Raw genomic sequence first — 69506 nt, 5'->3', positions numbered from 1 at the left:
TAAGGGGCTTGTCGGACAGCAGGCACAGCTCTGTCTGCCAGTGCCCAACCTCCTCTGCACAAGTCAAACTCTACAGACAACCAACCAAACCCTTACGAAATTTATGTTCGTGTTGGAAAGTGTGGTGTGCAAATATGACTCATTTTGTGTGTGTCAGTGAGAGAGAGAGAGAGAGAGAGAGAGAGAGAGAGAGAGAGAGAGAGAGAGCAGGATGAAGGAGGAGGTGTACAGCGAGTGTCCGCGCTGTCATATATAAGTGTGCTTTTGCATACAACTGCACAACATCTACACAACCATTCACAAAACATTTCACAAACACACACACAAAAAAAAAAAAGGATCTTGACCACCGGATGGCGCTTCCTTTGCCTGCTCCTTTAACTTACTGCTATGTCTTCATCAGCTTTTATTGATGACTGTTTTATGCCCCACTAAACCTACTATTGACTAGAGAGAGATCAAAGACGGATGATGCATCGAGAAATCATTTAGTGGGACAACCTCACTGTAGTAACTGCAATTAATGATCACTCCATGAGCTGACGAGCTCCCAATTTGTGTCGAGAGCTCCTGGAGGAAAAGCAAAGCTCTCTGTTCGTTCCTTTTGCACCGGTTTTAATTTCCGTCCAACATGACAGGCCAAAGAGTGGTCTCTATACATCACTGCCTAACAGCTCAGGATGCTCAGGCTAAGATCATGTACTATTTATACACTTACTGTTGTGAAGTGGTGAACCTTGCTTCAACCCCCAACCCTAAATTTGCATACAAATGAAGTTCTAAATGGGCTCAATGACATAATTGACTTGCAATTAGAAATATTCCAGAGCTGGTCACTTTGCAGTGGACATAGCAAGAGCAAAATGAGGGGAAAAAGGCCTGTTTAGCATATTAATGAAGCTCATTAACTGCCACTTCACTGGGCTGACAAGAGAACTTATATATGCGACGGCCCTGCGGCTTAATTTGAAACGCGATTTCCCCACACTAATTGTTTTTGAGCGCTTTTTGTCCCTTTTTGATGGCTATGGAAACAGAGGCATTCTGTGGTATGTTTAGACAAAATTGTGAGCAACATCTTGTCTAATACACAGGCTGTCTCTAATTCAGTGCAGCACAAAACAAGAGACGAGTCGGGGACACACACAGACACACACACATACACAGTGTAAACCGTGGCATCTATACAACCTCTATTTTGTCATAATAAAAGGCTTCAGACAAAACAGCCAAGACGTCTAATGACTATGCATAACGTTTATATATAACCCCGGATCATATTGGACCGAGCAGCCGTGCTGAAGCCATGTTCTCCCACGGCTGAAGTGCCACCATTCTGGAGGACTGCAGGAAGGCGTGGGACCAAGTGCACACTTCAGCCTGTCAATGACAGGCCAGTGCAGCTCCCCACTGCCTGTGAGGCTGAGGAATGAAGCCCAGCTCTTTTGTTTGCAGGGTGCCTAATTATCTGCTGGTGCAGTCTCCTCTCGGTGTTTGTGGCCAGGTTTGTGTCTGTATGTGTAGATGTGTGTATGTGTGTGTGTGTATGTGTGTGTGTGTAGGGGCCGGTGTTATCATGCAGACAGGTTTCGCACCCCCACATTGTAAACACGGGCCCCAGTCGCTTCCCCCGGCTTGTTAACATCATCTGCGTCACTCAGCTCACCGTTACTGTCAGAGCCTGGCTGCGCTTGCCGCAATCAGCATTAACCATGTCAGCCTCCTAATGGGCCCGCCATAAAACTGGCTGACAGGCCAGCCAGCGTCGAGCTGCGCCTAAGACAAACTGCCTTCCTCTGCCCGCGCCTCCCACCCACACACACTCACTAACACATACACATTTATACATACCGCAGATACATGCACACATAGACAACTTGCACTCCAGTTAGCTAAAACACACACATACACACACAGTGTCCTATCACTTCCTGGGCCAGCAGAGCTGCTTGCAGAATGGAATTATGATAACAATAACAGGGCCAACCAGATCCATTCTCCTGTCAACAAGTGGAAAACAACCGCTTGGCAATACTGCACTTTCTAAGCTGCCTTCTCCCCCCCCCCCCCACCTCGTTTAGTGACCCTAACCGGGTATGTGGCTGCTTTCCGGAAAACATTACTCCATCAAATCAATAATGCTCTAGCCAAGGTGGCTTTTTAAACTAACTTAATGCCATGCTTGCAGTCATTTTTCTCCAAACCATCAATTCGGCTGTAGTTATTTTCTCAGACTGAAGCTTGTATCTGAATCGCTATTGATTGTTTCTTTCACAATATAGAGTTACATTCAGAAGGAAAGAAAGCAAATTTTTAAATGGAATTTAAAAATGGATTAGAATTTCAACCTTCACAAAAAAACTGGTCTAAACGACGTGCAATCGATTTGCAGTATGTATTTCAAAAGAACAGTTACCTTTTAATTTTTTCATCAATAAATTAATGTAGTTAATTAATAAAGTAATTAATAAATAAGACATTTAACTGTAGCATTTCACAATTATACCAATCCTGTCCAGTGAAATCCTTTTGATTAAAATATCCGACTCCATTTGTATTTGTGTAGCACCTTTAACAGACATTATTGCAAAGCAGCTTTACAGGAATATTACACTTCAGAACAAAACATGTTAAAGTTGAAATTTATATCCATCGCTAATGAGGAAACATTTTTTGAGGGCTAATTTATTTTGTTCTAAAACTGGCCAGTAATAGATATATAGGTAAAAATAATAAAACCATTGTCTATGTGCACTTTACGCTGTAAGCTGCTCAGTAACAATAAAGTTAAATCTAGTGTCATCTAAATTCAAATTTGTCACATACACAACACTAAACTAACCCGATGAATGTTTTTTAACTTTCTGTGTCATATAGAATAGAATTAATAAGAATAAGAATACACAAAAAATATAAATATACAAAAAGTTGAATACTAAAATACATGGAAATGGCAAAAAAAAAAAGGTATATGGTAAAAGATATATAGATATATGTATATATAAATTACGATCAGTGGAAGAACAGTCTGACTATTGAATACAGTGTAGATGTATGCAATTATAGTGCAAAAGTCCAGATGGAGAGCCTGAATGGCCTGCGGGAAGAAGCTCCTACTCATTCTCTGTGGTAAACATGATATTGTTGTATTGGGCAAAATTGTTTAAACACAACAGCTTTTTAAATCACATTCACTCACTCACTATCACAAAGATGAGATTTTATTGCCATTCACATTCATGAAGCTATACAAGAAATTACAAAAAATAAGATATTATGTCTTAAAACTTATCTGCTGGTGCAGTCTCATCTCTGAGAGACAAATTTGTGGCTAGGTTTGTGTCTGTATGTGTACCGCTTAGTATCCTTGAGCGTGGAATTTTCAGCAGATCAGTCGGGTGGTTTTTTTTGTACAGTATCAGCAATCAGGATATAAAAAAGGGAGAGAAAGAGAGAGATGGTTGTAAAGTTGCATGAGCACATCAGACGCTGGCCTTTGTTCAGACGGCTCTCGGGGCACAGAGGCTAACTACCTCATAGCTCACGGCCAATAGTTTCTTTTTGGGCTGCTGCTCAGAGACGAAGGCTCTCCAGGTAGACTAAAACGGCCATGGCGGAGAATGTGCTTGACCTTTCCCTCCCTGCTCTAATCTGATTGTGCCTTCTTTATGTAATCAGCCGCTAAAGGTCACTGCGCTATTTAACATAGGACCCCTTTAGCTATGGAATTTGCCTTGCAGTAAATTACCTTTATTATGTTTTACTCGCATGTTGCCCATACAAAAGCGCTACTTAACTCCTTGGGTGTCTTACAAGCGATAACATTAATGGAGAATGGCTAACCTGAGAGTCTCAGCATGAGCTAAATCAAGTGATGGATTGGAAACTGACCGAAGTGATGAAGCTGTCATCTGAGAAATGACGGTTGATGAATCAAGCGCCTTGGAATGTGATTGTGTGTGTGTGTGTGTGTGTGTGTGTGTGTGTGTGTGTGTGTGTGTGTGTGTGTGTGTGTGTGTGTGTGTGTGTGTGTGTATACTGTAATGTATGGCAGTATATTTGAAAGAGTCATGTACATCTCAGTGCTGGAACTGAAAGAAAGTGTGGATATGGGGGGCATTTATCATTGTGCAAAGGGCAAATATCAAAGAATAGCATTCTCAGAGAGAGAAAGTAATAAAATGTCACACTCTGCAAGGCACTTATTATCCGTATGCTTGAAAAACTTTTCAGTTAAAAAAAGTTAGACATGACCTCTCTTCTAGTATATTATATAAGTAGTAAACAATTTAGTAGGAAACATCCTGAAGTGTTTTACTCCTCTTTTACCGCATAAATCTGTCAATTGCCTTTCTTATTAAATAAACAACAATAGCATAGCTTTTCATTTCTTTACAGTGGAACATCCAGGAACAAGCTAGTTTCACTGACCTTACATAAGCTGTAAACCACTCGTATTTTAGAAATTAAAATTATGTCATAACAAAGAAGACTGTGTATGAAAAATCAACATTAGGGCTTTATCCACGGACACTCTAGACTACTTTCAATAATGTTTAAAAAAAAGTCTCTTCACAGGAAACTTCTTAAACCGTATTAGGTCCAAAAAAAAAAAACTAAACTAACTAAAAAAAAAACAAACTAATATTGAGCCTTTGAATTAAATGAATAGGGAAAGTTTGTCAGAATGTATTAAAATGAAATAAAACAGCTATAACATCACATGATCTTTTCATTCTTTTTGAAATACGATTTTAATAAATGAAATAAACATATGACAAGCTATGGATGTTAAAAAGCTGCTTGACTTTTCTTGTCCTTCAGGATTTTCCTAAGTTTGCACAGTGATTTCATCCACATCCTGGCCTCAAACTACACGCTGAAACAGGGAGACTCTTTAACCCGCACACTATAATCCACCAGTTCTGAAAAACGTCCAAATGAGATCATTCATGTCTGTTTGCTCTAAATGGAAAAGCATCATTTTCTAATCGAATCATATTTCACCCAGACTAAAAGCTTCCTCAGGAACAATTAAAGATAACAAATGAACATTGCCTTATTCGAAAGGACCCGCCTGCATATGCACCCATAACTCTGGTTCGATTGTAAAACTGCCTATTTGCGAATGTGCTGCTAAGTTTAATATAATGTTGCTGTCCTTTTCATTAATCAACTGCTAATGAGATTGAAGTCTTACCACTGATCAGAGTTCTGCTTACTCAGATTGGAAAAACTCAATGGCTTAGACGTTTCTTTCATTTTAAAATGCCTGGAACGAGATTTACAAAAGAAAGGCGACGACATTATATTCCACACCAAAAAAAGGGGTCGTTTTAACACTACATTACTATATTACCTTTTTTTTTTCACTTCATATGACAGAATTTACAGTATGGGGTGCTAAATTGAAATAAATAAAAAAATAAATTTAAAAAATGCAGCCATATTATTGGCAAAATTTATATGTACGCAAACCTTTAAAATCTTTAAGAAAATGCTTGACTACAGCTTCTAAAAAAATAACTCTAAATACACATTTTACTGTATGAGTTTAATATATTTTTTTTAAAAACAAATTATTGTCATTTAACCTTAAACAATGGAAAAATGAACTAAAATAGCAGTGAAACTCCAGTAAAACAAGCCCTCTGGTGCTTCCCGTTGCTTAATTCCTTTTACTAAATCTAATTAAAGCAGGAAAACAAGGCTGAGATAATGTTCAGTGGTACAAATTAACCTTAAAATAATAATGTGCCTCATTCTGTGTGCTTCATCTCCTCTTGAAGTGTTTTCCCCCCGACACTCTCTTTAGGCTAAATCAGTTGCACATAAGTTCCCCAGCACACTTCTATGCGATCAGGCGTGGAACAGCAGTAGTAATAAAGGGAAAAGAAACAGCTAAATATGGGTTCTAACCTGCAGCTCTGGGGTTAGCTGACCCCATTTCTCAGTGGCATTATCCCACACCACTCTAAAGCACGGCTACTGGAGTGAAAGACAAGCAGTGCTGTAGGGCAGACTGGCATCTCAGATGGCTGCAAAGATCCCATCTATTTTTCACCGCCTTGTAGTTTAAGCGTTTTCTTCCAGCATGGTTTCAGCAAAAGGTTTAGAGGGAGCTGCTGTAGAAACATGTTTAAAGGGTACAAGTCGATTTTTGTCGTCATTTCTTCCTCATGCACATATGCTGGGAGACAGGAAAGAAAATGACCTAAAAATGATACTTAGTGGAAAACGGAGATAACCTAGGTACCAATCGACAATCGGAAATCGACATATGGAACTTTTTCAGTCCAGATAAACAAATGACTAATTTAATCGGCAGAAATTTTATGTAAAATGAATCAGGAAACTGAAGCTGCTGGCTTTCAGTGTGAGACATTATTTGCCTCTGTTGGGACAACCTTATACAGAATTTAAGTTGTTGAAAATACTGCCTCAAATTTACGGCATCTCAAAGTGTAGGAATGGGTTTGACATGACATACACAAACAGGCAGACATTTAATTATTTTGGGCACTGGTATAAAAAAAGTGTTAATCAGAAGTAATCTAACCTGTAAAGGTACACACTACAGTCTGTAGTGTGTACCTAACCTGTAAAGGTACACACTACAGTCTGTAGTGATGGCTTATCTATACATGTATAATTTTGGGGCTATTGATACAGTAACGTGATTATAATTGAAATGGAATAATTGCATTCTTACTTATACATGTGCAAGCATCTATGTTCATTTGTGTAAATTGACAATTCCTGTGACGAATAGCTTTACTGCTTATACCACTGTCTACTAAAAGATGGATTAAATATGCCTAGCAGACTAATGCTGTAAATGACATGGGGCTACAAATCATCATAAGGAGTTTCTTATATTAGACATAGCAATATTAAAAAAGATTAAAAGTGCATTAAAAACAAATCAAATTAAAAGTTGATGACAGGCACAATAATTGTAACGAGCACTTAGATTCGGACTAATAGGATGGACTTCTTGTGTTGGTCAGAGTTCAGGTAAATACTGGCCAAATTAGGAGCCAGAGATCTGATTTCTCTTATTTAAATGGGATCGTGCATTAGATGGAACTGCTCTGGCACACACAAATGGCGCACAGCACAAGCGGATGATTTAATGTAATGGAAGAAATAAAGCATCACTAGTGCAAATTAACTTTTGTCAGCTGAGGTGATCTTGTTGGGTGCTAATGCTACTGAAGGTGGTAATTTATGCATTGGGAGGGTGTAGGGTTTAGGGTGAAGTGAAGTGCACCTCGCTGTGCTTCTACCTCCCGACTGCAGTCACAACAGCTATAGTGCATATTTGTTGGACCGAGTTTGAGCAGTGCCAAGCTCGAGGATGCCTATGTATAATTCATGCTGTCCGTGTTTAACTCTCGGTCAGGCGTGGGTCACTCTCCGTTAATTAGTACTGAACAGCCATTCAAAAATGATCAGAGTTGTACAAGTCACCTGTTCTGTGGGTTCAAGCTGCAAACGTCTGCTGAGAATTTATTTTAAACCAGACTGTCTGCATCTAGGCATATCTATAATATAGCAAATAAACGTGCAGGTTTTTGCTCCAACCAGAAAGAAACCACATTGGATTCCACCTGTTTATTCAATTAATCTTGGTCTCAGGTGTGCCGTCTTATTAGCTTTTGGTCTATCAGTCCACAGGTATCCCAATTCTCATTTTCAGCTCCATAAGGTTGCTCATGAGCTCAGCAGCAGATTCTAATGATAGACACACACATGATAGCAACAAACCATTTATTTTCAATAAGAGCTGGTGACTTCGGGTGACATGAGCAACAGTGACCACTGGTGACAATAAGTGAGCATGTCCAGCAATACAACAAAATTGAAAAGAGTTTAACTTTAGAAAGCATTTTTTCACCTTTATGATGCATGTACAGTATATATATACTGCTGAATTCTATATAAAACAAAATCTCCCTCCAGACTGTTCCAATTTGGTAGAAAGAAAAGTTATTTGGAAGGATAATTGCACCACCCAATGATTTATTACTATTGCAACATGAGTAGGAACACCTACTGGTGACTTCATAGTACAGTGACAGAAAACTTTTGAATGTAGAATTACCTTGTCACGGTTAGCAAGAACCAGTCACAGTGACTGGGTTTGTAGAGAACAAATAGATACAATTTGTCACATAGCCTATAGTTAGTTAGTAAGTAGTATTAGCATTCCAACTTATGTGAAACTAATTTTAATACAACACTTTATAATACCAAATATTATAAATACTAATTACCTGAGAGAGATTAATGAAAGAACGATAATTTAAAAAAAATAAATAAATAAATTAGACAATGTATCATTGACTTGCAATCCACTGCACAATCCAGGAGTTCTAATATTATTAATAGTGCTTGCAAAGCAACATTCTTGTTATCTTGCATACCGAGATATTCTTCTTCCAGACAAAATTTCGGCGCGTAACTTGTCCTGCAGATTTTGTCCTAGACCCATGAAGGAGGTGTCAAATCGAATGGCTCATTGAGGAGAGGTGTTCTATGACTTTTATAAGCGATCCAACCAACGATGTTCGCACAGCGGCCAAAAAAGCAGCCAAAAATGTCCCATAGACTTGATTGGGAAATTCCTAAAAATTTCACCCTAGCAACCGAGTGCCGAGTGCAAGCACCATTCACATTTTCTTCAGGAAATGTACATTCTAGTTATTCTTTTTATTGCACTAAAGTTTCAAGTTTTTTATAGTTTCAAAATGAAAACTGCAACAATTATTAACTGCCCAGTGAGACAGGAATTGCACTGCCCAATGCTCACTCTGAACATTTTCAGTGGAGGATAAGCAAGTTAAATGGCAGGATCGGCAAACAATCCTCAACCTATCATATCTAGGACGCAGCTGTTCATATGCATTGCATTAACGCTCACAACTCTCAAACTGTGAGCATTTGCTCTAGTCCAATTTTGTATATCCTGCACTAATGTCATTTCATTTCATTTCATTTCATTTCATTACCTTTATTTTAATTTAATTACAGTTTGTTTTAGTTGAAATTTATGTAACATTTTAATGGACATCTCGCATTGATGTACAATTAGCGTTGCTATTTTTATTTCCCTTTAGTCTGTTTTTTGAAAATCTTTACACTTTTTATAACCCATGTTTCTTATATTTATGCCGCTTCTCTATTATTACTATGCACCAACACTAAATTCCTGTACATGTAAACCCTACAGTAACTGGCAATAAACCTGATTCTGAAACTGAACAAGTTGTGGATATCAAAGGACAAGCTGTGGATATCTTATTTTATAAAAAATGTTACCAAATATACCACAATTTATAAATGATGCTGCCAACACCATGTTTCACCATAGAGATGTTATTAGCCAGGCTTGGTGCTTATTTTAAGCCAGACATAGTGCTCTCTATTCTGCCCAGTGTTAAATTTCTCTCATTAGAGCTGAGATGTTGCCTCTGACCATCCTTTCTTTACTGGATGCTAAACTGATCCAGATAGTGTAAAGATTTATTAACACAAAATATCACCAAAAAGGAAAAGACTGGGGAAAGAACTTAAGGAAGGAAAAGAAACCTAAACTCAAAAGACTACAAAACAGGACCACCAAATAGGGGAGACAATTAGACACATACAGAACAGGTGTGCAGAAGCAGAAAGGCATTAAGGCAAGGTGGGGCAGATTTACACAAAAACACATGGCACAAGACACACTGCTGCAATGCCCCCTAATGTTCCAGCAGGAAAACGTCCGAGGATGATCAATCATAAAGATCCTACAATCTCAGATAGCTCCTAACTAAGCTCAAAATTTTCTAATTAGGAATCTTATCTTAAGAGTGATTAAGGTCCAATCTCACAGCAACTCTGAGCAAGGAAAATACAAAAACTTTTATCTTAGAAAAGAGGTGTGGCTTAACCCCCTTTTGAAGACTGTGATTGGTTGTCCAATAAACAAATTAAATAGGGGGCCTTTTAAAACATGGTCATGTTATGGCATGCCGCTTAGGAAATAATTTAAAATTTTCCATTTTTTAAAAGGGCATTTACAGAAATACTTCAATACTTTGTTGAACAGGAAGATTTTTTTTTGCAAAATATTAATTGCATTAATTGGAGAAAGGTCAGGACTGTACAGGGGAGGGGATATGGCAATAACTACCAGCTGAATTCCTGTAATGTGAAAGTAGTGTTCATGAATAATTGCATGTAGAGTTCTTACAGATGCATCTCTTCCCCAGGTTTGTGGCAAGTTATCCATTGCTTTTCAAGGATCAGACATTCCACTCATTTAACGCTCAGGGGATCGACTATAGTGGGGGTCCACTATAGCAAGGTTTGTCATTTACAGACAGATTCTCAGAGGACAATGAATGAGCATGTTCAAAATAGGAACAACAAACTATTTATTTGCAGGGCTTTATTTAGCCATTACAGGAGGCCTAAGCAAAATTTACACATCAAGGTGTCACAATACTAAACATTTCCGTCCCCGTCCCCGTCCCCCCAAAAAAAAAAACAATAATAATGTTCCTATATATCATTAAACTAATTTAACTAAAGTTTAGTGCCCAGAAACATCTGAGGTTAATGAGCACCAAAATAGTTAAGTCCAAAAAAAAAGTTATTTCAGAGCCTCAAACCTTGGCATGAAATAAACACTGAACATTTGCTTATGATGTTGAACTTTTTATATATTATTTTACAGAATAACTAAATATGGAAATGGTCTGAACAGAGACTGCAGTCCATCATTTTTACTGTTTTTTACGGATTTTTACTACGGAATTGGAAAAATAAGCAAAAAATATAAGCACTATAAGCCCTCCAAGACAAAATCTCTCAAGCCCTTCCAAAACCTGGGGAGTTGTGTATAGCAAAATCCATGTCAGATTTGAAATGAGCATATTCTACATGTTTTGGTATGCAAAGAATATTTTCACAAGGATTTTCCAATGGAAATCGTGAATGGGTGATGAACTCAAGGGTTGACTTTGGAGAGAAACCCGGTGCAGGAATGCGTCACATCCGATGAAGAAAACTTCTTCCAGAGAGACATTTTTCAGAATTAGAAATTAGATAAAAACAGAATAAGAGCAACAAGAAAAAATTATGATTATTATTGCTGCTGAAGGGGGGCACGGTGGCTTAGTGGTTAGCACATTCGCCTCACACCTACAGGGTTGGGGGTTCGATTCCCACCTCCGCCTTGTGTGTGTGGAGTTTGTATGTTCTCCCCGTGCCTCGGGGGTTTCCTCTGGGTACTCCGGTTTCCTCCCCCGGACCAAAGACATGCATGGTAGGTTGACTGGCATCTCTTTAAAATTGTCCGTAGTGTGTGATTGTGTGAGTGAATGAGAGTGTGTGTGTGCCCTGCGATGGGTTGGCACGTCCAGGGTGTATCCTGCCTCAATGCCCAAAGATAGGCACAGGCTCCCCGTGACCCGAGAAGTTCGGATAAGCGGTAGAAAATGAATGAATGAATGAATTTCTGCTGAATTGACGGTTGTAAGACACGATATGCCTGAATTAATGGAAAAGTGTCAAATAAACTCTTTTTGACTTTTAAGAGCTCTTTTAAGGGTTAAGATGCTTTATGAATAACTTTTATCTTTACTAGGATCTACTCTTTTATGTTTAAGGGAAACGCCAACATTTGTATGAATTTTCTTAGAATGATGTCACTTGGAGCAACTCTTTGCTCTAAGAATCTTTATGAATACGGGCCCTGGTGTGTACCTTTCCAAACTATGTCCAACCAATTCAGATAGCAACAGGTGGACTTCAGTTGAGTTTCAAGGATAATTAAAGCAAACAGTATGCCATTGAATGCAGATCATTCAATTTTAAAATTATTAATTGCTTAATTAAAAATTGTTTTAAGAAAATGACCACTCTGAAATGAACAGCTTTTCTAAAATAAACCAAATACAGATTTACAATTTTTACATTTGAAGCATTTGTTAGTTCATTTTTTTTTTAAGAGAAGTTGACATTTTAAATCACAATACAAGATATCTATTTTATCCTTGTTTAGCCATTTCCTATTTACTTATTACAACTTATTAATTGTTAGTTAGCACAGACACACAAACAAGCCCTGATTTGAATATTGGATTTTGGTTAAAATATTATCAAACCGATACAGCTACTGTTTCAAAACTGTAGAAAAGAAGCTAGAGCATCTCTCTAAAAGATTCGTGGTGCTTTGCAAGTGACTTTAAAATTAACTTGATAGCTTTTGTTATTGACTTATGAAGTTTGTGCTGGAATTTATTCTATATTTCTATTACTGCAGTTTTGATGAAGAAAAGCTACACTAAATATGACCTATAGCCAAATAGAAACACAACTGACAAAGCTCAGACATTTATTTCACAGGAAATAAATCAAACGTATAAATCCTAAATATCATCTGATGCCTGCCTGAGCACAGCTTTACTGTGGCCCCAGGCAGAGAGAACAGCATAAGAAAAAGCAGTCGTATATCAGTCGTAAAATGTCAATCACTGTATAGCACAGGCTGTTTGAAGATCATTTAAGATGCACCGATTGTGGAGACATTTTCATTTATTCATTTCAATAAATATTACCGGTGTTTAATTAGAATTGTATTTTTTTAACAATTTGTTTTATTGCTATTATAAAATTACAGTAGTGTTAAAATTATCAATAGTAGATCATATCGCATCATATAACCATATTATTAATATACGGTAAAAAAAAGAAAAGGAAAGGAAAAAAGAAATAAAGAATAGTGTATATATTACAAATTATAAGTCATGTGGTTTATATAAATGCATTGATTCTAATATGTTATTGTTTCTATAGTAACAGCTAGAGAATAAATGTATTAAAAGAAGACTGTGAAGGTTTTTTTTAGCAGTTGTCAGCCCTAGAAAATTGAAACAAACCTTCAGTGTTTTATTACACAGGAAAGGACAAAGGCGTTTGCATGATTTTTTTTTCTGTTAATTTTATTTATTTATTTATTTATTTATTTATTTTTGTTTATTTATTTATTATAATAATAAGAATAAGAATAATAATAAGAATAATAATAATAATAACAATAATAATAATAACAACAATAATAATAACAACAATAATAATAACAATAATAATAATTATTGTTATTATTGTTGTTATTATTATTGTTGTTATTATTATTATTATTATTTTTATTATAGCATGATAAGCTGCACAGATCAATGTTAAAAAGATCACAATAGAGTGGGGGGGGGGGGGCTGAGCCTGGCAAAGAAAAGTGTTTATACAGTTGTTATAAAGCAAAATAATGACAGGAAATAAACGGTTCTGTCAATGTTCTATTAAATATTAATGGATATAAATAAAATGTTCAGCATTCATCTAACAAAACATTCTTTAATGAACACAAAAATTCTTAGTGTTGGCAAATACAGGGAATAAAAAAATCTTAGATATGATTGATTAAATTCCTGTTACATCATCTCCCATTGTGTTTTAATCTTTATTTAACAAAGGAAAGGCAAAACAATCTGAAGAAAACAATGAGTCATAATGAAATGCTTACACCCTAAGAAAGAAAGCCGGGAGGAATCACAGCTACACACCAACGGAGTGCTTTGTAAGTCTTGCTCTGACTCTGATCTGGCAACAAAGAGCTTAAGTAGTTTCATTTATAATTAGTTTTGCAACAGAAATGAATGCAATGAAGCATTGTTTCAATTAAAAAGAAAAAATATATATATATATATATATTAGTGTAAATTATTGAAATGACCAAACTGACAGAAATCTGCTTTCTCACAGGATCTGTGCCAAATTGATCTGACCGGATGTCATCTTCATTCGAAAGATGAAGTGCGCTTCTGCCGCTTCTTAATGAGTCAGCAGATCATGCCAAGAAGGTCCTCATTACCTCATGGGTTAGAGAGAAATCCACTCAGTGCCTAAACTAAACACGCTTTCTCAATGCAGTCATTCAAATGTGTGCCCTCTGAGTAACACCAGTAGAAGAAAGAGCCCTTTGTGATTAGTGTTAAATATGTGCAACTTTTAAAAAAGGAAGTTAAATCCTTTCTTTTAGAGGTATTTCCTTTGAGAGGAACAGCTTGGGGTCATAAGTTTACATCCAACCTTGCAATTTCACATAACAGTGGTTTACATCTAGTCTACGAGACACAATAATACCTGAATGTACACAAATAAGCCAGTTTAAAAGTTTACATACTTTAGGTTCCCTAGACTCACTTTTTTATCCCGAACAGTTAAACTGCCCACAGTTCTTCAGAAAATCCTCCAGCGCCTGCAGGTTTTTTTGTTGTTGTTGTTTTTTTGTTTTTTTTTTGCTTTATCAGGAACCTCTAGATATTTGACCCACTTCCAGCAAAGGCTATATGATTTTGAGATCCATCTATTCACACTTATGTACTTGTACTGTACACAGTCATTACAGATGTTGCAAGAAGGCACATTAAATGACACATTAAGAGCCGGGGATATGTGTAAACTTTTAAACAGCATGATTGGTGAAAATGGTTGTTAAGAAAATTGTAAATTGTTATTTTGTTAATTTATATTTAGTCTTATGGGAAATATGAAAATATCTTAAGTAAAAGTATATTAAAGTATAAGGTCGTTAACCAAAATGAAAACAATTAACGATTTTAGAATTTGCTCTGATATATACATGTTTTATCGCTTATCCAACACAGGATTGTGGAAGTCCTGGAGTCTTTACCAGGTGCTAAGGGCACGATTATACACACACACGCACACACATACACACACACACACACACACACACACACACACACACACACACACACACACACACACACATTCAAACACTATGGACAATGATGCTAGGATTCCTGGTTATTTGTGCCACAGAGCCTCAAACCCCAGAGGTGCAAGGGAATGCAAGTACTGCAATAAAGCTGTTACAAGAAAATACAGTTTTAGCTTTTATTATTATAATAACAGTGCTGGCAGTTTGTAGAAATGTACACCTAAAGTCTTGCTCCATAGAAGCAGATCTAGAAAAGCAATAATGTGTGTAATTGTTTATATGGACACATTTTCTGTAAGAAGATGTATATATAGTATATTAGGAAGGAAACTCCAGAGAATTATAACAGAGGAGAGACAGAGAGCTTTGTCGTTGCTTATTAACCTGACAAGCTGTCTTATTAACTTATTAAAAATTGTCACAGATGGCAAGTGTCGGTGGTATAAGAGGAATAAAGAGGGAGAAAATAGTAGCTCCATTTCACTAAGGACCTGAGATTATTTTCCTATAACATTGTGTCCTGTCATGTTCCTCTACACTGTATACTTTAAATGAGTTTTTTCAGACAATTTCTTGGACTTTAATACTCCTTCTTTAATTTCTAGGTTTTGTTTGTCCTTGGAAAATTTGTCAATTTTAGCTTAGTTGAGCAGTATACAGGACACATAATAGTGTAATAAGTATACAGAGTCATGACTCTCCTAAAGCTTCACAGACAATTTATTTTTATTTCAGACATTTCTACATCGTTATGTAGCACCTTTTTTTGCCGCTCTATTGAAATTATTTTCCCTCAAGCCTTCCTGTCTCATAAAAGTCACTACTTATTTTTGCTCATGTCAGTCCATATTTAGTCCCTGTTGCACTATGGGAAAGCTAAAGCAGCTTGCTCAGTGAGAAAGATAAAAGCCTTATGTGTTAATTAACCTATGATGAATAGGCAGTGCTCTTGCAAACAGTTCTCTTATGAGCCCCCAGTGTATTTCCTGTGCTGTGTGTGTGTGTTGGTGAGGTAGTAAGGAGATGTGCAGATAAACGATGTGTATCTGGGGGGCTCTCCAAAGTCAAGAATGAGCCATGCTTCAGAGAAGTGGTGACTCTCTCATCAGCAGCAGCAGCAGCAGCAGCAGCAGCAATAGCATCGACGTTGTCGTCATCACAACGACATATCTAAATCTGCTTAGTTAGTGAGCTCTGACTAACGAATTATCAGCCAGATTTGAGTAATAGACTCCTCATTTGGGCCTAATGCGTTTTGCATAGAGAGCAACCTCCTCTCATCAGTCTTAAAGATGAATCGGCTTCGCAGGCAAAATTCTAAAGATATTAGTCTAGCAACCACTGCATAAATCATAAGATTTTTACTAATGGGACCAAAGTTAAACACACTCCTATCCTCTTAAGGACACAAAGAAGATTATTATAATGTCAGGATTACAGATGTATTGAAGCAAAGGTTACTTTTATTTAGAGCACACATGGATGATGGCTTTTTCAAAATATTATAGATGTTTTTTCAATGTCCCTGAGCCGGATAACAAACTACACATACAGAAGAGTTTGTATAAAAATATTAGAGTCATTTCTAACCATGCCAAGTCATTGAGGGAAGATTTATTGCACTGACTTCAATAACAGGGTGTTTGAAGAAAGCTGACTCACAGTGTACAACAGGGTGGGACCATCTGAGCTTGTTTTCTGTTTTATGGTATTAAAAAAAAAAAAAAAAAGATATGAAGAAACTCATCATATGTACAAAAAAAAAAATAAAAAAGGTCCATCCTATTTCTTTCAAAGCTCCAGTCAAATCTAATTCAATTTCTGTAACTGTAATATTCACTATCATATTTTTTTTTGTCGTTAGAACAATTGACCATGTTGTACAGAAAAGATAACAAAGGGATTTGCTTTCGGCAGGAGAATAAGGGAAGTGGGAATGTCAAGGCGCACGCTGGAATCAAAAGCCCCACTGCTTTCGTCTGCGTCTCTTTTGTGAGTCCTCCTCTCCGGAGGCCTGTCATACAAGACTACTCCTCTCCCCTTCATTAGACAGGCGTTCGCTTCTTGCACCCTATATGCGCCTCACCCCCCACTGTCAAATTAAGCATACACACACACACACACACACACACACACACACACACACACACACACACACACACACATATGCACACATGATCCCACGCACAGTAAGCCTCATGCCAAACTACTATTTGTGTGTGCCTGAACTGTCATACCAGCCTCACACACATGTGCAGGTAGAATGCATGCTTTCATTCTCACACAGCACATACATCGCTTTGTCATGCATGTAGCCTACATTCATGGTCGAAGGCACCGTCTCAGTATCAGCAGTGTTTGTATTTGTGTGCATGTGTATGTGAGTGTGCGAGCGTGTATGTGTGTGCAGGTGCATGTGTGATGGCACTGGCTTTGTTTTGTAAGTCTAATTTGACAGAGCATTAGCTGGGGCCTCGGCGCTTGCCAGCTTGGATGCATGTGAGGAGCCAGAGGTGCTCGCTTGAAGCCGCTCTGTGAACACAGTCACTTTGAACAAGGCCGCGCTCACCCCACACTCTCTCCTCTCGGCTGCGAAGTGGAGTATAAGGGGAGGTGGGGGGTTTTGTATAGAAAGCAGGACGACTGGCCTGAATAAGAAAAAAAAAAACACACACACACACAAAAAAAAAAATACTTGCTCTCTTCTCCGGAGTGTTCGATTCTTCAATCAGCAGTGTGCTTGAAGTTTGTCAAAGCAGAGATGACAGAGATGACCCTGTCCCTCTCACCCTCTTTCATTACGAATTCGGAGGGGGGCTGCCGGCCTTGGGCAGCTTCGGTGGGATGCTTTGCTCATTAGAGGAAGAAAGAGCGACTTGAAGCTCCATTAAACCATAGCTCTGCCTGAAAACAGGTGTGGAGGAAAAAGAGTCATCAGTGTTACAACAACCCCCCGCTGGCTTACTGAGAGCATGGAGTGGCCAGAGCAGGAGGACAAACAAGGGCCAGTGTGTGGTGTCTGTTTCCTGACACCGCACATTCAAGGCTAGGGAACAAAAGATGACACCAATGCCGAGAGAAGCTGGAAGAGGAAAACATCTCTGACCTTTAAACCCGGAACATTCTTTAAAATATGCTGGTGTGACATGACCTTGTTTTGGAAGGCAAGATCACGACCTTACACATTTTTAGCCTTTTTTGGCATCTGGTGTATATTAACATAATCATTATAATGATCATCATCATAACATATGTCTACCTGACTAATATTACTAAGAATAAGTAAATTCTGATCTAAAAACTCTTTTTTCTTTTTTTTTAAAGCAGGTACTAAACGAATTCAACAGAAAACCAGTTACTTTTCCGAAAAAATATAGGAAATCCAAATTCTGTGTGTTGCAGAGGGCTTCAACAGATATGATCGCACATGATATAGGGTAAATAAGTGATATAGTTTTGCTATCTAGATATCATGACACCAGTCCAGATTTCCTTTGGGATAAAGGATATATCAGTATCATATCAGATGGGTTTGGCAAACTGCAGCGGGAATTTAACCGAAGGCATCACTGCGGTGTGAAGCAGCAGAGTCGAACAACACAGCCAGATCCAGCCAGAAATGTAGGACACATAGATGAATTTCATCTAAAATCATCTAAAATCTAGCTATATATTTGATATATTTGACAACTAGAAATGTTTCAGTTTTACAATACCTTGACATATGCTTTTTTACACAGTGATAAGCTCAAAAAAATCCCAACCATAAACAGTACGATGATAGTTTTAACCCCGTTTAATGAATAGAATCATTCTCTTTTCATGGGAACTGCCAAAATTTCAGAGGTTCATTATATCTCCTCAAAATCACGCCAGGTGAACCGGACAGGACTGGACATTTCCAGCAATCTAGACCAGGTACCAGCATGGAAGTGAAAAGAAAACCAATTAGTCGTTCACTTTTCTGGGTTTCTGAGGAAGTCTCTATTTCTGGAGTATTGTTTGTCACCCTGCTGCTCTCTGTAGCTGTATCAGTGTCTGTGTGTATGTCCTTTTAGCTGCTTCTATAATGGAGCTCCTTGTTGGTAACGCACAATATGGCTAGCTGACAGTGCCATCTATTGATCAAGTTTGCAGAATGGCACGAGCTTATCATACACCGATCAGAGCTGTAGGATTAATGAGTTACAGAAAAAAAAACATGTCAGCGTTTTAGGATTAAACAGTTACAAAAAAATTTTTATTAACAGGGAAAATCTCAAGAGAAAATACTCTCATTTATTACGTTTTTTGGTGATTTTATTTTTGTTGTTTTTGCACATTTAGCATACATATATTAGCAATGTTAGCATCAGTGTAGGGGTTTATGCGTAACAATATCAGCAACTACTGTAAACCTACATGCAGCTTTAATAGCATTGCAGTTGCTGAGCAATTTACAACATAAAAGCTTTTCCAGTGTAGCGGCATGGCAAAACTAGCTGGCTAGTAGAGTCAAATGCTTCCTGAAGGCAGAAATGTGAAATGTCTTTTTAGTTGTGGGATATTATTGTACAAATCATGTACATGTTTTGGTTTGGTGTGATAGATTAGCCGCATTATAAAAGGAGTTGCTTTTTCTCAGTCTGACAAAAGTAGCTTTAGCTTTGATTAAGCTAGTAGCTTAGAGTGTAGCTAGCTATTTTATCCCAAACGCTTTACAATAGCCGTACACGAATAACTATGCACTACTACTGTACCTGAACTGATCTGTAATTAAATATGAACTAATAATGAGTTTTGTACTAATGACAAGAGCTGAATCTTAACTATTCATACAAACTGCCAAATTATTGTGAGTCTGTGAGTTTGTGAATGTGTTATTTAACACATAAGAAAAAAATCAATCTTGCTGTATAAGAAATACTTCAAATAGTTTATATAATTTGCCGTATACAGCTGCCTACACAGATATCACTAGATGTTGTTGGATTACTTTCATAATTCACACTGATTCGTTGTAGTGAATGTAGTGAAAGCTCTAATAATAATAATAATAATAATAATAATAATAATAATAATAATAATAATAATAATAATAATAACCTCAACCTCAAAAATCTAAACCCATTTTGCATTATTTTCCACCTATTTCTTTTCATTGTAGTACTAGTACATGCTCTGGGTGCCTCAGGTCACGGTTCCTGCTTATTAACCCACAAGAGTGAAATTAATACAGTAACATTTATTTACTTAGCAGATGCTATTATCTGTTAACATTTAAAACAAGAGTTCTATAAGATTATTTTCTATAGTTTTAGTCTTGAAGCATGTTTCATTTAGTTTACCCCATGTCGTAATACATTATTTAACAAATGTAAGTAATTAGTTGGTACTTTAATGCGCTACACTTACAAAGGAAGTTCCAAAACACTGATTTCCATTTGGGTGAAGCACATTAGAACTTGTGTTTGTGTAAATGTAGTAAAGGAAAACAAAAAAATTTGGACAATATATTCCTTTTTAAAACATGATCTTTTAAGATGTGTTATTAGATCATGTTTTTTGAGGTTGTGATGTAGTATATGAGTACTTGTATTTATATATTACATCACAAACAGTTATGTTGTAAACTGGTTAACCGAAATTACTAAAATGGTACATTTTGTCCTTTCCAAGATGGCGCTGCGGATGGCAGCCTCAGCACGACTCTCTCTAGTACTTCATTCTGATTCTGATTCTGATTTTATTAGCTTTTTTGTCATTCCCAGTGTTGAAACAGATTATTCCCCAACAGCCTATATTCTGTTTTAACATGTTACACTTCCAACTCTCATACTTCTGAGTCTGTCTCACACTCTCATGCTATCTTTTGTCCATGGACAAAATATTACAAATACAGACACTACAAATTAGATTTCCATTCTGGTTTCTTTCCAAATCTTTTTACGTTTTTTTTCTCACTCTGTGTGTAACTTTTTCCTTTTTTTTCTGACATTTGACACTTTATTTTACAGATAGCTGGCCTTCTGAAAAAAGTGTACACCTTTGACCATGTCTATTGATCAAACTCCTCTGACCCGATCAGACTCATCTGGCCTGGGCAGAGATCTCTGCAGCAGATATTGCCTGGAATTGCAGTTATCTCTGTGAGCATTAAAGTTACTTTCTCGCTGTTAACAGAAATACTGTAGAATTGCTATGGCCTTGCTTGCATGCATTTAATCATATTGGGCACTCATGCATTTAGCATTGGGAACAGTATAATGTTTGACAGAAGTAAGACAAATATACTTTTGAGTTGGATTAGAGCATTAGCGAGTACTGAGGTTGCAGTAACAAAGATTTTCTTATTGCAGGGGTTTTTGAGTTCTCTGGCAAAACTCATATCATCCAACAAGTATTGTACGAAGAAAGTCTTCTTTATGTTATTATACATTATTATTCCATTGCATTTCAAATCTGAATGTCCTCTTTTCACTTATATAGATAAAATAAATAGAGAACAGACAAGAGGCTGGTGCAGGAGCAAGCGTTTACAGCAGTTTAAATGTACCGAATAACAGGAAATAAATACTGGCTTTCCACAACAACAACAACAACAAAAAGAAACAGTTAAACATGTGAAATGTCATTTATTAATAAATTAAAAGCAAATTGATGTGGTATAAACAAAAAAGAATCAGTCACATCGGACCACATCACACCCCACCATCAACACTGATTATTTTCCTCTTAAACTACAAAATATCATGGTTTACTCTGTACTTGCAGCATATTAAGTGCTATGATTTAGGTAGATTCTGTGAGGTTGTGGAGGCTTGAGTTTTTTTAGCTAATTGACACCGATAGCTTGAACATTTCCTTTTGTTCCTGAAATTTAAAATGGAAAAAATAAGAATTGAAAACATTTCATAGTTTGTTTGTTTTTTTTGATGTGATGATGTACATGCAAGCTAAATGTAATTTATTTGATTAAGATAAATAGGTGAACCAACAAAACCATCAATGTACATATATATTATTTCCCTCACATTTAGATTCGGTACCATGTATTATCTTTTATCATAAACTATAATCCCTTAACATTACTCATCAAAAGACAAATTATTATTGCTGTATGCATCATATTGGGCATTTTATTCACATTCATATTCATTAGTTACCCAGTATTTTTAAATCAAAATGTAAAAACGTTGAGGAAAAAAGCTTTTTGGAATAAATTAATAATAATGTTCTGACATTTTTAAAGAGTGTACCAATGTATCAATTCTTGCAGGGTAAATGTAGGACATTGGGATGCTGGGTGTATATTCAAACTAGGTTTCGAAAGAAATCCGAACGCTTTTTTAACATCACGCTCTGCTTGAATATTGAAGGAAACAGTTTTCAACAGCATCCAATGCTTTAAAAATGAAGATAATTTTATGTACGATCATTTCCTACAACTTCCTTGGATTTTTTTCCTCTTAGCTCGTAGAAAAAAAAATAAAAATAAAAAAAATTAAGCATGTCAAGAGCCACTTCTTAAAATCATTTTTCTCATGACTAGCTCACTGTGAGAGTGTTCACTAATGTTTCTCAGCTTGACAGGAGCCATTTTGCACGGGCAAGGAGGCTGAAGAGGCCTGGTGACCCCTTTCCACCACAATTTCCCCACATCACACTGTGAGACTTCATTAATTCTGAGGGCAAATTCGACACTTTTTTCTGAGGCATTACCATCGTGGAGTGCTGTATATTACACAGCCTTGCCACATAAATGAAATTCAATAATAAGGTGTTTAGCATGAAGGCCACAGGACCGGCTTTTCACTTTAGCTATAAATTTAATGGAGTCATTCTTCTTTTGTGTGTCAGGAGCTTGACAGGAAATGACAGACAACTGTACCAAACCTTTACATTTTTTGCAGTATGCTAGTTTATTAATAAACACAGAATTTTACATGAAATATAAAAATGCTAAGCTCACATCTACCTCATGTCATATATGGCTTTTTTATCTGGGTATATCCATCATATTTGGTCCCCTTCCTAATAAATAAAACTTAGGAGCAGAAAGATTTGACAATGCTTCTTATTCTGTTACAGACCTTTTTTTCAGAGGAGTAAAGGATGGTTTGGGGAAGAATATTAAAAAGAGAAATGGCGCCACCTTCTGAGAACTATGCCGTCAAAGCAGCCCAGGTGAAGTTGATGTACTATGGTATAATTGATCAGTTTTTATAAACACTTGCATGTAGGGAAGGAAAAATAATACCATCATTACGAAATAACACTCCACTGGTTCACAGGTTTAAAAAAATGCTGTCATGTGATCTGTCTGTATTGTCATCAGGACACAGAGCCAATCTGTCTGTCCTGCAAAGATCAGATCTGAATTACCTGAGTTACATGTCCTTCCAGACAGGACAGTCCATTCCCTGTGCACTCCAATAAGCGATGTTCATCTGTCTAATCGTATCTAGAAAATCATTGCTTTACCGATACCTTTAAATGATACATGAAGTAACAGAGGGAGCTTTCTGGAGAGACAAATGCCAGTGACTCTCTCAGAAATGTCAAACATGACAGTTGGAGACATCTGATGGGTAGATCTGCGTGATCAATTTGAAGCGCTGCTGCTCGTATGATTGCTGGCAACGGCGGATTTGACCTGCCTAGAGGTCAACTGTCTCTCCAAGCAAGCATGAATGGAGCTGTTTATAGTCTAGGTAGAGAACAGCAAAGGCATCAATAACCATGTTAAAGCTATATGTATATATGGGTTTACACCAATCAGACATAACATTAAAACCACCAGCCTAATATTGTCTAGGCCTCCATTGTGCCACCAAAACATACAGCTCTGATCCCACGATAAGTGAACTCAAAATTGCAAGTAATTGTGCTGTGGTTTCTGGTACCATGATTTTAGCAGCGGATCGGATTTGTTTGTCTATTCCATGTTAACTTACCTTAAATATCATCAACATCAGATGCCAGCTTGCGAAGATGAGGTTGCCTGGACTTTCCACCTTTCTATTAGTTAACAATTTATGCTACATTACCTCTTCATTAAGACTGGACCTTCATTCCTTACACACATCAGTGAGCTGTGGGTGTTCATGAGCCTGTCATTGTGTCACTGGTTTCTTGTCTTTCTTTTATATATATATATATATATATATATAAAATTATAATATAATAAAGTATATAATATTATATATATTCATTACATAGTACATTAGTACAGTATTTTCATGCATGGAGATCTTTGTACTCCTAAGCACCAACATTGATCAACCACTAAACAGTTACTGCAGTGAAATTAGTTTTTATTTCAGGAAGGCACATAAGATCAAGGATGCTCAGTCGATTTAAAATAATCTTAAATTAAAATCTTTTAATTCACATTAATAGACAAATACCGAATGCAACACTTCGTTCAGTCAAACCTTATATAAAGTCGGTCAGTACTAATTATACATGGGGATTTAAACACTTTACAGTAGTTTCAGATCACTTAAAATATTTAAGGAAAAACACAATACGGTAGGTCTGGGCAATCTGATGAAACACTATTAACATGATCATTAATTACAGGAAAAATACAATATTCTTAGATAATCTGCTAATATTTTTATAACACTCACCAGCTCCATGGTTAATAATAGTAATTAGGAGCTAACAGGTGTTCTAATTTTATTCCATATTAAATTCCTTTGTAGACTTTTGATTCAATTACCACTGATATAATTTTAATAGCCTTATTATTCTGCTGGTGTGTAAGTATTGTGATGCATGTTATGCATCATGACAATATCTTAAATAGCAGTATTGTGAGATTTTTATTCCCCATATCGCCCAACCCTATCATATAATCAGTGTAGCACATTCACAGGCGTTTCTTCATTAACTCCTCACAGTTAGTCATGCAGATCTTCAGGAATGTCCGGCACCTGTTCGAATAATCATCAGGACAGTCTCGAAACAGGCTGACGTGAGCCGGCGTGATGAAGTCGAAGCTCTCCACGTGGACCCCTTTCTCCTGAAGTGATTTCACCATCTTCTCCACATCTCTATATCTGATCACTCGGTCTGCTCTGGAGTAGAGGTACATCTGAGGCCAAGGTGCCGGACACTCCATCATGGCATCGTAGTGGTTCTTGTGGAAGTGTTTAGTCACAGGGTATAAGACGACTCTGAGCAGGAACACGGTCACAGCAAACAGAGCCAAGAGGAGACAGCGCAGCAGGACATTGACCTTTGTTCCCAGTGTGGTTTTGAGAGCTCGTAGGGCACCGATGACATTCAAGTTTCCTGGTGAGCTGTCCATCACCGAGCCGACCACATACAACGAGCTGAACTGCTTGTGGCTCTGCAGGAGCTCCACCATATAGCGGTAGAGCATGAAGCCACCGTTGCTAAACACATGCAAGAAGATTGGGTTGTTCTCCACTTCGTAGTCATACAGGATCTCAAGCAGTTTGTGTGCTGTGCTTCGAAGTTCCTTGTACCCAAACGATTCAGAGATGAACACCGTCTTTAAAGGGGCCGTGTAGCGGACAGTTATGCATCCCTGAATAGATAGCAAAAAAACAAAACAACCATAAGACATTGATTATAATGCACATGTAGAAAGTAAAACAGGACTAACTGAAGAGTAATCAAAGCTCACAGCTTACATGATCGTTATAAATTGAGCTGTACTTTGATAAATGCTTGTCTCGACAGCCAGCCCAGCCTAAAAGGATAACAACCGGTTGCTTCGATCCACGCCAGAATTTCTCTACAAGAAAAGAACAACATATACTGGTCATATTTCTCAACTTCAAATCTGTAACATTACAGTAAAATCAAGAGCCTAGTTTTCAGCACTGTATTAAGTAAAGAGACATTAATTACCACAAAGCAACAACAACAAAAACAGGTTATTACAGAATACTGTGTTTAAATATGAGCTTCCGATTAATAATTAATACCTGACCTACACAGCACAAGCAGAGTTGCCAGGGATTTGGTTTACCATCACTAGGTGATTAGAAATATTAAGCATCTCAATCAGGATGTGCTGCTAATATGCATCACGTTTTTCATTTTTTACAATTAAATATTTCAATTTAAAAACTCTTGGAAATCATGATAAATTAAATAACTAAATAAATGTCACTGTTTTGTGTAGAATGCTTTTTTTCCATGGAAAGAAAATATGAAGCTTCCCACACAAGCACTCGAAATGTTGAGTGGACAATAACAGAGATTATTTAGTAGTAATTTATTATTAATTATTATAAATTAAATAAATAGATAGATAGATGGAGGATGCATTACGGTGTAACACAATAACCGGTATAAGTGCACACACAGCAGCGCTACTGTTAGCCTGCTAGCTGACACTAGCACATACGGTCTGACTCACCTGAGATCTCTGGCTCCGGAAAGACTATGTTGTAGTCCATGCCATCATCTCCCATATTGAGACTTTTATTATCCCTCTTGTCTGACTGCCATCAATATGAAATACGACATCGAGCCTTAGCTTCACTTCAACCTCTCTGCTGTACAGAAGCACAGTAACAGGGACTGTGTTCCTTTCCACTTCCGGTTGACGTCTCAGGCTCTCAATCCCAGTTAGCTTCCTATTTTGCAAATAGTCCACTATATATTCTTCTGGTGATGTATATAACGTTAGCCAGCAAAATGAGTTAATAAAAATATCGAAATGTAAAAGAAAACTATGATACAATGGAAAAACAAACAAACAAAAAAAATTAATTCCCGGTTATATACAGCTTTCTATGTGGTTTCATTGGCTCACGTCAGTCTTTTATAAACAGGTCCCTTGTTGTAACCCCGCCCACACCTCAGTTTGATGCCCCACCACCACACCTCAGTTTGATGCCCCGCCCACACCACAGTTTGATGTCCCGCCCACACCTCAGTTTGATGCCCCCCTACCACACCTCAGTTTGATGCCCCCCTACCACACCTCAGTTTGATGCCCCCCCCCACCACACCTCAGTTTGATGCCCCCCACCACACCTCAGTTTGATGCCCCCCTACCACACCTCAGTTTGATGCCCCCCTACCACACCTCAGTTTGATGCCCCGCCCACACCACAGTTTGATGCCCCGCCCACACCACAACTTGATGCCCCGCCCACACCACAACTTGATGCCCCGCCCACACCTCGGTTTGATGCCCCTCCCCATACATCAAAGTTTGATGCCCCGCCTACACTACAGTTTGATGCCCCTCCCACACCACAGTGTGGTGCCCCGCCCACACCTCGGTTTGATGCCCCTCCCATACATCGGTTTGATGCCCCACCCACAACTAAATTTGATGCCCCGCCTACAATACAGTTTGATGCCCTGCCCACACCTAAGTTTGATGCCCCGCCCACACTTCTGTTTGATGCCCCGCCCACACACGTCTGTTTTATATTAGTTTTATTATTTTTTTACACATAGGATACAAAAGCTGTAGAAACTGCATAGATGACAATGAATAATATGTAGAGTGATTGTTAGCATTGTGTTTTATTACTTAGTTACTGCCAAGCAAGTCGATTGAGCTGCCAATGATCTGGTGCCAGAAGTGTTTGATGGAAAAGGGCAAGATAACAGAGATGTGCTCCATTTAAATTGCTCGTTAAGCAAGAATTTCTTAAACTGAGTGTGTCTGTGAAAATAAGGAGCTCTCAGCTGAAACTTAAGTGTTTTATTGAGGTCACAATATATAGCAAATAAAAAACTTTGGAGTACACAGAACAGTATATAAATACTTCTGGGAAAAGGAACATTTTTGTATTAGTTCAGCTAATACAATTGAATTCTACATATTAAGCCAAATTACATACATCATTTGTACAAAAAGAAATGAGGAACAAACGTTTGGTTTACACAGAATAGCAATTTCAAGGAGAACCAAAACCCTGCGGTGGCTGTCCTGTGTCAGTTACATGATAGGAGAATGCATTTCCCATCAGAAAGCACAGCTCTCTCTGGTTCCAGAACAGTAGAGGGCACAGGTATGCTGCTAACTCTCTCAGCCTTCACCTTTTTCTGCCCAATTCCTATGCTCATGCCAGGCTGCTCTGGAGGAATGGCAGTGTCTGAAGAGATCTCTGTAGACACACGTCTGGCAAAAGGCAGCGAGTTGGCACTGGAACCATCAGCCTCACTGTCTGTCCAGCAGGATTCGGTGTCAGAAGCAAGGGATAGACGTGTCTTCCCCCAGCGACAGTTAGAATGCGTGACGTTGCCAATCCGGATGCCGAGTGCATGCTGGCTTGTTAGGGCTGTCTGATGAGAAGTGGTGCCACTGGTGGAGATGGAGGATGAGCGCTTATTCAATCCAACACACAGTATAAGGCGGAAAAGTGGAACATAACGCACAATGGCTATTCGGTATTTAGGGTGTGTAATGGCATAGATTATGGGGTTGTGGATGGCAGAGGCTTTGGCGATTACCGCAGGGATGGAGTTCATATAAGGAGTAAAGACATGACCATAGCCAGCTGTTGCTGTGAGAGCCACCACAGAGTACGGCGACCAGGAAATCACAAATAAAAGAATGACTAAGAGAGCCACTTTAGCCATCTTCCATTCAGTCTTGATGCAGTCAAGCACCTTAGGTGTCTCACCAGAGTCAAGTCGTCTTACCTCTCTGCGGGTTTTTCTAATAGCTCGGAAGATGGCCAGGTAACACGCAGCAATAATGCTCAGAGGTATAAAGAAGACAAATATGAACAAAAAAATGGTGTAAGTGCGCACTGAAGGTGTGAATGACATGTAGTCCCAAGAGCAGGAGGTCTGCAGACCCTCTGGAACATATGCACTCCAGCCGAAGAAAGGAGGTAGACTCCAGCCCAGAGAATAGAGCCACAGCAGGGCGAGCACTGTACCAGTTCTGCCTTGACTGACCTGACCCAGCAAAGCTAGAGGTCGGGTTATGACGAGGCAGCGATCGGCAGCTATAGCTGTTAAAGTCATCATGGAGCAAATCCCAAACAGGCCACCACAGAAGGCATACAGTTCACATGCAAGCTCACCAAACACCCAACGCCGGTGCAGGCTGGCCACAAAGAACACAGGCGACTGTGTAAGAGACATGAAGAAGTCAGACACGGCCAGGTTGACCACCAGCATGTTCCCTGGTGTACGTAGCGGGCGGCTACGACAGAACACGTAAATGACCAGTGCGTTTCCTATTACTCCTGTGATCCCCACCATGAGGATGACCACCCCGAGAATATAGTGAGCGTGATCCGGGACGTCCACAGTGGGAAAAAGTTGCGTAAACTCATTTTGGTTGATGGAGGTTGGCCCATGGGACAATTCATGCTGCATCTTGTAGTTTTCAGCACTCAGAGACTCCTTAAACATAGTGCAGTTAGAGTCTCCCGGGTGGCAGAGATACACACTCTGAGTTGAATGAAGGTTCATCTTGAAAATTCACCAGGATCGGTCCAGTGTATAATGTATATTTAAAACAATAAAAACAGAAAAACCAAAAAAGATTTGGTGGAAAGTGGAAAGCTGAGCAAAATGTATTCAGCATTAGCTTTTTATAGGCATATTGATCATTACATGCAGGATGCTATTGATTTGTGTTCTACAGTCTGATTTTACCCTATGGATAAATGTTCTCACCATAGGATGGAGAATTAAAAATAGTAGCATGCTCAGAATCACGACTGTCCACAAACGACACAAGCATGGACACATTTGTTTACTTTTCATATGTGGTTTGCCCAAAATTGTGTGCACCATCTGGACAAAAATCAGACTCTTAGAGTAAGAGGAAAAAGTAGACCGTGACAAACTATGGATTTTAGGAGTCATTAAATGACTAACTGTCACTAGCATTTAGGTTCCGGTTGAAATTGAAGCCATAAAAAGGCACAAATGGAAAAACAATTTTCTGACCTAGAATGAAGCTAAACAGATCATTGGAGTGGCTGTGGTGAGCTGAATCTATTACAGCAGAGCATTTGTTCCTGCAATTAACATCTGTTATTTGAAGAAGTGTGAAGTGACCTGAACAATAAAAGTTATCCTCGATTCACCAGAAATTCTCAATCCCTGAACTCGGATTTTACAAATGTATACTGAAATAAATCTTTACAAATGACATTTTAGATTTGTATTAGCCATGTTAAATATTTATTGAGTAAGAATAACACACCAGTGTATAGAAATTCAACATGAGATTTAATTTCACTTCAGCTAATTAAAAAAATGTCAATTCTAGACAAACTACAACACCATCCTACACATGAATATGGATGACTTTTTATAATTAAGACAAATGTATTAGAAGGATTTTAGAAGCAATATTAATGATAGCAAGAATATGGTTCATGAAAGGAGACAGATATAAACTAACCAAGAGGTGGCACCAAAACCCAGGTTATTGCTACAATGCCTAGAGGATAGCCAAGCTGATCATTTTTACTTTATTATATATTATTAATACTTCAATTTTATCAGACATCACAGTTGTTGTATCTTCATTGCACATCCTCTCACACCATGTCTGCGTTAATGTCAGTACCTGAAAAAATTAACAATTTGGAGAACAGACAAGAAAGTGTCTTATAATCATAACTTGATTTGTAAAGTTCGTCGTGTCAAACTTTGATGTTGGCTTTGACGATGCAAGTATTCGCAAAGGCCGGTGCTTTTTGGAGGTGAGTGGATTTGGAGGTAAGTGGAGTTGAGCATGTGACGTCATCCGAATACTCTTGAGGAAGTTCCCCACATTGGGCTGAGTGTTTTGATATGTCACATGTCCATGTTGTGCTAATTATTTTTTTTCATGTGATGTCATGTGACGTGACCAGAATACAAGCGAGGAAGTTCCCCACATTGTTCTGAGTGTTTTGATATGTCACATTTCCATGTTGTAAAAAGTTTTTTGCTTTTGCATATATTGGGGGCCGCGGCTGCGGGACAACCGAAAGGCCAGTCGGTACACCGATTTAAAACTTTGTTCAGAGTATCACCCTAAAGGAGCTGGCCGAGTTTGGTGTAGATAATTCGAAAGCTTGCCGAGCTATAAACCTCCAAATTTATTTATATTTATATTTATAATGGGAGTCTATGGGGAAAAAGGCCACGTTGAGACCCGGTACCAGAAGTAATAGCAACAAACTTCAGACCAGGATCTACAACATATCCGAATTTGGTGCATGTGGCTTCGAAAGTCCTAGGAGGAGTTACTCTTGATAAATTTCTGTCTAAGCTTAAATAGGAAAACAGAATGTTGGCTTCTACAAAGGCATCATATTGTATAATATCTCAGCCATTACGCACATACTATACAATATTTCAGTCATTTGCTGTTTTTTGCACAATTCTATATATTATCCAAAGGACCTGCTGCTAAGAAACTGTGTTCATTCTAATGTTACTGCACGAAATATTGTTTGAACATTCAGTATTTACTCTGGTCGGTCGGCACTATTTCTGTTACTGTTTATTGTCTTTTGTGTATTGCATTTTTTTGTACTTTTTGTATTATCTTGTAACTTTATGTCTGCACTGCTTTTTGTCCTGCACTGTCTTTTGTCCTGCACTGTCTTGTTTGTCTTGTCCTGCACTGTTTGCACCAGGTTGCACAGCTGCACTCTATGTGGCTAAGACTACTTACATGTCCTTAGCCCTGTCTTTGTTTTATGTAGCACCTTGATCCTGGAGAAACGTTGTCTCATTTCACTGTGTACTGCAACAGCTATATATGGTTGAAATGTCAACAAAAGCTTCTTGACTTGACTTGATCATAATTAACTTTTGTATATGCAACACCTTGTATTTAGCAACATAAGAGCCCATAGACTCACACAGGCACTATTTAATTTAAAGCAATCAGCTTCACTGAAAAATAGTCAGTGGTCTTTCCCACACTTTGATTTCTCACTTTCTTTCAATAATGATGAGTCATAAAGTATAGTTTCAGTGTTGGCCAGGCAGAATCCATTGGACCTCCGTACATCTGGAATGCAAAAGATCATTAGATATAATAATAAATAAATGAAATGATTGGTTGTGCTTTTATGGGAAGATAATCAATGATAGCATGGAACAATTATACCACAGCTCTTAATGAATTCTATTCACTCTATTCTGAGTGGTCACAAGACCAAAACGTGGCAGCTCTGACTTGCTCCTTCATATAATGTTTCCTATCTTATCTATAGTAACAGCTCATTTACAGAAATTTGTATGGCAGATTCTAAACCTAAGAACAATTAAATAACGTGCTACATAACAACAGAAACTTGTGGAAATGTTAATATGGTGCAGTATTCTGTAAAGATTTTACTTAGCATTTATGAAAGAAGCCTCCACTGTTAACACTCTGTAAAGGTTAGCGGTAAAGTAAAATGACAATCTGTATCTTTATATAAGTGAGTGACGTGACATATGGCTAAGTACGGTGACCCATACTAAGAATTTGTTCTCAGCATTTAACCCATCCAAAGTGTACACACACAGCAGTGAACACACACACACACACACACACACACACACACACACACACACACACACACACACACACACACACACACCATGAACACACACACAGAGCAATGGGCAGTCATTTATGTGCCCATTTAGGCAGTTGGGGGGGTTTGTTTCCTTGCTCAAGGGCACCTCAGTCGTGTTCGGCCACGAGACTCAAACCCACAACCTTAAGGTTAGGAGTCAGACTCTCTAACCATTAGGCCACAACTTCCCCCATATTTATATATATAAATCAAAAGAAAATAGAAATGCCTGCTTAACAAAAGTAATAACAGGAATTAGTCTGACAGAAGTTCCACGACATTAATTCAAAAGCAACAATAAATTATGATCTTTCATTGTTTATTAATTGAAATCTGTCATTCCTGTCATCACTGATTATTATACCAGAAATATGAAGTTCTTTACAGATATCTGATGACTAACCTGCCTCTGTGACGGGACTGATAGGCTGAACCGAATCATAGGTGAGTATCCTAGCCTGCTCAGATTGGGGCTCCTCAACTAATGTGAGCAATGCCTCAGACTGGGAATACTGAAAAAGACAAAATTTCATAGAAAAACTTTTCAAAAGTTTTTAAAACCTTTAGATTTAAACAGTTTCCATACCTCATTCAACATGCAGATTATACTGGTCAGTAATTTTTCCACCTCGTCCAACTGGCTTTGAGTCATTGTTGATTCCATGATTGTTTTACCTCCTGAGGGTCACACTAACAGAAGAAACTGTTTAAACATGAATAATTGTAGCATATTTTAATATTCATGCCATCTGCTTAAATGTGTTGGACTGTTCAGCTGAAGGGTGAAATTTGCCACTATAAACACCAGGATCCCAATGTCTGGAAATGATTATTTTGAATGGCTAACTCTATTCCCAACAAGATCATAAACACACTTTACATTTTTGTTTGACTCTTTGCCCAGTCTTACCATTGGCATGGAAAGTAGTACGCTATAAACACTAGGACTTCACACGCCTAAAGATTTCTTTACGGATGGTTAGTGGTTCTTACTTCCTTAAAGGGATTTTTTTTTAGAATCCTTTCTGAGTAGGTTTTTACACAGAACCTTTAAGAGTGCTTACTGACTTTCTCTGGAAGGAAGAAAATCATTGGCCTTTTGTTCTCAGGTGACACTAACTGGAACCATAAAAATGCTCTTATTTGTCCTATGTAGATTTACCTTAAATTAGCTTGACACACTAAAGGCAGTGAAATCATGTCGTAAGGTGCATTGCAAAATTATTTACCCCCTTAGTGGTTTTCCTCTTTTGTTGCATTACAACACGGGAATTAAAATTGGTTTGAATTTTATCTAATGGACCTAATAAAAAATAGTCCAATGTGTTGAAGTGGAAGGAATAAAAAAAAATTTAAACTGAAAAGTTTTGAGAGCATACCCACTTTGCTATGAAATCCGTAAATAAGGTCTAGTCCGACCAATTAAAAAAAAAAATCTAACCAATCCAGTACAAAAAGTCACATAAGTCAGAATAGTAGAAGTCAAAAGTCACATAATCGGTTGATTAAGGTCCACCTGTGTGCAGTCATGGTATCATTTAAACAATCACTTGATCAGTATTAATTTTTGAAAGGCCCCTTGAATCTGACACACAACAAAGCAAGAAACATAAAAACAAAAAAGTTCTCCAAACAAGTCAGAGACAAAGTTATGGAGACATATACATCAGTATTAGGTTATTTAAAAAAACTTCCAAACTGAAAATCCCATAAATAACTATTAAACAAACAAAGTTATAAATTTGAACCTTTAGTCCATCATTGAAAAGGCTATGTATGCAACACTTCCCATTGACCCCAAGCACCCCATTCCCACAGTAAAGCATGGCAGTATCATTTAAAGGTCAAATCTTGAGGTGAATATTTTAGTCTGCCAAAGATTTGAAAAAGAGGTTCATTTTCCAACAGGACAATGACCTGTGAACCCCAGACCTCAATCCAACTGAGAATCTGTGGCATGAGATCCATCTAATTTCAAAGAGCTATAGCAGTTTTCCCAATGGCTAGATGTGCTAAGCTCATAGAGACATACAGTACTGTACCCCCCAAGTGAGCTTTAATCTACATCCCACCACTGAGCAAACCACCTACAGTACTTAAATCCTTTACATCAGATGGATTTTTTGTTTTGTTTTTGGAAGTGCATATTAACAGTTTACATCAGATCAAAGTTTTACATCAGATTTTTTGAGAATCCTGACAAGGGCTACATTCTGCCTTGTAATGTACTAAAAAGTTCGATGAACTAATATCCATCTAGAGAAACTCCAGAAAACAACTTTTGCTGTGAAATCTGATCACAAATATGCAGTCAAAATAAATGTAAAAAATGAAACTCACCCAAGTCCACATCATACTGACTGCATACACTTTTTGGATTTTTTTTTTTTTTTTTTGGATACTGAAGTGTATCAGTATACTAAATAGAATTTATGTATGTGCTGTATCTCCATGTGTATCTACTGTGTGAAGTAGTGTGAAGCACAATATCCAGTACTGTTTGGTAGAATTCACAATGCACCAGCCTGTAAGTGTACAGTGTAAATCTTGGTTGACTTCAGCTTGGAGGTATTCCAACATTCCCCTCCGTGTCTATGGAAAAGTGTGTTAAAGTTTATTGAAAGTTATACCCTGTAACCCAGCTACTCATTCGGGTGAAAAACAATTTCACTCTAATTATTAAAAAACACACCACCAGGACAGAATATCATATTTCTCATAAAATAATTCTTTTTACTCTTATCATATGATTATTCTTATTCCAAAAGATAAAAATGCATTAAAAATGATATTTCACAACAATCACATTGCTTAAACAAGTCCACTTGGAAGTGCAAATATTTTAATAGTAGTCTGTCGGGATGAAAAAAATTATACTTAAATATTCAATTACGTGTGTAATAAATAAGCAAAATATTTTTGGATAAATGACATATTTTTTAATATCTTACTCTACTGAGTTTTCCTAGCAGTAATCTGTAACGATTATTCCCTGTTATAATAACAACCAATTTAAATTACAGAAAAAGAATTTGATATTTCTATTAAATAACAGGAGATGGAGTGTGAATTTTTTTACATTTGTGGATTTAAACAGATTTTTCTCTCCCTCTTAATCCCAACTATATTAAATCACAAAATAACATAACTGGCTTCAATAATCAATGAAATTGCTAAACACACACACACTCTCACTCACTCACTCATTCACTCTATATATATCAAAATTGTGTATCAAAATTGTCATGTCCACATAAACCTTTTCTCACATTTGCTCTGATGAGCTTCTTAGATAATCAAGAAACCTATATGTTGCAAATAAAATCTTTCGATCTGTTTTAAAGTCTGTGCATGATAGCCCTGTGTAGTACAGTACAAGTCCCAGCACTACTGCTGCCCCCAACGGCTACACCTGGTATTACATTCCACACAAAAATAGACACTTAGATTTGTCATTGGTTAAGTAATCGAAGGTATTTTCCACAATTTTTTCCTAATCACTGCAGTCCTAACACTGTAGCCTGTGTTATTTGGACTTTCGAGCTCTTTTAGAAGGCGGTGCACTCCTTGTCCTGAGCACAGAAGTGTTCTCAGTGGTGTGGTGTTTGCGTGTGTGGCGCAGCAACAGTTGTCGGTCCGGTGTTGAATACTGGCACAGTGGGCAAGGGAATGACTCTCCTGTGTGATGCCGCCGTGAGTGGAGGTCCAAACTTTTCTTTTGGATGCTGCAATAATAACAAGAGATGCAATTATACCTGCAAGCCTGTATATATTTGTATGTACATAAATGACAGCCTGAAGCCTATAAACTTATTTAACCATTTAATTAAAGAAACTGCTTTGGCGTGATCAGGGTCGATACAGAGTTTATCCCAGGACCACTGGGTGTGATGACTTAATACACCCTTCTTTGCACGAGTACTTAGAGGCAAATTTAAATGAGTCAATCCATCAACAAGCAAATTTTTGTTGGTGGTAGAAGGAAACCAGAGAACATGTGAGAATATGCAGACAGTAACCACCAGTGACCACCAAGTTGCACCAAGTCCCCATCCCTGTCCTATCTATTTGCAAAATGTAAATCTACACAGTAACATACCATCAGACCCATAATCACAGAATATATATCTAGAGTTTTGTATCCCCTTGGATTCTAGTTTGGAAAAAAAATCTCTAGAACAGAACTGCATGTACATTTCAACCTTACAACCTTATGTAATCTACTCTAAATCAGCACACAGCTCTAATAGCGGTCTCACGTGTTTGCCTCCCACTTGAAATGATTTGAGTAGATCTCATTAAGCACTACTAATCATGTGGAAAGACATACAAATATTACAAGTCTAGGAAATCAAAACCACATTACTGTAAAAAACATCAAAACTCTGCCTTTATTTATCTTAGTACCCTACAGCTGGCAGCACACTTCAGTAAATCTCAGGGAAACATAACCAACAGTCCGGTACTGCAATGATTATGGTATCAGAGCCATCACAGAAAAAAAGAATTTTGGATGTCAAGTAGCTTTTTTATTGTATTTCAAATATCTGATGCACTACACTTGTGAAATTAAACAATGTTTCTCCAGCACCATAAAACACATCAAAAGTCATGTGTGTGTGTGTGTGTGTGTGTGTGTGTGTGTGTGTGTGTGTGTGTGTGTGTGTGTTTACCAGCTGTAGGGGCAGTACTGGCAGCGGTAGGGCTTTTCCTGAGTATGTGTCCGCGAGTGTCGTCTCAGAGAGCTCCTGTCGATGGAGGCGTATGGACACTGGGGACACTTGTAAGGCTTTTCACCTACAGCAAGGAAGACAATGCGTTTGTTTTTTTTTGTTCTTTTTACACCTACAGGGTTTAGATTCAATGTATAAGACTCTCTGATGTCATGGCAACCAAAACCTCTAACTCTAAATGTGCTGGAGAGCTGTGATGCTGTTGGGCAATAAGACGTAATGACACGTAGTTGCTCAGTGGATGTTACATAGTCTCTTTTGTCTTTGTCACTTTTCTTCTTTTCGAAAACTTCACTCGTGTTTGTTGCATGTCTTCTGCACATCTCCAATGCATTTCTAGTAAATGTTTGACAACAGGGCACCAAAACTTTGTGAATTTCTGAACACTGCTTGCAATTCAGCATCATCTGCACCAGGACAGTTCTGGGAAGTCGTGGTGGAGACTAGTGGCGGAAACTTTCAGATTTTGTAAAACGACCATCAAATAATATATAGTGATGTGAGCCTAGAAGCTGTTGAATGTATTAAAGACCAATGAAATTGCATATTGCGATTTCTTGGTGCATCTTATGCCACATATTTATGGGGCTGGATAAGACGCATATCCCTATTCTTTCCCTGATGGATGACGTAGCCATCTGTTGATCTCCAGGCACTTGCTGATGAAAAGTATATGATTATGCGATCATGCTTATATATAAATATATATTGTCAACACATGAAATCAGCTACATCTGTAAAGATTTCGATATGCTAAATCTTTTTTCTATTTAAAACTATTTTCTACTTAAAACTATTTAAGACGTTGATGCCATTATACTTCAGTTTAAACTGTAACACAATGTAAGAGTATATGCTCCCAAAGTAATAAAAGCTGTGAACCTGTGTGGACACGCATGTGCTGGATGAGCGAGGCTTTCAGTCTGGTACTGTAGTGACAGCGAAGGCACTGATAAGGCTTCTCCCCACGATGAATATCCATGTGACGCCGCATGGTCAGCTTGGTGGAAAATTTTCTGTCCAAACACATGGATTTTTAAAAGCATTGTTACTTAGTTCATAACCTAGTGAAGTTGCGTCCATGTGTTCATGGATACAGACTTCTGTAAGTCAATCTTGATAAGGACGTCTGCCAGACGCCATAAATTTCATGTGATTGACAAAGCTGTAGTTCTTATTAATGTAGTGTAAAGCCCTATAAACTATAATGAAGCTATACAAAGATTTCTAGACATTTTGTGGAAAATGGAAAGAATGTGAATATAACATACTTATCACACAGCATGCAGCAGAAGTCTTTCCGTTTAGGGGTCTTTAATCCCACACTTATCTCCTGCTCGGTGACCGTTGCATAGTCTTTTTTGTCTTTGTCACTTTTCTTCTTTTCTACAACCTCACTCATCTTTGTTGCATGTCTCCATGACTCCACCTGCACATCACCCAGGCGTTTGGAGTAACTGTTTGTCAATGGAGCACCAAACTTTAGGGAGGATGATGATCTGTGTGTGAATAACAAATGAACACAGCTTGCAATTCAGCATCGTCTGAAGTCTGGAGTGCTACCGTGGAATGTCGTCGGCTGGTTGGAAAACTTGAGAGATACTTACACGTTGTAGGAAACGTCGTGGTGTAAATCTCCATCGGTCTGGGTGTGCTGATGAAGAATGTGCTTGTACGTCTTCTTCCAAGCTTTTTCTAAAGAACAAGTGTGGAACGGGATACAAACAAATAGGATAATATGGTCTTAAACTCATTGCAACCACATCTATAGAGCTGAGTAGTTGAAATGGGCGTTTCTGCCGGTTTGTCATCGGGCATGAGGGCAGGATACACCCTGGACGGAGTGCCAACTCATCATAGGGCACACACACACTCTCATTCACTCACACACACACACACACACACACACACACACACTACGGACAATTTTCCAGAGATGCCAATCAACCTACCATGCATGTCTTTGGACCAGGGGAGGAAACCGGAGTACCCGGAGGAAACCCCCGAGGCACAGGGAGAACATGTAAACTCCACACACACAAGGCGGAGGTGGGAATCAAACCCCCAACCCTGGAGGTGTGAGGCAAACATGCTAACTACTAAGCCACCGTGCCCCCCATATGTAACATGAGTGACAGGGAAATGAAATTGGACACTGAAGAGGTGAAGTGCATATAAAAGTGCTAGAATAATTTTTAAAAAGCCTGAAACCAAAAGAAATACTGCAGAGAGTGGAAACCAGCACGCTCATATTCAGACCACAGCAAAATTGTGAAAGAGCAAGAACATCGAAGTTGTTGTTCTTCGTGCATCTTTATATTAACCTTTCGTTTTATGTTTATATCCTGTAAAGCTGCTTTGAGACAATGTCAATTGTTAACAGTGCTATACAAATAAATTTGAAAGTTTGCAAGTGCAAAAATAACCATTATATCAGCTTACCTGTGAAATCGCAATACAAGCACTTAAAGCCTCCCTGAAAGTGGCAGCGCTGGTGTACCTCCCACTCCTGCCCCGAGCGGCACCACTTAAAGCATAGTAAGCACTGTTTCTGAGAAGATTTCGTCCGAGCTTGGTTATGCCTCTTCTGGTGAGCGTCACATAAGTTTGCTCTTCTGAACATTCGGGAACAAAAAGAACACTTGTGGTGTTTAGACCTCTTCCTTCTTGCATGGCTCTTCCAGTGGCACTCCATATCGGCCCAGTCTCCTGCTGCCCAGCCACAGCGTGGGCATTTGAACCCCTGTTCACCGTCATGGCATTTCAAGTGCACCTCTAAGAGGCTATGATTAGCCAAGACTGCCTGACAAAACACACAAGAAAGCCCCATTTCCTCTTCAGCCTGCTTTTGTGTTTCAGATGTGGTCAAAAGGGGCTGCTTGTCTTCCAGGGAAGTCTCTAAGACATCTTGTCCACCTGAAGGAACAGACAGGGGGACAGGCTGAGAGGGACATTTGGCACTAGAGATTCTGCACAAGCCAAGAGTCATTAAATGAGCCGACTGTGCCATTTCTTCATCATCAGCACAGGTGATATCAGCAGAAAGAGGCCCCTGGAGTCCGTGGCTGGAATCCTCCAGCTGAAAGACATTCTCTTCATCACTGTGTCTGTCTTCATCAAACAAAGTGCTCACCTGGACAAAACGTACCAAACGCATTGATTTAAAAGGTATACAGTCATCAGGATATGTCAATGTTTTATGGTTATAGAGCTGCTGCAATAAGTTATCACTCACCTCACACGTCTGGGCCACATGAAGGTTGCTGTCGGAATTGGCACTCAAACTGATATCGCATGGTGGTGAGCTGATGTTCTGCAAAATGCCATACATTGGGAGCAGGAACATGCGGTCCATGTCCATGTGGTCCTCACCATTTTTGGAGCCAGAATGCAGATCATAAGGAGAGGCATTTTGGTCAAGCTCGGTCAAGCTCTCCTCCTCCTCCTTCTCCTGGCAGGAGAGGTTGTGACATAATGGTGATGATAATGTTGAAGAATGGCTTTCGGTGATGTGACTGCAGATGCTAGTCTTCAGACTGCTGGTAAACTGGCACACTCGGCAGCGAAACACCTCAACCAAAAAGGCCTCCACCAAAGTGGACAAATGAGGGTGAAATCCCTTGGCAGAGCTGCAGTAAAACTGGGATGTGCTGCTTTCTTCTCGAAGACTCAGCGTTACAGGGTCTATAAGTTGATATGCATCTTTAATCCCAGCCATACTATGGCCTGCTTACATAAAGGGAATACATACACACACATTAGTGGTACATTAAGCCAAGAAAGATGTATAGAGACAAGCATTTTAGTGTACTTTATAATTCCTATACTGTTCAACATGGTATACATCATAACACGTGAATTAAAATGTCTGCTGTGAATTGAATTTAAAGCTATATGTTTAAGATAAACTGAAATATACAACTGCTGGTTCTGTTCAGTATTATAATGTACCACATTAATGGTTACTGTGCTTGCACGTGGGACAGTTTAATTTAACAGTATACACATTCTGACTCATTTCATTCACCTCACCTGTTTCCTAACTTCAGTTCTTTGTTATCAGAGTATATATCTGCCTTAGTGCATGTCCTTATCATAACAGAAACGGTTATGACAATACAAGACAGAACGGAAATTAAGGGTGGAAATGTACTAGCTGACAAGCTAGCATGGCTATTGTTCAGGGGTCAATGCAAAATGCCAAAACAAAGTTAAAACGTAAACAAAGAATAAACTCGGCAAATAAACTTTGGCATACACAATATCCTAAACTTCTCTTCTATATATATATTACGCCTTATTCGTGTGTATAAATATCGAAATCTCACTGATAGAATCTAGGCTGGCTTTTCGGAATGGAATGTGCTTTTTAAACGGTCCCTAGGTTTGCCGATTCCTCACGTACTGCGCATGCGCTTACTGAAGGTTCGCTAGTTCCGTTTAGCCTAAATTGCCGTTGCTAAAGATGGAAACCATGATTAACGATGCAGTAAATCATTTCGCGTAAGAGAGTTTTTGTTTGGTTACCTGTGAAATATATACATGTATTCTTGGGCAAAGAAGGTTTTAATATTTATTTGTTCGCGTACATTTAGCTTTTAGTTTCGGTTGTTATGGAAACGTTAGGACATGGTATCAATGTTGCTAGCTAACTTTTAGGCTAAGCGGCTTGATTAGCTCGGTTTGCTAACGCGTTAGCAAACAGCTGTATTTCACAGTGATAAAATATGTAGATGATTAAAATCCCGCTGTTTGTATTGTATAATGTAATCTAATAATGTAATAATGTAATGGACATTAGCTAAGAATAATGTTTAGTAGCCAGCCAGATAGCTAGCTAGCTATCTAGCTAGCTTGTCAACAATAGCGTCAACATATGGTTAGCTAGCTGTCTTGCAACGATAAACAATAGTTTAATATATTTATAATTATTTTATACATTTATCATTATAATTATTTAACGACAAACAATAGTTTTATATATTTATACATAAAGTGATGCGGCTAATCGAATCTAGTATTAATAATCATTTAATTTTGAAGCAGTTAATTTTTTTTTAGTTCTGTGTGTGAGACTATTGAGTTTGATGACTCCTTTCTGTTTTTTCTATTTATTTATTATTTTACAGAAGTAACAATGTGTCAGGTGAAGAGGAAGAGAATAGACTCGGGGCATGCAAGGAAAATGAAAGCATGGAGAAACACAAGCGAAAAAAACACAAACATCACAGCAAGCACAGAAAACACAAACATTTATCACTGGAGGAAAAGGAACACAGACACAAGCACAAACACAAGCATAAAAAGCGCAAACACAGAGATTCCTCCAGGGTGGATGACAGGGGCGTCGAGGTCGCAGATGAAACTGTGGCACTGAAGAAGACCAGGTTGGATGACCTAGCAGCCCTGGAGGATTTGGAAAAGCAAAGGGCCCTGATCCAAGCAGAGCTCGATAATGAGCTGATGGAGGGAAGAGTTCACTCAGGAATGGGACTGATACTGCAGGGATATAACTCAGGCTCAGATGAGGATATGGATGTGCTGGAGCGGACATGTAATAGGGATGAGCAGAGGGAGAATCTAGAACAGCTTCATATGCCTGGGGGACCAGAAAGCCAGTCTGTTGCTAAAGACACAGAACAAAGTCAGGACAGTTCTATAGATGAGGAAAGAATGGGTCCTTGGCGGCGTAGTAGAAGCAAGTCTGAAGAGGAGGCAGCTATCCAACATAAATCAGATAGAAAAAAGAGTAGACCTGAGTCAGATTCAGATAACAAACACAAAACTCAAGGTCCATGCCCATCTTTAGAGAAGAAGCCATCCCATAACATGCAGCAGTCCAGAGGTGGTCGTACAAAATCCAGATCTCCTACATTATCCAGGAAACAGAATAACACCCATAAGGATTCCCAGTCAGGCTCTGCAGAGACAGAACAGGGAAGTAAAAGAGACTCTTCATCTTCATTTCGCCAGCCTGGGACCAGAAGTACTGACCATGCCAAATCACCAGAGAAGGTAAGACGCTCCAGTTCAAAAGACAGACATAGAAGATTACCTGAGCCTGACCGCAAGCGGGACAGGGACAACCCATCAGCCAAGTCTCCTTGTAAGGAGGTCTCATCAGGCAAGGAAAACAGATCCCCCCACAGAAGGCACATCCACAGTCCAATCCGGGATAGATCCTCTCGCCGGAGCAGGGAACGCCATTCCCCTCAACAGCCTTCCAACTTTCGATCTGCCCCCCGCAACAGATCTCCAGCCAGAAGGGAACGTTCTCGCTCTACTGATAGAAGACGGAGAGAATCCGACCGACAGAGACTCTCGCCCAACAGGTTTGAATCAAGCAGATGCGCTTATTTATATGTTATATATTTTTAAGTTTATATTAATAAGTTAACTTATATTTATAAGTTGTTTTCCTTTTTAGCATGGATCAATCATGGTCTGCACAATGATATTGAAGAGATCTAAAATGATTAATTTAAGGTGTCACACACAAAGAATTTTTAATTGTTTTTGACCTCATGCATTTATCCTCCTGTTTATTTGACCTCATGACCATCACCCCAGTGTTTATGCTGCATGGGCACAAGGGGTGAAATAGTTGAAATGCTAATAATCAATGCTATTCTCAATAATAATTGACATTTTTCTTCATTTTTATATTGGTCTTCCCTCATGTAAATGTGTGCCCTACAGGATGCGGTCCCGTGATGAGGCAGCCAGCTGCAGTGGGCCGAATCCCTCTCTCGGCTCCAGAGGAAGGCCGAGCCGTTCTCCCAGGAGACGCACCAGCAGATCTCCTCTTCCCAGACGAAGGTCTGTGCAAGATGTCTCTCAGTTTAATTCTAGTGTAATGATTTTTTTTTCTCCGGAGGCCTCCTGAGTTCTCCTGGGTTTATCACTTAACAGTTTTAAACTGGAGTCATTTTTATTTGTTTATTTATTTATTTTTTTACTTTCACTGCTGTTGCCTTAGGTCTGTGGAGCGGGGAAGGATGGGCTACAGGTATCAGGCACGCTCAGGATCTCAGGAGCGGAAGAAAAGAAGCAGGGAGAAGGATGATAAGTTTAAGGGCAGTCTGTCGGAAGGCATGAAAGCCGATCAGGATGAATCAGATGAAGACGTGTAAGTGCATAAGAGCTGTCAGTTTTGTATATTTGGTGATTCCAGGCATTTATGCATTTACACAAAGCATAATTACGGATTTTGTTTGCATGTAGTTTGGAAGATTATGATGTGGATGAAGAGGATGAGGAGGCACTGATAGAGCAAAGGAGACTCCAGCGCTTGGCAATTGTACAGGTAATATCAGAATCAGAATCAGATTTATTGGCCAAGTGTGTTGACACGCACAAGGAATTTGGTTCCAGCAGTTTGTGACTCTCAAAGGTACAGACATAAATAACACAATACTATACAAGAAAACAATGCAGGGGGGTGCCAATTATTTTTTCTGCTGTTCTAACCGTGCATTGCAGTCTGTTCCTGTCCTGTTTTTTTGCTGCACCAAACCAGATGGTGATGGATGTGCACAGGACAGATTCCATGACTGCAGTGTAGAACAGCATCAACAGCTCCTGTGGCAGACCGTACTTCCTTAATTGGCGTAGAAAGTACATCCTCTGCTGGGCCTTTTTGATGACAGATTTTATGTTGCACTCCCATTTCAGGTCTTGGGAAATGGTAGTGCCCAGAAACTTGAAGGCCTCCACAGATGACTGTTAGATATTGTGAGGGGGAGTAGTGTTGAGGGGTCTTTCCTAAAGTCCACTATCATCTCCACAGTTTTGAGGGTGTATAGCTCCAGACTGTTCTGACTGCACCATAGCACCAGCCACTTTACCTCCTCTCGGTATGCACTCATCGCCACCTTGGATGAGACAGATGAGCGTAGTATCATCTGCAAACTTCAGGAGTTTAACAGTTGGGTCACTTGAAGTGCAGTCATTAGTGTAGAGGGAGAATAGCAGTGGGGAGAGGACACATCCCTGTGGAGCGCCAGTGCTGATTGTCCGAATGCTGGAGGTGACACCTCCCAGTCTCTCCTGTTGTTTCCTGTCTGTCAGGAAGCTGGTGATCCACTGACCGATGGAAGGTGTTATAGTGAGCCTTAGGAGTTTAGAGTGAAGAATTTCCGGAATTATAGTATTAAAAGCCGAACTAAAGTCAACAAACAGAATCCGGGCGTATATCCCTGGGCAGTCCATGTATGCAGAATGTAGTGCAGTCCGATGTTGACTGCGTCGTCCACTGACCTGTTTGCATGGTAGGCAAACTGTAGGGGATCCAGCATCAGTTCTGTGACAGACTTTAGGTGGGCCAATACCAGCTGTTCAAAGGTCTTCATGACAACAGATGTCAGAGCAACATGCCTGTAGTCATTTAGTCCAGTGATGGAGGGTTTCTTGGGGACCGGGAAGATTGTGGAGAGTTTAAGCAGGAGGGGACTTGACACAGCTCCAGAGATCTATTGAAGATATTGGTGAAAATAGGAGCCAGTCGATCAGCACATGCTTTGAGACAAATAAATAACAGGACTGATAAAGCTGTCTTTTTGTTATTGGTGTTTGTGAAAGATTTACACCTCCATTTTCTCAAGGTTTCTCAAGGTTTCTAACCATATCTGATGAAATTTAAATGTTTAAAAAAATGAAGTATTCCGACCTAAATTTGAGCTCAGGTGCATCCTGTTTGATTAGATTTTTTCTAGCAATTGACTGTAGTCTCAGTGACAGTTTCAGCTGATTGGACATTGTTCAGGAAAGGCACACATTTTTGTATGTACAAATCAGTGTGTTATTTAAACAACCCTTTAAGTTTTTCGAACTCCATATACATCCATAATCTAACTGCATCAAGACAGTGATCTAGGGAAGGGCACTTGAGGGACTTAAGTAGCAACAAAGTTACTGCACATCAAATGCCAAATGGGTAAAGAAGAAAAAAAAAACATCTTCATGGTGAACAATGGTAATTACAGCATAGTGGTATTGGGTGCTTCACAGTGATGGGGAGACTTGTCAGAATTGAGGCAAGAATGAATACAGCTTTATACAAAGCCCCAATTGTCTGAATGGCATAGCCAAAGGTCAGAGTAGCTCCCTTCCAAATGTTTTTAACAGGTCTGAATAATTCTGTATTAGATTTAAGCTGTTGATTGATTAATTTTTAAGAAATATTTCTCATTTCCACTTTTAGTTATGGCTTATCATGTCAGAGTGCTGACCAGAAGAGTGGATTTATCCATTGCTCAATATAATGTGCAAAAACGACGTCTGACCAAAAATGGTGCAGAGTAACTTTAATGTACTCGTGGCATGCCGGCTCGCATTCTCAAAGCTCATCTGAAATTTAGCATTCAGAGATCATGGTTTTTCGAATTTAGCCTCCAACCAAAGCAGTCCAGGCCTACAGTAGACAAGCTCTAAAGTCTGCATGCAATTCAGAATACTGGCAGGCTATTCATCTGCAGTAAAGCAAACTTGTTCAATGCTGAAAACCTTTTGACCATGTTTATGTCCCATGCAGAAATATAAGGAAGCATACGAGGACAACAGCAAGTCAGAGCCTGCCAGTCCTCAGAGTAGCTCTCACAGCCGCTCTCCCTCACCAGAAGATGTTCTAGAGCGAGTTGCAGCTGATGTAAAGGCTTATGAGCAAGAGAACCTGGACACCTTCGAGGCCAACATTAAGGCGAAACACAATCTGCTCACCCAGGAAAAAGACGGTAAGTTTTATTATGTAGTCGAAGTTATCATAAAAAAAGACACTAGATGGAAAAGATGCAAATTTTCTTGGTGATTTTCTCTATGTCTCCATTTCATTAATGGACACATAGAGAGAATTTTCTCTTTGTCTCCATTTCATTAATTATGTGCTGACATGCAGCCACTTTATTGGCTGTTATCTTGATTATGTGATGGTTATTTGCCATTTTGAAGAGAAAAAAAATTCCCTGACAAGGATAAAGTTACTGAAGTAAAAGTGCTTTGTAGTCTATTAATACTTTCTGTCTGCAGAAATGTAATTATTACTTTGGTTTAATGACACCAAAACAAACCTGATAGTGAACCTCAAATACCAGATAAGATTTTGATCATAAACGACGTTTAAAGAACAAAATACACCAATTATTAACTGTGTTGTGGCAGGGTCATGATATTTCTGATTATTTTTTGTAGATGAACATTAAATTCTTTTTTCTTTTTATTTTTTCCTCCCATTTTTTCTCTTCTAGGGGGTAATCCAAAGAAGCAATCAGCTCCTGACATGTTTACAGAGTCAGATGACATGTTTGCCGCATACTTTGACGTAAGTAGTCAGGAAATGGTTTTGCATTGCATGGGTTTGAGACTTTCCATGCCTGAGTGCTTAAATAAAGTTGTCTGTGTAAGGAGATCTGCACAGGTAGAATTGCATAGTGCTGCAAAAGATCTTGTCTTTCCCTTAATGGCTTTTTGCTGCGTAGGTAAGTTGAACTTCTTCGTGCTCCCTCCTGAACAAAATGTCATTACCTCTCTGGGTAATCTTTATCACAAAGCATTTTCTTCTTGCACTGAACATTAAAAAAAATCCTGTGCTGTGATTGAAGTCTACTTTGTGCTGCTTAACCTACATGATTTCGAATAATGACATGACAGTTTAGTAAAAAAAGATGCAGCGCTTTAGTTGTATTCAAATTAGATTGTAAGATTAAAAACCCAGATATTCCAGTGATATTCAAAACGCAACAAAATCTGTAGCTTTTAAACCTGATAGCACAATTCTTTTCCCCTTCAGGTTATAAGATTTAAAGTATTTAAGTTACCGTAATAAGAAAAATACAGACCAAAAATATAATCAGATATCATTAAGCATTCTGACATTTACAAACTTTTCAAAGATGGGTCTGTCTGAATATAGCCTTGGTCTCAATCTTCATGTTTACCGTTTTTCTATTTTTAGAGTGCAAGGTTGCGTGCAGCAGGCATTGGGAAGGACTTTAAGGAGAACCCCAGTCTGAAAGACAACTGGACAGATGCTGAAGGATATTATCGTAAGTGACATTTAAAGTATACGTGTCTTTGCTCAGTTGCCTGACTATTCTACAAAGCAGAAAGTGCTAGCATGCACTGAGTAATCATGTCTTTTATTTTCCTCTTGTTTACAGGGGTGAACATCGGAGAGATGTTAGACAAACGATATGATGTTTACGGCTACACTGGACAGGGTGTGTTCAGTAATGTAATCCGTGCGAGGGACCTGGCACGAGCTGGTCAAGAAGTTGCTGTGAAAATCATACGCAACAATGAGCTCATGTAAGACAACTCATCGTTGTATATTGCTTAAACACAATTTGGGTGTCACAATCACCTAGATTTGTGAAATGGCATTGCAGATATGTGACAGTTGTTTAGACCAATGAGTACCGTAGAAATTTCTATTTGTACTGAATGTGTCCTAAGTGCACTATAATAAATATTTTCATATAAATTCAGTGATTTTTATCTATTTGCAGTTTCTTTTCTTTTTTTTTCTTTTTTTTTTTTTTTTGGATTTGCCATTTCTCAGTAAAAGCTAAGCATAATGGTTAAATCATGCTTCAGACTTTCAAATATATATGAATATTCATTTAAAAAATATTTCCTCCTCATAGGCAGAAGACCGGCCTTAAAGAGCTTGAGTTCCTGAAGAAGCTGAATGATGCCGATCCTGATGATAAATTCCACTGTGTGCGTCTGTTCAGGCACTTCTACCATAAGCAGCACCTGTGTTTGGTGTTTGAGCCACTCAGGTAAGGTTATTTTCAGCTGAGCTGTGTTACTTTCCGTGTTAAAGATGTCAGGGTGACATTATACTTCTAGAGTATTAGATAAGCATCAGCAGCAGTTTTTTTTTTTTTTTTTTTTAACTAAGCTTGGCAGCATTCTCAGAGTCCCCGAATATTTAAGTTGTACAGTTTCAGTATACATGGTAATTCTTCATTTGATGGAACAGTTTAGCCCTTCAGAAACTTTGAAAAGGTTTGGCTTTTTTTTAATAGTGAAATAAATGTTGCATAACTATATGATTTGGTTCCAGTATGAACCTGCGGGAGGTCCTGAAAAAGTATGGCAAAGATGTGGGTCTCCACATCAAGGCAGTGCGCTCCTACAGCCAGCAGATTTTCCTAGCTCTCAAACTCCTCAAGCGCTGCAACATCCTTCATGCTGACATCAAACCTGACAACATTCTGGTAAAGTTCATGAACAGTGTTACCTTGCAACACAACACCAAGTCTTTGTGTCCGGTAGCATTTCCTTTCTTAATTGCTTGCATTCTCTTCGAGCAGGTGAATGAGTCGAAAACCATACTGAAGCTTTGTGACTTTGGCTCTGCCTCCCACATCGCTGAGAACGACATCACGCCCTACTTGGTCAGCCGATTCTACAGAGCACCTGAGATCAGTAAGTCTGTCTTTGTGGAGTGTAGGAAGTAATGACATGCTGCATTAAAAATCTACTTTCATTCTGTATGCAGCAGCACAATACTAGATATAAATTATTCATCAAGTGGGCTTCAGTGTGAAGTATAGTTTACATGTGTATCTTGCATATTCTTCAATTCAGCCTCAAGTTGTTTTTGCTCTTAACTGTATAGGGTCTGTTGCTTTTGTTTTAGTGGTTTCTCGTGGATTTGATGTTAACTTTCTCTTCCAGTCATTGGAAAACCTTACGATTATGGAATCGACATGTGGTCTGTGGGTTGCACACTGTACGAGCTGTACACAGGAAAAATCCTCTTCCCTGGGAAGACCAACAACCACATGCTGAAACTTGCTATGGACCTTAAAGGGAAAATGCCCAACAAGGTAATGTGATGGACATTTGATTGGAAAACAAATATTGTATTAGAGGCCTATTAAGTTTATCATCTTAAATATCTTGTGCTTAATAAATGGTTTTCTTCTGTTGATTAATATTGGAACAATATCTGAACAGATTAAATATTGTTAAAATATTCACAGATGATCAGGAAAGGCTTGTTCAAGGACCAACACTTTGATCAAAACTTGAACTTCTTGTATACAGAGGTAGATAAAGTTACAGAACGGGTAAGCATCATTTCATTTCCACTTATTTGTTCTGTTGCAATCAATTGTAAAACATTCCCCGTGCTGTTTTTCAGTGTGTCTTTTAGTCCTGCTAACACTCTTTTTTTTCTTTCTTCTCTCTCTCTCTTCTTTGACTTTTTGAATATCCTGCTCTCCAGGAAAAAGTGACGGTGATGAGCAGCATCAACCCCACTAAGGACCTGTTAAACGACATGATTGGGCGTCAGAGACTACCGGAAGACCAGCGGAAGAAGGTGGTTCAGCTCAAAGACCTGATAGATCAGATTCTGGTGCTTGACCCAGCCAAGCGGATCAGCATCAACCAGGCCCTGCAGCACCCCTATATCCAGGAGAGGATGTGACTGTCATACCCAAACTTCTGAGGATACACAACACCAAATCCTTGAAAAGTCTGCCAACAAAGTGATGGTTTTGTATTTGTAGGCATGACTGAATAGATGAGGAGGCATTTTAATGTACAAGTAAAGGGTTTTTTGTTTGTTTTTCGTTTTTTTGTTTTTACTTTCTGAACCCAAGTTATCTTGCTTTTAGCTTTTAGTTCATGTTGCCCTCATAAAGATGTGTCACCAGCCCCTGAAATTTTTAGGCTCACACACAGCAGGTTAAAACTATTTTTATTTTTTGTTTATGTTCATGCAATAATTGATAGAATCTGAAAGCAACAAAAATGACTATCTATACATTTGCTGGTGTTCCAATAGTCTGAGCCTCCCCTAACACTGTACGTGATGATGTAAGTTCAGGATAAATGCAGTCTATATCCGCATCTCCCTCAGGTGCTAGAGCGACAGCGCCCACTGGTGCACAGGCCTGTAGGTGTGCGTCTGCTGAAATCGGAGCTCTTGAGCCCTACCTGAGCCTGTCTGCAGGGACGGCCTCCTCTGTAAAGGCAGGTTGTGTTCCTCTATCAGTACACTGAAGGTAAGCTCGGCCGGCCAAAATTGCCAGTATGCGGTGCCTCGGTTATACATTTTGGCTGAAAGTCTCATGAAAAAAACAGTATGCTCATTTTCTGGCATCTTTTGCATGTAGAGACGAGGAACGGTCTAAACCCATCATCCTTCCACAGAGCCAAAGTTAATTCCTAAAAACAGTTCTTGCGTAAACAAGTTGGGAAAGGAATTCCAAGGCTGTCACTATTGCTGTTAAGGGTAAGGGAAAAGGGGCAGTCTGAAATATTTGAACTGAACAAGCACCTTCAGTGTACTGCCTCTGACAGTCATGTATTGTTCAAATGCAATGTTTGACTCTCAGTGGATGCATTTAGTCTATCTAATGTTCTCGCAAGGGGTGCATGTGTTCTAAAATGTTGTGCACTTTGTATGAGCTTTTTTTGTGTACTTCAGCCTGTGTTCCTTTGGCCTGACGTGATCGTGTTGTCTTTTGATACAGGGATATTCCTCATCTGCTCTATGAATCTGCTTGTTTTGAGCGGTAATTGATTCTTTACTTCATATTGCTTTATTGTTATAATTAAGACACAGAACTAGCTCATCCAACTTGTATATTATCCATACCATGTCCTGCATGTTAAAACTAGTTTGCATAATTGTAAATTTATAATTGTGTGTTTATCATAAAACAATGTAAAATAAAAAATGTTTGATGTGGAGAAAAAGTAAGAAAAATATGGTCATAGACCTCTTGGTTTGTCTTGTGTGCACCCAATGGCAGGTAATTATGGTTTAAGATACCATACACTTTACGTTTAAGTTTCGTTGACACTAACTGCTGTTTATGATGTTTCTCCCACTGTTCCCTTGTGGTTGCTGAGAGAGAGAGATTATATTCTCCAACCAAAGGAGGCTCTTCTCTGTGCACCATCCTCCAGCCTGCCTCTGCTCTCAAAGAGACAAGACCTCCACAAGACCCCTATTCCAGGTCACTCCTAAAGGCATGTGTAGCTCCAAAATAGCATAGACAGAAATGACCAGTCTAATGATTGAAATGGAGGATGTTGAAATTTGATTTGTTTTTGAGTTCACACTTTCTAGCTCCTTTCTCACACCTTTTCAAGTCCCTTACACAGTACGCAGTATTTACCACAGATTTTTTTTTTCCTACCCTATACATAGTGTGAATGTGTAGTAAGAAAATGGCATGTGCTATTCGTCTAGCCCTGCAAATGTTCAGAGTAAACATGGACTAGATTTGGAATATTTCATGTCTCAGAGTTTTTATTTTATTTTTCAGTAAACAATAATGTCTTGAATATGAACGAGGGTCAGCAAATAAGTCATTAATTGTGTAGCATGTATTAATGGTAAATATTCAAGGGCGCTGATGATTACACCACTTACAAATTTCCCCTAATGATATTATTTAGTACTGTATCTCTAGTTTATAGCAATTAAAGCGACCCGTAACAAGTAAGTGGACAGACTGATGTATTAATCATCACTTCAGATTGTAGTGACATTGATTGACTGTTGCAACACTGGGGGGAAAAGATACTGGTTTATTTGTTCTCTGTATTTTAGGTGCTGTCGATTAGAGAAGACTCTTAAAGGGACTCACATCTGACCAAAGGTTTTTGCCTTAGAGCGTGATCTTTACTAGTTTTACTTTTATTCAACATTTCAGCAAAATTTGTAATTTGGATTTAATCTCTGGTTTTAAGCTTTAAGTCTCATTTGTCAGCCACTAAACACAACCTGAGCCATTATTCTACAGGTATACATGTTATAAAAGTGTTACAGCTACTTGGCTGGCAGTAGTAAAAAAAAAAAAAAAAAAAAGAGTGGCGGATTCAGTGAAGTGAGTTGGCTTTTGGTTAATGGGCATCAAAATCAGCCAGCCCATGCCACCTAGTTTTATTTCAGCTGTATTGCATTTATAGGAAGTTTGTTTTCTGAAACATTGGTGATTATATAATAACAATACATAATAAACTGGTGGCATAGCCAAATTGAACAACTGAAAGGTAATACCCTTCTTTTTTCACTGACCCATGTCTTTACACATGATCCTTAAAACTAACCTGAATTTGTCTCTATTTTTAGGGTAAGTCAACATTTACATCCCGTTCTGATCACTATACAACCTACAAAGAGGATATCCTGACTAGTCGTGCACCCTTCTGCTGAAATCCCATTTTAAAGAAGCCCATCGTCTCTTCCATTATTCATAAACCATCAGTTTTCAAATGAACTGTTCAAATACCGCATTCATATTCATTCAACAGATGCACTGTGTATAATGACATGACACCATGAATAAAGAAAGAAAAACACTTTTAATGCTCCTGTGGTCTTTTTTATTATTATTATAGTATTTTCATTATATTTTGAGCAACTCTTGACCATAGATGCAGCATTATATTTCCTAAATGACAAACATCCAACAGTGATGAATATAACAGGGTTATGTTTTCAATTTAGGAACTGTTGGCTTTTTAGCTGATGTAGAGCTTCTGTGTGTCGTTAAGCTCTTGGTCCTGTTTGGCAATGTGGGTTTTTGTGGAACCTTCACATTAACAGAGAAATTTGGGAACCCGGTTTCAGCTGTTTTGCATTTGCCTGACATGCTGTCAGGACATTTAAGCAAGGTGGGATGTGGCAACTTGCCTTTGCTTCCTCGTCCTGGTTTTGGGCAAGTAGGATGCCTGCACCTGCATGAAGAGTTGGGAGAAACCGTAAGTTTGGTAAAACTACACACAACCGAGTTGCACTCTGCATCCCTTGATACTCCAGTCTTGCATCCTGGAAAGTCACTTTTTCTTAAACGTTTGCTGTTTTGTGTGTTAGCAGTAGCTGGACGGGATCTAGCTAGTTTTGCTTTTTCTTTCTCCACAGTAGCAGCCTGGAGCTTTTCTATCTCCATCAGTCGTGCTATTACAGAATCAAGGCAAGTCTCAGTCACATCAAGATTTTCAGAAGACAGACTCTGTGTGGAGTCCAGTGATGCAGGAAGAACCTCTGGGTAAAACGCAGTTTCTGTGGAACAATGATCCAGGTCCTCATCAAAAGGTTCTGGCTTCAAGTCTAATTCCACAGCTGCTGCCCACTTTGACATTTCAATGCTTTCCTGCTCTTGATCTGAAACGTCACTGTCCGTGTGGCACTCTGACGATCCTGACATGTTATTCAATGAGTGTGTGTCACTTACTTTCCCTTCTAAAAGTCCAGCTTCAGAGATGTTCGAACTTAAACGGTGTAAGACATCTTTTTCCGTATTTTCTCTTTGAGATTGTCTTGCCCGTATGGGGTTCATTTTCAGCAAACAGTTTTTCTTTGCAAGTTGCTTCTTTTTATGGCTCTGCTCACGCGTGTGCTCATTCTTGTTACCACTGACAGGATCTGAGAGACCAAGCTTCTTCCACCTGTGGGTCAGCATCCTTAGCTTGTTGTTATGATGTCTCAGACTATAGAAGATAAATGTACCATAATTAATTGAAGAGCCAGAAATAGAATCTCTCTTTCCTAAAGTCGCTTTTCAACAGCTAGGAACTCATATCAGACTTGACATCAGATCCCAGTAGTGCAGAAAGCAAGAGGTCTAATGTTGCAGGATAATGCAGTTACATGCAGTTCAACTACAGGTTAAGGAAGGATTTTGTTTATGCCTACAAGTCCCAATGCCAAACCTTGTCAGAAGCAATGGTGTACTTTATTTATTTATTAAATATAGTACCCCGAAGCCAAACCTTGTCAGAAGCAATGGTGTACTTTATTTATTTATTAAATATAGTACCCCAATGCCAAACCTTGTCAGAAGCAATTGTGTACTTTATTTATTTATTAAAAAGAATATCATATTTACATTTTAAGATGGGAGGCAAGATAAGGAATGAAAAGGCCTCGAGTAAAGATCGCTTTGTTAGCTGGACAAATGGAAGTTAATAGGCAGCTACCAGTACATGTTGCTGGGAGCAAACGAGCCTAATATTTCAGAACACTCTGTACTTGAACCCATAATGAAGACGCCTGTCATCAGGCTGGGAGTGTCTTTGGTGGGTGAAAAGAGACCTCTGTATCTACTTACACTTTGGCGGATTCTGGCCAGTCACGGCAGATGGCTGGTTCATGCACCAAATCGACACTTCTGGCAGATGAAGCTTTCTATAAAATGTTTAATGCAAGTTTTGAGGATTAGATGCTTTGCTACATTTCACAGTCAAACCAACCGAAACAGCCGTCAAACTCTGGTTCCTCAATTCGCTATAATAGAAAATTCACAACACATTAAAGCAAACTATTGGAACCTGATACCTTTGGTGCACTCAGTCCTTTAGAGGGGTTTAAATATTCAATTTGTTGTGTTAAGCATCTGATTAGGAGATCCTGTAAGGAGAAAATATAACAGTGTATTAGCATGTCTTTGCCTGCACGCACATGGTGTGTAGTACCTGTATGTACCTGTAACTTCTATACACTATATATATCTATGCTGGAGCAAAATATTTTATTTATATGACATTTACATAATATTTCAAGCAATTTTCCTTTTTAAAGGCATTGCTTTACACATGCAAACGATATGTATTAATATAGTTCACTTACTGAAAATAATGAACCCAACTTATTCTAGGCAAAGAGACACCTGTGCTGAAACATTGAAATGAATTAAAAAAAGTAATATTACTAAATGCCCTGACCTTGAGATGGTGATGGAATGGTGGGCATTAGTGGTCTGTCCTCTTGGATGAGTGCTCTTAATCTTTTACACTGAGCACAATCAACAAGAAGCTCCTGAGCAGCTGGACATCAGGCAGTTGAATGGCCTCTTACGTCATTGGTTGCCGAGAAGAGGGCGGGCTCAGGGTAATCCTCTGGGATATTAATCCCCGCCCACCTTTCCTATTTCTGGCCTATCACGCCCCGCCCATTCACAACGCTCTTGGCCTATGGGCCCCGCCCATCTCCACAGATTCACACTAAAGTTTCGTTATGAATCTATGGAAATTCATGATTTTTAATAAATACACGATACACCAAAGCTGATAACCTCTTCCTCTTTATTTTTATGGTCTACCATTTTCTGTATAAATATTAGTAAATTGACTGACAGAGACGCTTTTCATACTTTTTTCCTGTTGTCCAGCTTGAAAACCATGGCAACTGACCGGGACATCGATAACTTGCTACAAAGCAGACAATAGAGTCGTGCTGATGTAGACAAAGTCTTCCATTACTTTACTGCAACAGTTATATAAATAAAAATAAAAAATACATACAGTATATATTTTCCTATTTAATCTTTATTTCTTCAGAAATCTGGCCACAGTATTATATATTAGTATTTTTATTATTTATTTATTTATTTATTTATTTATTTATTGGTATTTCTTTGGCTCATTTGGGTTAATCATTTCAGACTGTTGACATTATTTTCATTACTTAATATAAAAGTTTATTTTTTTTATATTAGCACGATTAGTGATTAGTAGTCAAAAGAAATATAAATCCAGATTTATTATCATAATTTTATTATTTTTTTTGTCAAATCTAGAATAAGTGCAATGTAAACATTATTAATGTAATGTACCCCTGTAATGTAAATAGTGGAATGTTCCAGTCATGTTTGAGGGGCTCGGGCGATACTATTTTTGTCATTTAGAGGGGGTGACTGTCAGCAGAGTCCTGGTGGCTTCGTTGGTGACTCTTCTTTTATATCTAGTTAGGTAGGTTTTTTATCTATATAACGTGTACGAAAGTCTTTCACAATGTTAAAGATATTGAAAACCATTTAAATTCGCTGACTTAATATCTGTTTATCGCTTCCTAGCATAGCTCGCTATCTACATCGCTCGAGTGTATTAGATGTAGATCTCCGCTGATCTTCAGTGCATTGTCAAACGCAAACTATCCGTGCGTATGAGTTGTAGATCGTTTGTTTTTGTAACGTTCACTCACCTATGGTGGTTGGCTTGACCTAATTTGCTCTTCAGGCAAATCTGATAAGCATGTATTGAAATAACTGTTAGAATCTTGCAGTTTATATAAACACGTAACACTACGTTCAAAACTAAATTTCAGTAAGAAAGCTAGTTATGTGGCTAGCTGCTGTTTACCAGTTAGCACCCTGACTCTGTCTAAGCCAATGAAAGTGTAATAAATCCTATTTCATCTATTATATGTTAAGTTAAATTATTATCCCAATACTGCCATTGTTTAACATCACTGGTGGTCGTTTATAATACCATTTTCCCTTTATTTTTTTTCTTTCTTTGTTTTTTAGCCCTTTCTCCTTGGCATTTAAAGACAAAACTGGTAAAATGTCCAGCAAAAGGGCAAAGGTGAAGACCAGTAAAAAGCGTCCTCAGAGGGCAACTTCCAATGTGTTTGCCATGTTTGACCAGTCACAGATCCAAGAGTTCAAGGAGGCCTTCAATATGATCGACCAGAACCGTGATGGCTTCATAGATAAAGAGGACCTGCATGACATGCTGGCTTCATTAGGTAACGTCCGGCCTGTTATCTGGTCACAGATAAAATACACGGCAGGGGAAAGAAAGGAACTCAAATTATTCACCCTCAAATCCAGCAGAAATGTCCAGAATCATGACTACTATTTCCAAATAAACCAGAATGTCCTTACGGTAACATCATTTGTAAAATATTTAGTATTTCAGCAGAATTAATGCCACTCCCTTTTACACTCTGTAAATAATGGAAGTTTCTAGTCTTGTTTTCAGGGCTTGAGATTGTTCCATATTGGAACAGCCAAAATTCGGCAGAGTTTTGTGACCTTATAGATTGCCCTTCTTTTGAGTTTTGATGTTTGGCATTACTGCCTCAGAGCTCCAGCTTCTCAGGTCTGTTTTTTTACATATTTTCCCGCTGTTTGTGTGGTTTCCACCGAGTTCTCTGGTATCCTCTTCGTCAGGAGGAAGCACTTACAGATGGTTACATTATGTTTTAGTACTAAATAAGAATGAGTACTGATGAGACCCAACACTTTCTCAGTGTACACGACATGCCACACTGTAGATGCACAATTTCCCTGATTAATCACTACTTTATCACAATCACAGCCCATATACAGTGTATATATATATATATATATTTTTTTTTAACAGACAGACTACTTGGGGGGAAACAGTTGGTTTGCAAAACATTGGTATAATTACTCATAACCTGAACCCCTAATAAATAAAATAAGGTCATTTAAGCAGCAAGACATTCTGTAAGTAGCCAAATGATATAAATGTAACACAGACCTGGTGATCCTTACTGGAAATATTTAGGACTTAGTTAGGAGGTGTTGGTGAGTTTACTGTAATGCAGGTATCCAGTGATCTACACTTACAAAACCACATGTTTTAATATATGTGCAAAATTGCCAACACTGGGGACAAAAAAGAACCCAACAGCAGCAGTCCAATAGTAAGCCAATTCTTCAGGACAACTGCAGACCTGATACTCGACACAGGGTCCCAGTTATCCTAAGCACATTCAGCTATTTGGCTTTGCGCAGACAGCACCGTGTAGCTCAGAGGAAGAGCATATTTCCACATCATTTTGTTATTATTAGCAAAATATAAATTGGAAAAGAAAAAATGACTAAAATTAACCTTATTGATACAACCTGTTTTTGTTAGGTAAGAACCCCACAGATGAATATCTTGAGGCCATGATGAATGAAGCACCAGGTCCCATCAACTTCACCATGTTCCTCACAATGTTTGGAGAGAAGCTGAATGGCACAGACCCCGAGGATGTCATCAGAAACGCTTTTGCTTGCTTTGATGAGGAGGGAACAGGTAATTCTTTTAAATAAACAATAAACATTATAGATCAATGCAGTGGTCATAATGCATTTTGTAGAACTAGAGCTTTCTGGTTGTCACAAGTGTAAATGTGGCATTTGGCAGAGACCCTTATCCAGGGTGACGTACAAAGTGCTTTGAACAAAGGCCTCTATCAATGAATACATAAACAGTGGTTTACTCGGTCACATACTTATGACACCATTAATCTAAAGCTCCGTCTTTTTTAAGAATACATAAACAAACATGGAAAATAAGTTTAAGTGCTAGTTTAAGTGTTACGGTTTATTTCTATTTCTAATTAAATTGAATAATTCTGTTCACCCAAAAGTTTAAGGTGGTGTATGTATTTATGCAAGCCTTTGTAAGAATTGTACAGTGTTTTCCCATCTTCCAGGTTTTATCCAAGAGGAATACCTCAGGGAGCTCCTGACCACCATGGGTGACAGATTCACAGACGAAGAAGTGGACGAGCTCTTCCGAGAAGCTAATATCGACAAGAAGGGCAACTTCAACTATGTGGCGTTCACGCGCATCTTAAAGCATGGTGCCAAGGACAAAGATGATTAGGAAGTTACCGGATTTTGAAAACCCCATGCAAATTACACTGTTCATAACACCGCACATCATGTTTAATTGTTATAGTTGGCCAGTTCACATGTTGGCTTTAGTAGGAAGGCACATAAACACTAAAAATGAAGACTGATAAACCTTGTAATATTGTCTTAATATACTTATATATTTCTAATCACATAGAAGAAAAAAACAGTGGAGCACTCAGGAGCAAAAAATGAAGCTGTAGCAATGTTACAAGGTTGAGTTAAGCTTAGTTATTTCTGAAGAACGAAAACACCATTGCTGTATGGAATTATCTCCACAATAATTATTTATGCACTTTTTGTTCTTTGACGCTGTTTAGATTTTTAAGATATTTGAGAACACCAAGGTTGGTTTGTTAACAGTGCACAGCTGAAAACGTTACAGAGAAGACTACGGTCAATGCTACTGCTCAAAAATGTTAGTAAGGGTGCTTACAACCAACCAATAGAATGTAACTACATGGTAGAGGCAGCTTCCACAATGTAACTACCGTACAAGCTCATACATCATAAACTAGGCTTTTAGTTATGGCTTTTTGGTGTGGTGCAGAATAAAGAAATGACAAATGTATGCAGAGCTTTTAAAAAAAAAAACATTATAGCAACAGTAGAATCTTCATGAGCTAGCTATTTATTCCCCTGTGATTCATTTCAGGTTTTATCAGAACAGATATGGTCACGTTTGATTCACATTCCCTGCACTGAGAAAACATTTCGGTACCTAAGACTTGCATGTACTTGCAGCATATCTAGGTAACTCATCTCAAAGATGTTTTTGCAACTCAACTTAAAGAGCCTTTGCAATGAGATTTCCTAGACCTGATATAACTAAGTATCCAGTTCACCAAGGTGAATAAATTTAATTTCACTACATTTTAGGATCTACTGCTTAGACGATGTGTATAATATTGTTTATTTGTCCGTAATCTGTGTACAAATAAATGACAAATCCATCTCTCCTAGTCTCTTCAGCGTGGAAATGTAGCATAATGTGTTCTTGGCTAACTATAAATAAGCATTTAAGCATGTCTCAAGTAATAGCCTGTACTTTTGCTTTTATGCCAGGGTTCGGTGTCGAGAGTAAGAATGATGTGTGATAATGTAAGTTATACAGCATAGCGTTATTGTAAGTGCTGAGAACTGAGCTGTTAGTTTGTGTGTGTGACTCAACTTGTCACCCCTAAACCATTGAAACTTCCTGTCGTGCGAAGATGAGTGTAGTATGTTTTTGCACGCACGTATGCGTGTGTCTGTGTGGTTTTTTTGAACCAATCTCAGTCAGTGGTATCAGCTAACCCTTACCAGAGTAGAACATTTTGTTTTTCTGTATGCTTAAGCTTCAAATATTATATTAGTAAAAAGACATGCATCCACATCTAAATTTATTTAAAAAAATTAAAAATAGTTTAAAAAACGGATATACATAGAAAAATGAGAAGATGAAGCACATCTTTACACTTGAATTATCACTAGAGTCTAAAGTGTTTGATTTGGAATGAAATGAATATATATAAAACTTTTCTGGTTAAACAGATAACAGTCTTATTTTGTCAAAGGTTGTCAAAATGATGCTGTATCTGCTGTTATATTTTTCTACATATACCTGTCTAAACACTTGAGTGCGCATGAGTGCATTGATCCAGTTTGCTGTTAAGGTTAAATTGCTCTTAAGGTATGATTTTATAATAATAATAATGTATGCACATTCACTGGCCACTTTATTAGGAACTGTACAAACTGTACAGTTCCTAACCGAACTGTAGGAACTGTATTGGTTCAGACTCTGTGACCATTTCACTGGTACACTGAGCTCATTATCGTGTTTGTGGATTTATCTTGCCGGAAGCATTTAGGGAGTACTTGTTACTGTATACGATAAGTAAATCAAGGTCATAAACGGTTGTATGTTGTCAGTTGTCAAGGTCATAAACGGTTGTAATCAGCTATAATCAGACAGGCTGATATTAAAATAATTTTTTATTCGTATTAAGGAACACAGTATGTGCCAAGAAAACATTCTCCATACCACTACACCACCTCCACCAGTTTGAACTCTGACATAAAGAAAACTAACTCAATATTTAACTCTTATTGATAATAACTCAATATTCATTTTGACCCTCTATATAATACACATACTATAAGGTTATATCTAGGTTGTGAGTTTTGAGATATAAGACATTTCAGCTCTCAGAACCTACACTTTAGTTAGGTTATTACAGGTTATTAAAATTATGGGAGTACTGACACATTTAAAAAGTGATTTTTGATTAAACAACAAAATGAGGAAGCAGGTGTTTTAGGTTCAGAAGTACACAATAAACATTCAAATGAGAATGAGATTGTTTTTCACTTCTTCTGACTGCACTACAGAGGAGACCCTACCCACAAGTGCCACAACATTCGAAAGATGTACGTCATATTCACAACGGTTTTTTTAACCACAGTGTGTACTATTCTCACAGTGTGACCAGGCTTTGCACGAAACATTCTACAATGTAAACAAATAAGTGTAACCAAGGGATGTTAGTTCTCCTTCTGAAGAAACATCAAAATGTTTTTTTGATTGTGTGTTTATGTATTCAATTTGAATGTGTGTGTGTGTGTGTGTGTGTGTGTGTGTGTGTGTGTGTGTGTGTGTGTGTGTGTGTGTGTGTGTGTGTGTGTGTGTGTGTGTGTGTGTGTGTGTGTGTCCAAAAAAAACAAGCTGAAAAGATTAGTTAAAATTGAAATTTAATTCATGGTATAAAAAACAAAGTCACTTCAAACATATTTACACATTGGCTCAGTTTTGCATTACAAGGATTTCCAGGTAAGAGTGTAAGGATAAAGGAAAAAGGAAATACAGAATTTTGAAATACAGATCTTGCAGCGATAAAAGTTGAGACACCTTTAGTCCTGAAAGTCAGACAAAATAATCAGTTGTACATTTCACCTAGATGTTATTTACATAGCTTTGAAGGTAGTCAAGCCTTCTTTAATACAACATATGACAGAAAATAATGTAATCACTCTGCACATTCTGTGTAATTATCCCTCATTAACAAGCTTCTACAGATACACTGCTTCTTTTCACTGGCCTCAGTATTTGGCAGAAAAGAAAAGGATCCTGCATTCAGTCTGAGGCACCGTTTTTTCCCAGAAGCAATCTGTCTCTTTGTATTCACAGATTCATGAACTTTCTGGCAAGCTTTTGAGAACTCATTCCTGAACTCTTGCTAATACTGTCCAAAGGCTGAGTTTACAACGAGAAAGCCATGGTGCTTTCTGAATCAGACATGACAGAAGGTCGAAGTGAACCTCCATGTTTGCCGGATTTGGATGTTGTGCATCCATACTTTCTGTAAAGCTTTTTCAGGTCTTTTCGGAAGCGCACCCCAATGAAGGCATAAAGGAATGGGTTGAGGCAGCTGTGCATGTATGCCACACTCTTCATGACCTGCGTGGCGATGTCAAAGCGCTGGGCCTCGGTGCAGTCTGTGATGGTGGTGTTTGCTGCCTGTGCCGCCTCCACCACCAGCAAGCTATTGTATGGCAGCTGAGAGATGATAAACACAGTCACAACTGCCAGGATGACACGCAGAGCTTTGTGCTTCTCAAAGTTCTTGGCCTTGAGCAATGTTCTAATGATGACAGAGTAGCAATAGATCATGACTAGGAGTGGAATGCAGAAGCCCATGCTGATCTGAAGAGCCAGGACCAGGATCTTGGTATGGTTGTTGTCATTGTTCCAGTAGACCATGGTGCAAAAATGATTGCCCTCAAAGTCCACTTTGGTTCGAGCAAAGAGAAACTCAGGGATGGACAATATGATGGCCAGGACCCAGACAAACACGCACACCACTTTGCTGCAGGTCAAACGCAGCTCCTTGGAGTTCTGTGCCTTGGTGCTCTGCACAATTGAGATGTACCTGTCCACACTGATGCAAGTCAACAGAAACATGCTGCTGAAGAAGTTGATCTTGTACAACGCCGATGTGCCCTTACACAGAGCCGTGCCAAATGACCAGCCCTTCATTGCATCCACTGCCCATAAGGGAAGCGTACACAAGAAGAGCAAGTCAGCTAAGGCAAGGTTCAGCAGGTACACATCTGTCATGGTCTTCAGACGGTTCTTTAATTGTGTGTAGATCCAGAGCACCAGCGCATTCCCGACAAAGCCCAGGATGACGATGAGCAAGTACAAAGGGGGTTCATAGAACATTCGGAAGTGTCGCACAAAACTCTTATCACAAGGGCTGTCAAACTCATAATCCCCATTCCCAGAACCACTGCCGTAATCTTCCTGCAGATAAACGAAGATTAATGACACATTTATTTCAAATATTCAAGTAATCAACATACAAAGAGAGCTTCAGCTTTAAATGTAGATGGTGATTTTTGAGCATGCAGCTTTAGATTCTACTTACTGTTGGAGTGACTGGTGAAAAAAAGCTAGCCAAAGTGTCAGTCATATTTAACATGTTTATTCTCTGAAGTTTCTCGGGAAACTTTTCAGAAATCTAAAAACAGTAAGAAAACATGTAAACATTAATAGCTTATTCTTTCAGCCACCACATAGCAGAATAATATCAGATTTTAGATAAAACAAATTTCTAACTTAAGCAATCTTCAAGCAGTTAAATGAGATTCCCTTGTAATTATTTGCATATGTATTTCTTTTCTTTTAAAGTTACTGTTAAATGTTACTTACATGTACAGAGCTGTCCCAGAGTTCACAGGTGAGAAGGTTGCAGCTGGGTTGAGGTCTGTTGTCTAACACTCTGTGCGTTGCAGAAGCTTTTAAACCTCTGATTAACCACACTGTGACGTGCATGTATTTTTTTTTCTCTTTTCCTGTGTATGAAGTTTGTCATAGATGCAGAACGTACTCACATAGTGATATCAATATATTCAAATGAATAATTACTGTTACAAAGCAGCGAATTAACAGTGTGTTATGCTGCTAAGAGCAAAGATTCTAAGAAATATTTATCTAATTAATATTTAAGTGCTTTAAAAGTACTTTAGTATAATTAGTATTATTATTATCCTTATACAGTGGATTTTATTAATTGGAATGTTAGATTGAGTTCAAACTCATTAGGCATTTTAGGTTAGTTATCCTCAATGTAGAAGCACAACGAGTGTGCATTTTATTCAAATTACAGTAGATCGTGTGTATGATTGTGTAAATCAAACGACTCAAGTATTGCACTCATCAAGATTATAGTGATAAACAGTATATAGTGTCATTCAGTAATCTTCCAAGCATAGGTTCTCTCCGCATTTGTGGTTTTAAATACTGCTATATGCAGTACTTATTGATTCCATATATACCATGAGAAGTGCTGTTTGGATTGAAATCTGATTAATTAGGAAACATCAGACATTAAGCCTCAGGTTAATTAGGCTCCATGAATTACTATGTACTTACTATTACTGAAAAATTCTTAATACTGAAATAAAGTTTTCAGAGAGGAAGAAATACAAGCATGGGCCTTTTGATGGTGTTCTGGAATTTTAAGGAAATTTGCATGTACTGTAAATCCTTAATCGCATGGGGCATGATTTAGCTTCCCATTTAGAAACCATTCTTCGGAAAAAAAAGTAGTTGTGTATGAAACAGTATTTGGCATTAGCATTGTTTCCAATCCAAATGATTCATGCATCATATAAATAATGTTAACATAGGAAAAATTATTTTATTAACTAATTAAGTGCTGTATTAACCACCGGAATCACAGTTGCTTTTAACTTGTTAATAAGCCCAGAGAGAATGAGAAGCTTGACCTTTGGCCTAATCCCTCTTGTTTTTTGAATATCCGTATCTATTTATGTAATGTTTTTACTGTTTCACAAGGAACAACAAAGCCTAATGTGTAATTGTGTCTTCTGTCTTCTCCTTTTCTTGTTTTTGATTTCTCTAGTCAGTCACGCACATACCCACACACACACACACACACACACACGCACACGCACACGCACACGCACACACATACACACACACACACACACACACACACACACACACACACACACACACACACACACACGTGGTGCTAACAGATTCTCTTTTGTGAAAATGTTTACCCAACATAGGAAAGTTATTCTCCTGTCCTCTAAAAAGTAAAAGTATTGCTAGAACTTTGAAACAAAATCATATAACATTAAATCAAGAGCCACTTGAGCCTAGTTCCTCTGTTAAAACTTGAGATGTTTTGCATTGAAGACATCCTGTTTTTCTTTTTACCCTCTAGACCCGTCTAGACTCGTGTCATTTATTTTTGTCTGCTTCATTACGTTATATCCTGAGTTGAAGCATCAGTCCCTCTCTTAATATACCCACCTTATTATGTTTCACAAGGTTCAAGCAACCAATTTTAATTTTACAATTCATTATACAGAGTCACACATTTTTTGGCCTACCAAGAGCTTAACAGGAGGCACATATCACATCCTGGATTAAAGCATTAAAAAAACATTTAATAGCAGGTGACCTCAGGACATATCATTGAAAACAGGACAAGACACAACTTTAATTTAGTAACTACTCTGTTAAGGTGGCTCATATGTGCATGACATCCACCTTTGTGTCTGAGGAGCTATGAGGTCAAAGACAAGCAGTTAGTCTGAGAGAAACAGAAACCCTGTTGAACATCCTGCTGTTTTCTTTTTTGAAAAGGGAACTGAGTTGGGGTAGGGCTTGTGTAACCACTCACCTTTTTTAGCAAACCACTAAAATTTCCAACACTTATTAGGACAGAAGTATGTAGACACCCCTTCTACGTAATGAGATCATGAGTTTTAGCTACACATGTTACTAAGAGTTTTATAGAATCAAGCACATAGACAAGCAATCTACATAGGCATTGGCAGCAGTATGGAAGAGTTCAGTGGCACTGTTTGTAACCTTTGCTGTTAATAAGCCTACTCACCTCTGCCATGTGTTTGGAGTTTGCCTGTTTTCCCTGTGCCTTGGGGCTTTCCTCTGGGTACTCCGGGTCCCTGCATTGTAAGCTTGGCATCTCTAACTTGTCTGAAGTGTGAATGGTTTCCTGATTATGTGTGTGATTGTGTTTAAAGATGGACTGGCATCCTGGGATTGACTCCTGGTTCCTCCTGTGGCTCAGTAGGATAAGAGAATGGATGTCTGGATTGATCGATCTATCCAATCTACTCAAAACGTCACTGAAGCATGTAGTGCGTAAAAGTTTTGGTGAAAAAATAACCACATATACTGTACTGTAGGTGCAATACCCTTATTCCATTATATGTAAATATTACTACACCTTCTGTATAACCTCATACCCTTATTTATTACACTACCACTTGTAAATAAGCCATCTATGCACTTCTGGTTAGATGCTAACTACATTTCATTGGCTCTGTACATTTACCTTGCACTATGACAATAAAGTTGAATCTAATCTAATCTAATAGCTACGTGTCCAAAAACCTTTGGCCATCTTGTACATATAATTCTTGCTGGAGCGTGGAGAGTGTTATACAGTGCATAGTAATTAGATATGTTTATCTGCAAATTTCATGCAGTTTGGGACACATCTAGTCCTGCTTTCACACAGTGGGTGACAGACATTATAGCTGTCTATGGAATAAAAAATCTGTCAATAATAATCGTACATAATTCAAAGCATTGTGTGTAAATTTTAATTTAGTTGTGCGTAATTTAAAACTATTGTACGTAATTATGTTTTTTGTGGAGTTGGATCCCAAAAGCTACGGCCACGACAGTTTACAGATACGAGATTTTGTGTGTTTGTTCAAATACAACTCCAAAATGTACGACTATGACAGTTTACAGACACAACGCTTGTTTTCACAACACCTCTTTTTGACACACGAAAACGGTCTGCGAAACAACTGTCAAAAATACGTCATCACGTTCACAGGCATTACTATCCGAGGGAAGATGAATCGATTCCACGAAGCGAGCATTCGCCCTGCCCTCTTCTAAACCACTCATAGAAACCACTGGTGCCGAAATGGCGGGTTAGTTATCACTAATAACAGAGAGAAATTTGTGCTAACACTTTAAAATAATGTTTTTTATTTTATTTCTTGACTTTTACAAGGCATTTGATACGGTTGAACATACTTTTTTATTTGAAATCTTAGAGTTTTTAGGTTTTGGGAGTAATTGTTGTAAAATAATTAAGATGTTTTATACTGACATATAGTTCTGTATCCCTGAATCCTAGTATAACTCCTAGGTTTGAAGTGCTCCGTGGTATTATGCAGGGATGCCTGATTTCTCCCAAACTGTTTATTCTAGCCACTCAATCACTTATATTACTCATTAATCATAACGCCGATTTGCATGGGATCTAAAGGAATTTAAAATTAGTCAATTTGCAGACGACACAGCAATCCATTTAAAGAATAAATTCATGGTTGATGTTGCCCTAAATTCAGTCTCGATTTTCCCTAAAGCTTCAGGATTTACCCTTAATATTAAAAAATGTGAGCTACTTCCCATTCACTCATCAACGGACTCTATCATCTCTTCAATTTAGGTTAAAGACAAAGTTTTCCAATTTCTGTGGAAAAACAAAACTCATTATATTAAGAAATCACAGCTGGTTAAAGACTATGATATGGGTGGTATTAAAGGACATTCAAGATTAATTGGTTGAAAACATATCGGTGGCTTAGTGGTTAGCACGTTCGCCTCACAGCTCCAGGGTCGGGGGTCGATTCCCTATGCTATTACTTATACTGCTTAGTTCATCTTACTTCCATATTAGTTAGTAGTATTAAGCTCAGTGTTAATGCAGTACTACCTATTACTTCCTGCATAGTCACTCGTTACCAACAGACCATTGTTTTAAAGTGTTAGCACAAAATTCTCTCTGTTATTAGTGATAACTAACCCGCCATTTCGGCACCAGTGGTTTCTATGAGTGGTTTAGAAGAGGGCAGGGCGAATGCGCGCTTCGTGGAATCGATTCATCTTCCCTCGGATAGTAATGCCTGTGAACGTGATGACGTATTTTTGACAGTTGTTTCGCAGACCGTTTTCGTGTATAAAAAAGAGGTGTTGTGAAAACAAGCATTGTGTCTGTAAACTGTCATAGTCGTACATTTTGGAGTTGTATTTGAACAAACACTCAAATTCTCGTATCTGTAAACTGTCGTGGCCGTAGATTTTGGGATCCAACTTCACAAAAAACATAATTACGTACAATAGTTTTAAATTACGCACAACTAAATTAAAATTTACACACAATGCTTTGAATTACGTACGATTATTATTGACAGTGTTTTTATTCCATAGCTGTCTTGTCATTTATTGTATTGTCTGTGTACACTGTCTCTTGTGTCTCTTGTGCACTGTTTTCACAAGGTTACACAAAGCAACTTCATGGGAATCAACTAATACTTCCTGTGAATCGGCGTTTTATCACATAATCCCGTGTTGTCTTATGTAGCTCTGCTCTTCATATAGCACCAGGGTCCTGAAGGTACATTGTTTCATTTAACTATGCACTTCCTTAGCTATAGATGGTCAAAATGACAATAAAATTCTCTTAACTTGACTTAATAAAATGAAGTCAGGTTGATGTGTGCTTTACTGGTTCCTGCTGAAGACCCTAATAGACACCAACATTAGTTGAATTTAAGGGACTTTCAGAAGTGGGATAGCAGCCTGCAGCCAAACCACAAAGACCGCAGACAGTTACATGCCCTTATCACAAACTCTAGCATACTTTAGACAGACAACCACGGGTGCAACAGATTATGGCTTGTATGTTACTACACTGATGTCACTACTAAATTATAATGATAAAAGTAAGACAGCAAGATAAAATAGAACTTCAGATTAATAAGAATATGTAATATCAACAAGAAAGACTTTATGTTATAATTAAAACGAATCTCCTGCTTATGCAATTGTAAATTTTGACCATACAATACACAGTAATGAAAGGGATTCTTTTATTATCCAGATGAGGATGGATTCCCTTTTGAGTCTGGTTCCTCTCAAGGTTTCTTCCTCATATCATCTCAGTACTTTTTCTTTGCCATCATCACCTGTAACTTGCTTATTAGG

General features: G+C 38.3%; 8 protein-coding genes across 19 annotated transcripts; 2 read left to right on the top strand and 6 right to left on the bottom strand.

Annotated features, from left to right (window-relative positions):
* Positions 1–24131: 24131 nt before the first annotated feature.
* Positions 24132–26594, bottom strand: tmem53 (transmembrane protein 53). The gene is made up of 3 exons (XM_027169048.2): positions 26175–26594; positions 25441–25544; positions 24132–25334 (listed from the first exon to the last, which is right to left on the bottom strand). Exons 1-3 carry the CDS (start codon positions 26227–26229, stop codon positions 24651–24653), a joined length of 843 nt encoding a protein of 280 aa, XP_027024849.1. The 5' UTR covers positions 26230–26594; the 3' UTR covers positions 24132–24650.
* Positions 26595–27712: 1118 nt separating this feature from the next.
* opn4.1 (opsin 4.1) lies at positions 27713–29206 on the bottom strand. Its single transcript, XM_027169498.2, has one exon. The coding sequence runs from the start codon at positions 29204–29206 to the stop codon at positions 27713–27715; it is 1494 nt and encodes a 497-aa protein (XP_027025299.2).
* A 2229-nt stretch (positions 29207–31435) lies between these two features.
* LOC125138949 (PX domain-containing protein 1-like) lies at positions 31436–34812 on the bottom strand. Its single transcript, XM_047801397.1, has 4 exons — positions 34654–34812; positions 32900–33003; positions 32717–32825; positions 31436–31757 (listed from the first exon to the last, which is right to left on the bottom strand). Exons 2-4 carry the CDS (start codon positions 32975–32977, stop codon positions 31651–31653), a joined length of 294 nt encoding a protein of 97 aa, XP_047657353.1. The 5' UTR covers positions 32978–33003; positions 34654–34812; the 3' UTR covers positions 31436–31650.
* Positions 34813–35023: 211 nt separating this feature from the next.
* Positions 35024–41238, bottom strand: si:dkey-154p10.3 (zinc finger protein ZFP2). Of its 3 annotated transcripts, none has more exons than XM_027169003.2 (8): positions 41079–41238; positions 40282–40775; positions 39489–40179; positions 38654–38741; positions 38318–38545; positions 37929–38062; positions 36987–37110; positions 35024–36038 (listed from the first exon to the last, which is right to left on the bottom strand). In XM_027169003.2, the coding sequence occupies exons 2-8, from the start codon at positions 40762–40764 to the stop codon at positions 35840–35842; spliced, it is 1947 nt and encodes a 648-aa protein (XP_027024804.2). In that variant the 5' UTR covers positions 40765–40775; positions 41079–41238; the 3' UTR covers positions 35024–35839. The 3 variants fall into 3 exon arrangements, with proteins under 3 accessions (XP_027024804.2, XP_047657116.1, XP_027024805.2); XM_047801160.1 differs by having other exon boundaries at positions 38318–38503; XM_027169004.2 differs by having other exon boundaries at positions 40282–40772.
* Positions 41239–41402: 164 nt separating this feature from the next.
* prpf4ba (pre-mRNA processing factor 4Ba) lies at positions 41403–53375 on the top strand. 6 transcript variants are annotated; one of them, XR_003444151.2, is made up of 17 exons: positions 41403–41549; positions 42176–43378; positions 43746–43865; positions 44026–44175; positions 44271–44352; positions 46579–46777; positions 47288–47361; positions 47995–48085; positions 48200–48347; positions 48686–48823; positions 49111–49264; positions 49361–49475; positions 49728–49879; positions 50036–50122; positions 50281–51064; positions 51176–51294; positions 51536–53375. XR_003444151.2 is itself a non-coding variant. In XM_027169002.2 (15 exons), exons 1-15 carry the CDS (start codon positions 41512–41514, stop codon positions 50482–50484), a joined length of 2955 nt encoding a protein of 984 aa, XP_027024803.1. In that variant the 5' UTR covers positions 41403–41511; the 3' UTR covers positions 50485–53375. The 6 variants fall into 6 exon arrangements, 1 of the variants encoding a protein (XP_027024803.1); XR_007137973.1 differs by lacking the exon at positions 51176–51294; XR_003444150.2 differs by having other exon boundaries at positions 51176–53375.
* On the bottom strand, positions 53113–56188 carry LOC113657569 (protein FAM217A). Of its 2 annotated transcripts, none has more exons than XM_047801165.1 (4): positions 55645–56188; positions 55354–55425; positions 55127–55203; positions 53113–54506 (listed from the first exon to the last, which is right to left on the bottom strand). In XM_047801165.1, the coding sequence occupies exon 4, from the start codon at positions 54476–54478 to the stop codon at positions 53507–53509; it is 972 nt and encodes a 323-aa protein (XP_047657121.1). In that variant the 5' UTR covers positions 54479–54506; positions 55127–55203; positions 55354–55425; positions 55645–56188; the 3' UTR covers positions 53113–53506. The 2 variants fall into 2 exon arrangements, with proteins under 2 accessions (XP_047657121.1, XP_027025294.2); XM_027169493.2 differs by having other exon boundaries at positions 55740–56188.
* A 431-nt stretch (positions 56189–56619) lies between these two features.
* Positions 56620–60410, top strand: LOC113657323 (myosin regulatory light chain 2, smooth muscle minor isoform). Of its 4 annotated transcripts, none has more exons than XM_027169005.2 (4): positions 56620–56765; positions 57323–57543; positions 58686–58847; positions 59233–60410. In XM_027169005.2, the coding sequence occupies exons 1-4, from the start codon at positions 56662–56664 to the stop codon at positions 59421–59423; spliced, it is 678 nt and encodes a 225-aa protein (XP_027024806.1). In that variant the 5' UTR covers positions 56620–56661; the 3' UTR covers positions 59424–60410. The 4 variants fall into 4 exon arrangements, with proteins under 4 accessions (XP_027024806.1, XP_027024807.1, XP_047657137.1 ...); XM_027169006.2 differs by having other exon boundaries at positions 56621–56765; positions 59251–60410; XM_047801181.1 differs by lacking the exon at positions 56620–56765 and adding an exon at positions 56930–56952.
* A 1758-nt stretch (positions 60411–62168) lies between these two features.
* Positions 62169–64245, bottom strand: ccr9a (chemokine (C-C motif) receptor 9a). Its single transcript, XM_027169007.2, has 3 exons — positions 64146–64245; positions 63862–63954; positions 62169–63737 (listed from the first exon to the last, which is right to left on the bottom strand). Exons 2-3 carry the CDS (start codon positions 63913–63915, stop codon positions 62694–62696), a joined length of 1098 nt encoding a protein of 365 aa, XP_027024808.2. The 5' UTR covers positions 63916–63954; positions 64146–64245; the 3' UTR covers positions 62169–62693.
* Positions 64246–69506: the final 5261 nt, after the last annotated feature.

The sequence above is a fragment of the Tachysurus fulvidraco genome, chromosome 1 (genome assembly GCF_022655615.1).
Source record: "Tachysurus fulvidraco isolate hzauxx_2018 chromosome 1, HZAU_PFXX_2.0, whole genome shotgun sequence".
Taxonomy (NCBI): Eukaryota; Metazoa; Chordata; class Actinopteri; order Siluriformes; family Bagridae; genus Tachysurus; species Tachysurus fulvidraco.
The sequence above is the reverse complement of the archived record's forward strand: the minus strand, read 5'-3'. Positions and strand labels throughout refer to the sequence as shown.

What these genes read in the sequence shown, in the direction of transcription:
- tmem53 (XM_027169048.2), bottom strand. Translation starts at nt 26,229, where the DNA reads ATGGGAGATGATGGCATGGACTACAACATAGTCTTTCCGGAGCCAGAG. An exon ending in TCCGGAGCCAGAGATCTCAG is followed by an intron (nt 25,545 to 26,174) that starts GTGAGTCAGACC and finishes CTTTTCTTGTAG; the next exon opens with AGAAATTCTGGCGTGGATCG. An exon ending in GCTCAATTTATAACGATCAT is followed by an intron (nt 25,335 to 25,440) that starts GTAAGCTGTGAG and finishes CTATCTATTCAG; the next exon opens with GGATGCATAACTGTCCGCTA.
- opn4.1 (XM_027169498.2), bottom strand. Translation starts at nt 29,206, where the DNA reads ATGAACCTTCATTCAACTCAGAGTGTGTATCTCTGCCACCCGGGAGAC.
- LOC125138949 (XM_047801397.1), bottom strand. Translation starts at nt 32,977, where the DNA reads ATGGAATCAACAATGACTCAAAGCCAGTTGGACGAGGTGGAAAAATTA. An exon ending in TAATCTGCATGTTGAATGAG is followed by an intron (nt 32,826 to 32,899) that starts GTATGGAAACTG and finishes TGTCTTTTTCAG; the next exon opens with TATTCCCAGTCTGAGGCATT. An exon ending in CAGTCCCGTCACAGAGGCAG is followed by an intron (nt 31,758 to 32,716) that starts GTTAGTCATCAG and finishes TTTGCATTCCAG; the next exon opens with ATGTACGGAGGTCCAATGGA.
- si:dkey-154p10.3 (XM_027169003.2), bottom strand. Translation starts at nt 40,764, where the DNA reads ATGGCTGGGATTAAAGATGCATATCAACTTATAGACCCTGTAACGCTG. An exon ending in ATGTGGCCCAGACGTGTGAG is followed by an intron (nt 40,180 to 40,281) that starts GTGAGTGATAAC and finishes CGTTTTGTCCAG; the next exon opens with GTGAGCACTTTGTTTGATGA. An exon ending in CTTGTATTGCGATTTCACAG is followed by an intron (nt 38,742 to 39,488) that starts GTAAGCTGATAT and finishes CTTGTTCTTTAG; the next exon opens with AAAAAGCTTGGAAGAAGACG.
- prpf4ba (XM_027169002.2), top strand. Translation starts at nt 41,512, where the DNA reads ATGGAAACCATGATTAACGATGCAGTAAATCATTTCGC. An exon ending in AGCGCTTGGCAATTGTACAG is followed by an intron (nt 44,353 to 46,578) that starts GTAATATCAGAA and finishes TGTCCCATGCAG; the next exon opens with AAATATAAGGAAGCATACGA. An exon ending in TGTTTGCCGCATACTTTGAC is followed by an intron (nt 47,362 to 47,994) that starts GTAAGTAGTCAG and finishes TTCTATTTTTAG; the next exon opens with AGTGCAAGGTTGCGTGCAGC.
- LOC113657569 (XM_047801165.1), bottom strand. Translation starts at nt 54,478, where the DNA reads ATGCTGACCCACAGGTGGAAGAAGCTTGGTCTCTCAGATCCTGTCAGT.
- LOC113657323 (XM_027169005.2), top strand. Translation starts at nt 56,662, where the DNA reads ATGTTTGAGGGGCTCGGGCGATACTATTTTTGTCATTTAGAGGGGGTG. An exon ending in TGACATGCTGGCTTCATTAG is followed by an intron (nt 57,544 to 58,685) that starts GTAACGTCCGGC and finishes TGTTTTTGTTAG; the next exon opens with GTAAGAACCCCACAGATGAA. An exon ending in CTTTGATGAGGAGGGAACAG is followed by an intron (nt 58,848 to 59,232) that starts GTAATTCTTTTA and finishes AGAATTGTACAG; the next exon opens with TGTTTTCCCATCTTCCAGGT.
- ccr9a (XM_027169007.2), bottom strand. Translation starts at nt 63,915, where the DNA reads ATGTTAAATATGACTGACACTTTGGCTAGCTTTTTTTCACCAGTCACT. An exon ending in TTTCACCAGTCACTCCAACA is followed by an intron (nt 63,738 to 63,861) that starts GTAAGTAGAATC and finishes GTTTATCTGCAG; the next exon opens with GAAGATTACGGCAGTGGTTC.